At 52.8% G+C, this 67,589-nt stretch overlaps 4 protein-coding genes and 1 long non-coding RNA gene across 13 annotated transcripts in view; 2 read left to right on the top strand and 3 right to left on the bottom strand.

Moving 5' to 3' along the window:
- The window catches only part of MYBL1 (MYB proto-oncogene like 1), a 17,813-nt gene extending 7,620 nt beyond the window's left edge, over positions 1-10,193 (top strand). For 2 of the 8 annotated variants that reach the window (XM_064170558.1, XM_064170557.1), the window contains 10 exons: positions 367-468; positions 1,093-1,158; positions 1,735-1,968; positions 2,505-2,864; positions 3,316-3,458; positions 3,835-3,949; positions 5,382-5,498; positions 5,594-5,695; positions 6,326-6,505; positions 7,602-10,193. In XM_064170558.1, coding sequence (XP_064026628.1) covers positions 367-468; positions 1,093-1,158; positions 1,735-1,968; positions 2,505-2,864; positions 3,316-3,458; positions 3,835-3,949; positions 5,382-5,498; positions 5,594-5,695; positions 6,326-6,505; positions 7,602-7,730 — 1,548 coding nt within the window. In that variant the 3' untranslated portion in view covers positions 7,731-10,193. Of the gene's footprint in view, positions 1-363; positions 469-1,092; positions 1,159-1,734; positions 1,969-2,504; positions 2,865-3,315; positions 3,459-3,834; positions 3,950-5,381; positions 5,499-5,593; positions 5,696-6,325; positions 6,506-7,601 lie in introns of those variants that run through there. The other 6 variants (XM_064170563.1, XM_064170559.1, XM_064170565.1 and 3 more) reach the window with 6 other exon arrangements.
- Positions 10,194-16,008: 5,815 nt separating this feature from the next.
- On the bottom strand, positions 16,009-27,896 carry VXN (vexin). The gene is made up of 6 exons (XM_064170664.1): positions 26,975-27,896; positions 24,322-24,377; positions 20,208-20,352; positions 18,639-18,700; positions 18,426-18,511; positions 16,009-17,929 (listed from the first exon to the last, which is right to left on the bottom strand). The coding sequence occupies exons 1-6, from the start codon at positions 27,039-27,041 to the stop codon at positions 17,743-17,745; spliced, it is 603 nt and encodes a 200-aa protein (XP_064026734.1). The 5' UTR covers positions 27,042-27,896; the 3' UTR covers positions 16,009-17,742.
- Positions 27,897-33,669: 5,773 nt separating this feature from the next.
- On the bottom strand, positions 33,670-49,717 carry ADHFE1 (alcohol dehydrogenase iron containing 1). Of its 2 annotated transcripts, none has more exons than XM_064170580.1 (14): positions 49,632-49,717; positions 49,082-49,119; positions 46,354-46,397; positions 46,115-46,168; positions 45,258-45,412; positions 44,901-45,097; positions 44,102-44,179; positions 43,379-43,484; positions 42,446-42,598; positions 41,432-41,530; positions 40,078-40,156; positions 39,863-39,959; positions 36,117-36,274; positions 33,670-33,977 (listed from the first exon to the last, which is right to left on the bottom strand). In XM_064170580.1, exons 1-14 carry the CDS (start codon positions 49,685-49,687, stop codon positions 33,894-33,896), a joined length of 1,398 nt encoding a protein of 465 aa, XP_064026650.1. In that variant the 5' UTR covers positions 49,688-49,717; the 3' UTR covers positions 33,670-33,893. The 2 variants fall into 2 exon arrangements, with proteins under 2 accessions (XP_064026650.1, XP_064026652.1); XM_064170582.1 differs by having other exon boundaries at positions 36,117-36,223.
- Positions 49,718-50,243: 526 nt separating this feature from the next.
- On the bottom strand, positions 50,244-52,185 carry RRS1 (ribosome biogenesis regulator 1 homolog). Its single transcript, XM_064170583.1, has one exon. The coding sequence runs from the start codon at positions 52,075-52,077 to the stop codon at positions 51,001-51,003; it is 1,077 nt and encodes a 358-aa protein (XP_064026653.1). The 5' UTR covers positions 52,078-52,185; the 3' UTR covers positions 50,244-51,000.
- Positions 52,186-52,510: 325 nt separating this feature from the next.
- LOC135189790 (uncharacterized) lies at positions 52,511-57,641 on the top strand. Its single transcript, XR_010308303.1, has 3 exons — positions 52,511-52,898; positions 53,675-53,822; positions 56,401-57,641. It is a non-coding gene; the product is annotated as an uncharacterized LOC135189790 (long non-coding RNA).
- Positions 57,642-67,589: the final 9,948 nt, after the last annotated feature.

Raw genomic sequence — 67,589 nt, 5'->3', positions numbered from 1 at the left:
TGTGTGTTATGCTGCAAAATGGAGAGCTGAGCGCCAGCGACTTCCGAATCTCTTTAGGGCTTTATCCTTCACCCGAGCTGGTGTGAGTGTTCCTCTGTAAGCAGGCTTGCTAGCTTCATTGGTAGGGCAAGCTAGGAATAAAGGAGCTTGTGTAGCCCTTCAGCACCAGATCCATCTCCTGGTAACTGTTGGAGTTGCTTTTCTTGCGAGTGACCACTGTATCACAGCTGTGCTACAGCTTGAGCAGCTCTTCCTGCCCCACGTCCATTTCTGTTACAAACGGAGCTGCCGGAGTGTGGAATCTCAGCTTGGAGAGGTGGCAGAGGTGGAAAAGAGTAACGATTTCTTTCTCCCTTTTTTCAGCAGTCGTTTATTGATGATGACCCTGATAAAGAAAAGAAAATAAAGGAACTTGAGTTGCTACTGATGTCAGCAGAGAATGAAATCAGAAGGAAACGAGTGTCTTCTGTAAGGCCTGGGGATGTCTGTAAATATCTGTGTATGTCTTGCTGAGGTTAATCCTCAGCAATTTAGTAATGGCTGCTTGGGGGGGTTGTGTTGTGTGTGAAAGAAGGGGTGAAACAAAGTCTGTATATTAGAGTGGGGACTAATTTGGTTTAGTGCAGTGAAAACAGAAGAAATGTGACCTACAATTTGGTCCAGGGTTTTAACCCTCTTGGAGAGGCAGCATGTGGGGTCATAGCACAGCCATTCAGGTCTGTGGATCAGCAACAATCAGCTGTTCCACAGAGAAAGGTGAAAAATACAGAGCTGATGTTGTTATCAAGCTCCTGTGGGAGTGCTTGTAAGACTTAGTACCCACATCTGCCATTGGAATGGGCTGCCCAGGGAGGTGGTGGAGTTGCCGTCCCTGGAGGTGTTGAAGCCAAGCCTGGCTGGAGCACTTAGTGCCATGGTCTGGTTGCTTGGCCAGGGCTGGGTGCTAGGTTGGACTGGATGAGCTTGGAAGCCTCTTCCAGCCTGGTTGATTCTATGATTCAGCTATGACAAACACAGCTTTGCACTACCCAATTTACATCTGCTTCAGTGGGATGGAGGCAACTTGCAGCTGACAATCACTTATTTCCTTAGGAGCAGAGAACTGTGGACACCACTAGGCACCTAACCAGCCACACTGATCACCAGTTTAGATTACAGGTGAACTTATAGTTGTATGTAGAGCTAGTCCGTGAAAGAGTGCAGTGTTCTGCTTGGCTCATGGAATCTGCTTTGCTTCTAGATTTCCAGTTAAAATCTTTGAGTGCTAAGAGTACCAAACTGGAATCACCACTAAGAAGTTGAATAAAGTATCAGTGCAGAATCTGCATTATTGAAAGGCTCAAATCAAGAAATATTTCACAATGTAGAAGCAATTTCTAATCTTAAAACATACCTGTGTTCTGTAGTGAAGGTGGCTTCATGACATACTGATGTTCAGGAGCACAGGAGATGGGTTCCAGTACAACCCATATAATTACCTAAGTTAGAAGCAAGTGTAAGTTTTGGGTAAGAGGAGTCAGTCTGAAAATGTTGAGTATGTTAATGTAAGGAGAAGGCCATCTGCATTAATATAAGCAGATACCTGGTGTTTGGAAAAGCAAGAGCTAGCAGTTGTGCTGAGGCTTTCCTCTTAAAGCAGTTCTTTACTTTTCATTTTCCCCTCCCCATGGTCCCATAATTCTCTCTCTCAGCTTCTAAACTGAATAAGAATAATTTGTTTCTTCCTATGTGTAGCAAGCTGCAAACTTGCCTTGTTGGTCTGGAAGCTTTGTGATGGAAGATTGTGTGTCTAACACACTGAATAGCTTCGGGGAGCAAAACAGTGAATTCTACAGCATGGAGGAGACCCATGGCACCTCTGTGCAGCAGAATTCCCCTGCCAAGTATCTGGCTGTGGAAGCAAACACGATGCTGTCATCTCTCCAGACCATTCCAGACTTTGCAGAGACACTGGAGCTCATCGAGTCTGTGAGTCTGTTTGTTCTAAAGCAACTGGGAACGGCAATTTACATGGGATGTGTGAAGTACTCTTGAAATTGCCTTCTGCTCTCTTTCTCTGTGGTTTCACCCTTATTGAGGGGTTTGTTTTATTGCCTGTCTTCAAAGAATTGTGGTGTAAAATAGTCAGTGGTTTAGGATTGATAGGAAGGGAGACTGAGACTGGAGATGAGAAGAAATTCTTGACAGCGAGGGTGGGGACACACTGGAACAGGTTGCCCAGGGAGGCTGTGGATGCCTTTCCCCTGGAAATGTTGAAGGCCAGGTTGGACAGGGCCTTGAGCAACCTGGTTTAGTGGAAGAGGTCCCTGCCCCATGGCAGTGGGGATCGAAACCAGATGATCTTTAAGGTCCCTTCCAACCCAAACCATTCTGTGTTTGTATCAAAGGTACAGGGAGGGTACCCCAGCATGTGGAGGCAGAGAGCTGTTAGATTGGCTTGGGCCTTGGGAAGTCATCTTGGATAAGCCTGCTAGTGTTTGAGAGGTCTGCATCTTGCCCCACAGGATCCAGTGGTGTGGAGTGATGTCACAGGTTTTGAGCTTTCCGAGGCTGTTGCATCTCCTGTCAAGCCAGCTCCAGTAAAGCTGATGCGGATCCAGCACAACGAGGGCGCTGCCGAGTGCCCCTACAGCGTCAGCGTGCTGCTGGACGGCAAGAAGCATGGCGCCGAGGAGGAGGCCAGCTTCCCATCCACCCCACACCTAGCCAAATTCAGCACTCCTCCAACGATCCTCAGAAAGAAGAAGAGGCTGCGTGCGGGGCAGTCAGCAGGCAGCGAACTGAACGAGGGCGTGGGTGGCGATGCCATCAGCCTCGCACTGAAGCACACCCCAGTGAAAACACTACCATTTTCTCCATCCCAGGTCAGCTCACAGGAGGGCTGCAGAGGGTAGCTCCTACGTGGCAGGTGCTTTCTTCCCTGGTCACACGGTGCCCTGAACGAATGGCCAACGCTGGTGCATAAGGGTAGCTACAGTAAAAGGCAATAGCTAACCTATTGCCTCTGCTTTCAACAGTAACTGGGGTGCTGAGGACTTGTGCCTCAGCTCACACTTTCTCATGCAAATAATTGTTGATGGAGGCCTATTGTCTCTGTGACCTAATTAAGCAGCAGGGATTTTAAGGAGAAAAGCAAGATTTCAGTGATAAATATCACAAATCTTGGGGTGTATAAGGCAAGAATAGTTTATTGGGGTTGTCAGTAAAGGCCCTTCAAGTACATGTGTGTAATCTGTTTTGCTGCTCAGTAGAGTGCTGAGGTTTTGTCGTTTAAGTTTGCTTATTCTTGCCTTTTTTTTCCTCTTTGTTTCTTAGTTTTTCAACACTTGCTCTGGAAATGACCAATTCAACCTTGAAAATCCTGCATTTACATCAACTCCAATCTGTGGGCAGAAAGTTCTTCTTACAACTCCTCTGCACAAGGAAGTGGCACCAAAAGATCAGAAGGAGAATGTGGGGTAGGGTTTTTACATGAAGCATCTGCTGGTGCTGCTCAGATAAACCCAACTTTCCCTGAACACTGAGAAATTAGTTCTCCTGTATGCATATTGTGAAGGAGCTTTAAACCCCAGCACTGAAATGCTTGTGTGCACACAAATTGGCTTCCTGTTTTTCACTTCACAAGAAGTGTTAAAACTCTTTCTGTTTTAAAACACTGAACAAAATCCAGTGGAAGTTTAACATACCTGGGGTGGTCTTAATAGCTCCAGGTTGGCGGTGGGGATATTTCTTGTGCAGATTAGGGTATTTTGCAGTGTTTCTTAGATGCATTCTGTTAACGCTGCTGCTAAAATGTTAAAATGCCTGTGCGAACATTTTTCTGTGCTTGGATAGTTTCAGAACTCCCACCATCAGAAGATCTCTCTTGGGTTCAACACCAAGAACACCAACTCCTTTCAAGAATGCTTTGGCTGCTCAGGAAAAGAAGTATGGTCCCCTCAAACTGATGGTATGTGGCTCACAGCCGAGTCAGGTTTTCTGTGGTCGACGGCAGTGTGGCGTGGGGACATTGTCCTGTGGAATAGCATCCAGAACATGGAACCATTTCGTCCACAGTCACCTTGAATGCATTCCTGAGTTGGCTTCAGTCTGTGTAGCCTTGCTGACACTGTGCCTCTTACAGAGTTGCCTGGGGGCTTAGTTTTAATACTTGAAGTATTCTTGATTACATTTAAGTTCAATAGCATTCTGGTTTATTTCAGAAGCAAACCCAGGTTATCCAGCAGCTGGCTGACTTGGCCAGAGCAAAGCAGGGACTGGCCTGCTTGTTTTAAGCACCTTTCACATCTGAGTTGAAAAACTGCGTTGTCCTCTTGGAGTGAGGAAGAGCTGAGTTGTGTTCTGGTTCCCCTTCTACAGCACTAGCACTGAAACCAGGGCTCTGCCACAGCCTCCTACTGTCCTGAGGATTTTTCTGATGGGAAGATGTTTGGAAGTGTTTTAGCCTTCCTAGGAGCCTACTTGGATGATGTCTCCAATTTTCTTCATCCTAACCCCCAGATCTTAATTCTTGCTTCCTCTGATTATTCTGCTGTCACAGAGGACTTTTGACTGACTTTGGGGCACGGTGCTTTCTTGTTTGTTTGCTCCAGACTAATTCAGTTTTTGCTCTCTTCCTAGCCTAGCTGAGGTATGTTAATGTGTAATAACTTTTGGAATTCAGCAGACATATGCTTTTCAAGTTCTGAAAAAATTCCAGCCAACATACATTGACTGCTCCCTGCCTGCAAACACAGAAGGTAGCTCAGACTCTGCCACGGGGCTTGGCACCATCTGTGTTACCCTATAGATTCACACTATGCAAATGGAGTGGTTTGGCATTCCTGTTTCTGTCCACTATTAACCTCCTGTTCAAAATCACATTTGGAGGGCTTAAGGGAATTCTCCTGTTGGTACACAAAGGAGCCATCTGTATGGCTTCTGTGAAATTCAGCACTGTACTTGGGACTATCAATGTCTTATTCAAAGATCGGTGCTAAGATGGATGTCAGTTCCTTCCCAACAACAGCCAGGCTTTGACAGCACAATTCTGAGCACATTTCTATGTATGGAGAGATGTTTAATATCTACAAAATACTTCTATCCCTTTTGTCAGTGGATAACCACAGCTAATAAATACAAACAAGTCGCTTGCATGTCTTCCTCAGTGCATTTCTGGAGGAATTAGTGCGTGTATATATATTATTTTTTCACCTGGCTAGAAATGATGTATGTGGAGTAAAATGAATTTGAAAACCTGAACTGTTAAGAAGAGCTTAAATCTTTTGCAGAATTTTGCAAGGTCTCTTTTCTGGTCTACAGTAGTTGAAAGGAGAACATGGTAAAAAAAATAGCAACTAATGGACTTCCTGTATTTTCTTCTCCAATTTGAATTGACTTAGTCACAACCACTTTCCTTCTTGGAGGAAGACATTAGGGAAGTTTTGAAAGAGGAAACTGGAACAGATATATTTCTGAAGGAGGAAGATGACCCTGTCTATAAAAGCTGCAAGCAGGAGGTAACACTGCAGTAATTCATTTCAAACAGCAAATAACTCTTTCAGAGAATGTTTTCCAGTTTACTTTTTCTTCTCACCAAAAATGTTTCTTGCAGCACAACTCTTCTAAAAAAGTCAGAAAATCATTGGTCCTGGATCCCTGGGAAAAAGATGTTGGTGCCCAGCTCTTCACAGAAGAGAATAGTTTGGATGTACAGGTAAGTCCTGAATGACCGAAGGGCATCACTGGCAGCAATGCTAATACAGAACTGAGTGACTTTCGTTCTGTCAGCTGAAATCAAGTGTGGGGTTGAAGCTGGAAAGTGAAAATAGCCTTCAGTTGGAAATACAGCTTTCAGTGCTTAAGCTTTAAATTGTTGCTGCATGAATTGTTCCTTTCAGCCTTCAGAGCAGGACTGCTGGAGTCCTGTGGGTGCTTTGCAGAGCTGCTGCTAGAGCAGAGCTGCTTCCATCCTGGTTCTCTGTCAGATTTAGTGTGTGTGGCATGCTGAAGCTCTCCCTCATGCCAGGAAGGTGGTATTTGCCCCTGTGTTTTGCATGCTTGGCAGACATGTTCTGAAGATTCCTACTTGGATATTAGGCAGCATGTTCTCCTCAGACAGCAGGGGAATGCTTTAAAAAACATCAAGTACACAAGACGAGCTTGTGGCTTCCTCTGGCCGAAGGAATTGGAGTACTCCTGACTCAGCAATGTCAATGAGCTCAGAGGTGGGGCTGGGTTGGTCTCTAATTCTTTCAGTAAGGAGCAGCAACTGAATACTTTGTTGTTCTTACTATGAAATACTAATTGTTACTCCTGTTCTCTCCCCTCTTGATGTTGTCACTAGTCAGAAAATGCATATACCACATCTTTGTTAGTGAAGCCATTGTTGGAAATACATGACAACAGATGCAACCTGACATCAGAGACCCAGGATGCAAATGCAGCAAGCAAAGCAAATGCAGTCATTAAGAAGAAACTGAATGCATGTGCTTCAAAATATGTCAAAATGGAGAAGGCTCTTCAGGTCTGCCTGGTTTTATTAGCAGCATAGCAAAGAAGTTTTGGGGAGGTTCTGTCTTGTGCTACTATCTAGAACTGTCCCGTTCAGTGATCATGTTTTTGTCAGGGTTTCCATGATCCTTATTTCTTGTAAGATGGTTGTTTGTCCATGCAATATTTATCCATAGCTAAAGCTCTTTCAATACAACCCTGAGGTTTCACTAGGTGTCCTCTAAGGTTTAAATGTAGGGAGAAAGCATCAGATAGGTTAGACCTACAAAGCAGGTTCAGGTACCCAAGCCTAGCAGTGAAGAAACTTAATTTGGTGCAACCTAAATCTTTGTAGCACCTCACGTCTGGGATGTGCTTACTTCAGAATAAGCCTGGTGGGATTCATTAAGCAGAGTTCATCCACAGGGCTGTGGGTAATTGTTCTTGTAACGTGCCTCTTCTTGTGCATCCATCTGTTTCCATGCTGTGAAAACTGGAACCTGTTTTTTTCCCTCTGTGTGTGTCTTCAGGTTTTAGGGAGAGATTCTCTTTGACCTGACGTGGGGCCTGTTCCAGTTTGCCCGTAGGGAGCTAATGTTAAAAGTTTTTGTTTTTTTCTCTGAATTAATTTAAAAACTATTAGAAAAAGGCAGGGCACCTGGAACCTGATCTTCCCTGTCCCTCTTAATTGCTTTAATGATGGTGTGGTTTTAAGTAGCATTACTTTCTGATCCTTTCTTATGAGAAGAAAGAACAAACTTCCTTTAATTGTGATGTTCCAAACAAAGCATTAACTGCTGGGAACTGCAACAACGTGAATACATCTGTCTGGCTCAGGCCTGTGGGAAGATACCCAAAGACAAGATTGTTTAATTAACTTCCCTTTTATATACCCATTGTTGAACTGGTCTCTTTTTAAGAGCATTTTTCATTTTGCGTTGGAACTTAAAAGTGTGGTGCAGATGTGGTGCTGGGGAGCTGGGCTGAAGGATGGAGAGGGAGTTTGGTCGTGGGTTAAATCCTCAGTAAAATTATTGCTAGATTTTGATGGATATTATTACTCTGAGAGAGCTGCTGAAGTATTTCAGTGAGGTAAAAGAATCTCTCCCACCAATTTTTGTCTTCTGCAGTCCAGCTGTGACTGGGAAGCAGTTGTTTATGGCAAAACAGAAGACCAGCTGATCATGACTGAACAAGCAAGAAGATACCTGAGCACATACACAACCACCAACAGCACCTCAAGGGCTCTGATACTGTGATGGTCACCACAGCTGCCAACCATCTCTTGCCATTGAAATAGACACGGTGTTGAAGGCGATTCCAGCACAGTGCTGGGGATGAAGTCTGCACATGGAGACTGACAAGGGAAACCTTGAAACTACCTTAAAGCTGCCTTTCTTTTGACTGACAAAGAACAGACACCGAGCTCTTGTATTCTCTACAAAAGGATAGTACAAACAGTTCTGCAATGGATTTCTTCAATGTTAAAAAGTAACACCCTAGAAGGCGACAGAGAATGGTAGAATGTGTTGCAGTAGTGAGAACACACAGGGTTTAGGTCTATTTTTTGTATTTGTTCTCTTGACTTGCATTGCTTTTACTTCTGTTAGTGTATTTTCAATATAGAGTAGGTTTCTAGGTTGTTACTGGTTCCCAGCTGAGCAACATACACAACAGAATGTGCTTCTGCTTATGTAGCATTTTCCTGGTCTGTAAAGAAACACAATGGAAAGGGAGGGTAAAAGAAGGATATAGAAAGTTGCACTACTAATTTTTTGGTATGCTGCAAAACAATGAAATTAACTACAGTGTTAAATATATTTATTTGCAAATGGTACTAGAAGTAGGCAGAGGGGGGTGCATTAGGATTTAGTGTAAAGCATCAGTATTGTATTTGGAAATCTCAGAGTGAGATGATTGTTGAATGTATTGTACAGTATGTAGGAGCAGGGGAAAACTGTAAATGGGAAAGGAGTCTGTTTTTATAATTTATTTTCATTTTAAAGCTTAAATTGTAGATATTTATATGTATGCAGGTTGTCTAGAAGCCAACGTTGTTTCCTGTTAAAACAGCTAGAACGAACAAAAGGACAAGTGGAGAGTGTGGAACAGCAGAGGACTTGCAGTGGTGAAGTGTACAACTCGATACTGTATGCCACAGCTACACAAAGATTGCACTAGAACCCTCCAATCATGTTGGTCCCCAAAATGATGACAAGGTATTAGACAGCAACCATTCCTGTACCTTGTTCAACTAGAGTTAGAAAGGAATGGTGGGGTCCTGTCTGTGACCCGGGAGTACTTGGTCCTGCGTAGGAACTAAAACTGAATGCATTGTAAAGAGATGTTATTTTTATTTAAAAACACAAAAAAACACTTGGCACCTTGGATGGATCTCCAAACAATGATATCTGCACTTAAGTCTGACCATTATATACTTAACTAAATGTTTGAAGAGCAAAGAGAGAACCTTCTATTATTTATGACAAGTCTTTGTCCTTATTTAAGAGTTTACAGGTCACAACAGTTGCTTTAGTTGCCTATTTTAGGTATTTGCACTTATTTTATGTCTTATTTTTGTTCTTGAAGGACTGTTTTGGTTTGCTTTTGTCATAGAGATGTTTTTTTATGTAGTTGTAAGGGTGTGCTAGCAACAGATACTGACAGGTCACTAGGATTGTACACTGTAGTTGTAGCTATTTATAATTCAAACACTCTTCCTCTCCACTCCCGGGTGTGCTGCTGCCGAAGCGCGGCAGGGTCGGCTTGCTGCTAGGAGAGATGGAAAGAGCGAGCATCGTATGCACTGTATGTAACTTACACGTGGGTGTCAGGTTCTCTAGTTAACTTTAGGAGATCAACCAGTACTATGCAGGGTGTGGAAAGTATTCCTGTCACTTGGAATATCAGAGGTGGCCGAGAGTAATTTATTAGTGGAGAATTTTAGCACCATGAGGAAGGTAACGACCCAGTAAAGGGCTTTCAGACATCTCAAAGCTGTGGTTTTTAGGAGCTTTTTGATATGGAATATTGGCCTGGCCATGATAGTAAGAATAAATTATTTTAGCAGGTTTTAATTCTCATCCAAATGTAAAGGAGGGGGGGAATCCTGTATGAAGGAGTCAGAAAAGAGCCATCGTGCCAGGGCTGTGCCTCGCCTCCGACGATGGAGGCATTTGGGATTCTCGGCAGTCTTAGACTTAGGTACGGCTTGAACAGCAACAGTTAAGGCTGGAGACAGCACTGAATTCACAAGTGCAGCAAGACCTTAAGAGGGAATGACTGTCTAGAATCTGGAGGATTTATTTCTGCAGAAGTGGTGTCACCCACACTGCTTATGCCAAGGTTAAGTGTAGACTTCTGGTAAGTAGTAGTAATTTGTGTTGGTATTGGTTGGATCGCTTAGTTAACTCTTTGTTGCTTTAGCAGGAAGGTTTGGATCTTTCACATGTCAGGCATCTTTCATTACTCTGTGAACGTTGTGTGCATTGCCATTTCTTTCAGTCTGTAAGTAGATTTATTTGTACATGCAGCAGCCAGACTTGCATGACACCTAAGTACATATTACTCCGTATTTTTGTTTTAAGGTTTGACATAAGGTGCAACAAATGCCTTTGTTTATCTTAGTTTTTGGTTGTACAACAACCTTTTCATTTATGTAAGAGACTCTCACATACCAGACAGACCATATTAATGTCAGAAATAAAGCATCTATATACCAAGTTCTTAAGTGTCTTTTCTTTGACAAGAAGGTGGGTAGGTGGAGTGAGGTCTGTAATACTGTGATATTCTTGTGTGTCAGCTTTGCTTAGTGAAAAAGTAGAGCAGAGGAGCAGCTGGTGAGCCAAACCTGGCAGAAAATACAGCCTTAAGTGTGGTTATGTGAAGAGTTTACTCATGGGCCTGGCTTGTACTTGGAGTAAATGGTCTTTAAGGCATAGATTGGTGAGAGAAAGCCCAGGTCTTGCCGCTGTGACTCTGGTTTTACATGAGAACTCCACTGGAGTTGTAGCACACTGATGCCACATTGTGAGCAACTCCAGCTTCATGAAATAAGAGTTTGAACACTGGATATTAACTGGCTGTGGTTGTACCACACCTGTGATCAAGGTCTAGCACACCACCACAAAAATGCTGAACCTCAAATTGATTCTTGCAGCTGCTTTTGTGACAAACACTCAGATAAAGGTTCAGTGATTAGGTGGAAAATACCCTAACGTCTTCTAATGCTACACCTCATCTCATGTTCCCTTTCATACGTCTTGACCATGGATAAGCTGGAGCCTCACAGGCTTAAATGCCCACTTTCATGGGCAGGCTGTGGATTACTGTTTCTGTGCCAGCTGAATCAAAAGATTGGTCCCTGCTGAAGCTGCAGCAGCCTGGTTTTTGTAGCTTTCCCTGGAGACAGCCAGCCTGTCCCCGGAGTGGCTTGGACTCCTGCTCTGCAGCTGAAAGGAACAATAGGACCCTTGTAGCTCTGCTAGCATGATGTGCTGGACAGACAGGTAAGCTTTGGGCTTTTCTGCATGGTTTTATAGAAAGGAGAAATCTAAATGCTCATCACCACTACCCAACCCTGATGGTGATGGAGAAACCTCAGCAGAGCATGTGGAAGTAAGAGGTGTGCAGTGTTGTGTTTCTCAGCTTGTGTCTGTGGTTTGGGTTTCATTTCAATGTCATTTTCTGCTTCACTGCTGTGTGTGTTTTGTGAGACATGGAACTGAAAGGAGACCTCATGGTGCCCGCTGTTGGTGTGCATGACCCCAGGGATACGATTACTATTACCATGGGAATTCTGTCTACCTGCAACTGCTTCTGCAACTAGAGAAATGTGGGGTTCTTGTTTGGGTTTATTTTTAGAGTGCTCTGAATTACTTACCTGGTTTGCCTTCCTGTGTCAGCACACTGATGACAGAGATGAGTGGTAATGGCCTTAGCAGAAGTGAGATGAGAAGGGGCTGTGCCCTGGCTGGCAGTGCTGTCCCCGTCCCTGATGTGGTGGTGAGGGCCATGAGTTAGCGATGACCTGGCAGTGCTGGGTCGAGGGTTGGACTCGATGATCTGAAAGGTCTCTTCCAACCAAAACAATTTTGGAGCTCTTCGGAACGGAATAAGAATTGAAGCCTTTGTAGGGACTACATGGACAAAATCAGCCGGAAAGGCAAAGCCTGGGATAGCGCTCGGCCGGGCGGGGGCCGTGTTTGTGCCTGTGTGTGGACAGCTCCGAGCAGGGCAGCGTCCTCACTTGCCACTCATTCCACCAGCACCCCCGCGTTCGCGGCAGCCCGGTGCCAGCCAGGCCGTGCCCCAGCCGCGGGGCGCAGCCTGAGCAGGAGGCGCAGGAGCCGGCGGCCTGGCCCCGGTGATTTACAAGTGAATGCGGCGTCCTGCCGGGCCGCGGGGCGGCTCAGCCCGGCCTGTCTGCGGGGCTGTGTCACCAGAAGTAGGGCAGTTTGTGCCTCGTCCTGCGCTGGCAAGCGGCCAGGCTTTGTGCGCTGCAGACGGCAGATGGGCAGCAGTTAGCGTGTGACAGGAGCTCATCTGGCGGCGCTCCGCCGGCCTGCTGCCGCCGCCGCTTTTGGCGGGAAGCGCCGAGCGGGCGCTGGCCTCCCCCCGCCTTCCCCTGCCGTTGTTTTCCTTCTCGTTAATCCAACTCCTCCAGCGAGCTCCCTGAGCTGCTCCGTGCGCCGTCCTCTTTGCTGCGTTTGTGCTGCTTCTGTGCCCGAACTGGCCAGCGGCAAGCACCGCTGGCACCGGTGCGTGTACCCCGTGGAGCTGGCAGGCGGTGCTGGCACCAGCACCTGAGCAGCTTCCCCAAGCAGGCTAGGGCAGGAGACCTTCCGATCAGGAGAGGAGAGAGCCGCATGAGCTCCTCCAACGCATCCCAGCATGGTGGGGTTGGAAGGGGACTTGTGGGGATCATCCTGTCCAACCCCCTGCTAAAGCAGGGCACCCACAGCAGCCTGCCCAGGAGCACAGTGGCAGGGGAGGTTGAGAGCTCCAGGGAAGGAGATTCCGCAACCTCTCTGGGTAGCCTCTTCCATGGCTCCAGCACCCTCACACCAAAGAATTTTCTTCTCCTGTTCAGACAGAACCTCTTGAGTTCCAGTTTGTGCCCACTGCCCCTTGACCTGCCCCCGGGCACCACTAACAAGAGTCTGGCTCCATCCTCTTGCCCCCCATCCTTTAGCTCTTGCTGAGCATTGCTCAGATGCCCTCTGGGGCTGCTCTTCCACAGGGTCTCAGCCTTTGCTCCTCACAGAGCTGCTCCGGGCCCCTGAGCAGACTCTCCAGCAGTTCCCTGTCTCTCCTCAAGTGGGGAGCCCAGAGCTGGGCTCCATACTCCAGCTGTGGCCCCAGCAGGGCAGTGCAGAGGGGCAGAAGAGCCTCCTAACACCTGCTGTCCCCTCTCTCTTCATGTGTCCCAGTGGAGCCCAAGGAGAATCAAACCCAGCGCTCCTCAGGACTGCCCGGCTCCCTGTGGGGGCTGGTGGAGGGGCTGGACCTTTCGGCAGCTGAGGCCAAGATGAGACCTCATCAGAGTGTCCTTTGACAGCAGGCAGTGGCCTGTGAAAGGGGAGTTTTGCCCGCCCGGACAAATCAGCTTAGCTGGCTCCAGCTGAGTGTGACAATGGAGCCCCTGGGCCCGGAGCCTGCCGCTAATTGCTTTGGGCAAATGTGTCAGACCTGCCACATCTTCCCCTGCTTTTGTGCTGCACAGGGATGGCAAACTTGGCCTGGGTGGCCTGAGTCGAGATCTTGGGGTGCAGCTGCAGATAGCAAAGGCACAAGCAGGGTCGGGGGCTCCCTTGGTGCAGCCTCAGGAGCAGAGAGCTGCGGCTGGCAGAGGTGCAGGCGGTTCCCCTGAGGAGCTCGGTGACAGTGGGTGGCATCTGACCCCCCTCAGCAGCAGCTCAGTAACAGACGTGGGTACGGATAGATGCGGGGGGAATTTCTGCATGCCCGAGGTGTGTCCCCCACTACACTGTGCACACAGCGAACAGCTCTCAGCAACGTGGCTGGGAACAGCTGCAGAGTTGGAACTCACCGCTGGAAGTTACTTTCCAGAGGGCTGGAGGTCCAGAGCCTCAGTTCAGCTGCTGACAGATGTGAGTAGTTTCAGGGCTGATGTTTCCTGCTGGCCAGAGTTTGCCCAGAACTCATCAGGGTTTGTGTTTCCAGCCCAGACTGGCCTGCGTGGGTCAGCATCACTGTCCTTGCCCTTAGAGAGGGCTGGAGAAATGTGCTCCTCTCCTTTCCACCCTTCAGTGAGGAGGTGAGAGCAGCCGTGAGTGTGGAGGGTTTGACTGTGGTGGGACAGGAGGAAAAGACAGTATGAACTCAGCATCTCTAGAGCTGAGTGAGCAGGACAAGTGCCAGCACCTCTGTGTGGCCACCAAACACTGTTGTCAGCAGGACTGTGGATCTGCTTGGTCAGGAGCTGCCTTAAGGTTTGAAGGTGGCTCAGGGTGCTCGGACCCCTACAGGTCAGGTGGTAGCTGGACCCTGGTAACTTATTTTTCCCCTTAGACACTTTTATTGAGTTTGTTTAATTGGAGAACTCTGAGAGGTCACCTGGAGGATGTGGGGTGTGCTTTTGTGGACGATGCTGTCAGGGATGCTTGTTCAGCTCAGGAGCAGCCACACCTCGGTCGGCAGAGCTGCTGGTTTCGCACCCTCAGCTCCCAGCACAGCTGCTCTGAGGGCTTGCTTCACCAGAAAGTGCCTCGTCAGGAGCTGGGGGAAGAGTCGGGGCTCTTTGCATGTCTCTTCTGCTTTATGGTCCAGTGCCCCCCCTCCCCAAAGCGAGCCTGGAGCAGCCAGGGTGCCGCTGCAGTAGGGAAATGTGGGTCTGAAATAGACTGTGTGGGCAGGTGAGTGTGCAGCGTGGGGGTGTGATGGGGTGACCCACCTGGGGTGGGGGCTGCCAGCCAGCGCTGGCACTGCTCTTCTGCCTTCGGGGCTGCTGGGGAGGGGCTGGCTTGCTCCGGGGGGAGGGCATTAATTAATGAGGCTGTTAACGACGGTGCCTTTGCTCTGCAGTGACCACCGGAGTGGCTGAGAAGAGGGTCAGTTCATCCCGAACCGATCCCCCTGCTCGAACCGATCCCCCTCCTCGGTTTTTCTGGGTCCTCATCGAGCTTGCCTAAATATTTAGCTCTTTTTAACTTCAAGAAGCTTTACTTTTTCTGTTAGTGATCTGTGTGCCCATGCATTTAAATGATCGTCCTGCCACTTAAAAAGGCTTTCATTGTCGTGTAGGGTCGAGCTGCTCATTCACAAATAAGCTGTGGAGTAACCGCTTCAGATTTGAAAACCTCCTCATAAGCTATTTCCAGCTACTTGATATCGGCACTGTTTGTGGAGCTCACACAGGGTTTTATCTGAGAAATTGGGCTGGTGGTGTTTTAATTTCTATGTGGAGGTCCTGACATTGCAACATGGCTAAACTTTTTCAATATTTGAGTAAAAAATATGTCCTGTGAGAAGTGTGTGGTGCTCCCCCAGGCAGTGGTGTGCCCATGAGCAGCCCTTCTGGCAAACCTGTTTGCTGCAGGGTCTGTGAAGTGAGTGCAAAAGGGGAAGGAAGAGGGTAAGGAACAGCTGAGATTTTCTTTCATACCTCAGTAGGGATTCTTTCATCTGGCAGCCTGGCCTGCAGCTCACTACAGTTTATTTAAATGAAGTGGTATGCAAAGCAAGGATGGATATTTTAGTGAGCAGCTGTTACAAAGATGGGTTTGAAATGGTGAGAAGAAATTAGAACTCTTTTTTTGGGAGATGAAGTATAAATTGCTCTAAGTGTGGTGCGCTGGCACCACGAGGTCTATTTCAGTCAGCTTGGTGCCTCAGCCTTCAGCTCCTGGGAGTCCAGCGTGGTAAGATGAGATGAAACACATCTGAAACTGCCTCTTCTCATGGGTGTTGTGAAGTAGGATGAGGTGTGTGTGTCAGGCAGTGCCAGGGGAGGTGCTTTCAGCTGCAGTGTTAAATTCTCTCTTCAATGGGTGAGTGGGGTGTGCTGTGAGGAGTGTGGCCAGCAGGCCAAAGGAGGTTCTCCTGCCCCTCTGCTTTCCTCTAGTGAGGCCACACTCTCCTCAGGACACTGTTTGGCCTCCTGGGCCTTCAGGGCACACTGTTGTCTCTTGATGGCCTGAGTGTCTTGGTGCTGTTATTTGATGGGAGAGAGGTGGCACTGCTCACTGAGGGGAGACCCAACATCGTGTCCATAACACTTCTGAGGCTGAGAGTGTGCATCTCTATCTGCTAACTGCTGGCCTTGCTGGGGCTTTCTCTGAGTACCTGACAACAACCTGTGCTCCTAACACCCATAGAATGCTGGAGCTGCTCCCAAGCACACCCTGTGGGGAGCAGAGTTTGGGTTCTTGGTTACCAGGTGTTCATGTCCTCCACTGCCTTGAAACCCTGCCTTTAAATTCTGTGATGTGTTCCCCAAAAGCTCCTGAGTCCCCCAGACCCACACACAACCAGGTGCTGCTTGAGGTTTTTCTGAGTAAGACATACTTCACTTATTTTATTGGCTGAGTCAGCTACCACAGCACAAGAAATCTCCACAGTAGGTCCTGGAATACAAAGCAAGCAAACATGCCTCTTGGAAGTCTCTCCTCTTGTAGACTCAGATTATAAATTAAATAAATAAGAAAGCAATAAATACATATTTCAAGATACAGCAATTCCTAGGTAGAAACATGAAGCATCTCCTCTTCACCTCCACCCTCATACTGCTTAAAGCTATTCGGTAGCAAACAAACCACTACAATACAGCTTCCTCCACAGACAAAACTCTTCTGCCCTGGGCTGTGTGGTGGCTGCTCTATGGGTGGTGCTAGCTACAAGCGCAGGTACCACAAATGCTCATTGTCTTAGTTACCCCAAATGCTGGAAATGGACTTTTTCTCAGGCTGTGTCCATCTTTGATTTTGTTTTGCTGAGGGAACAAGATCAAAAAAGTGACCTGGTGGTTGCTGTTCTCCCTACTTGAGCATAAGCATTGCTGGGCGAGGAGCCCCACCGAGTTTGTCAGGTTTGCCTATGCACACACACACAGAGCACAGTCTCCCAAGGCTTCTGGCAGGATTTCTGTGTGCTGGGGAGGTCTGTCTGGTGGGGGTGGGGAGTCTGTAGAAGACATTTCAGGGGAAGCTCAGCCGTGGCTGCAGCCTGGTTCAGTTGTAGAGGAGCTGATGCTGGCAGGGCCATGGTATCTGGACTATAACACCATGACAATGTCTTGTGGTCTGATGTAAAGGTGGGGCAGAGCCTTGTGAGAAAGCTTTCTGGTGCTGTGCAGCATTGCAGCCTTCAGCAGGCAGCAGCGTTGCTCTTGCACATCAGTTCCAGGCCACCATTACCTCTTCTCCTTGCCTTGTCAGCAGCTGGGGCTTTTCAGCACATAGTTAACCAAGAGCTGTGTCCTCCTTCTTTCCTTCCAGAAGGAAGAAAGGAAAGCAGGAGAGCAAATCATCCCTCTGCCAGGCTGCTGGGCCAGAGAAGGACTTTTGCCTTTGGTAAGGAGGAGAGAGCAGTCTGCAAGCTGTTGACCATCCAAGAGCACACCAGTAGCTTCTGTGGAAGGAAGTATCTCCTGAGGTCACCCAGCTGCTCATAGTGTGAGTTGGCAGGATGCTGGAGACCCCAGCCTTGTCCCATAGCAAAGCTGGGTAAATGTGTTTGCAAGCTTGCTCAGTTCTGACTTTGAACACTTCTTCATCTTTTACTCCTGTCTTGGAACATCAAAACTGGAGGAAAAAAGCTGTCCAGGGCATGCCACTCAGCCAAGGGATGTTTTTATCTTGTGAGGTGGTTTTAGTCTTGTGATTCAGGGGGGAAGATGACAAGCAGTGGTGCACCACATCAGCTCCCTGGGGTGGGCTGACACTCCAGAATTCATCTTTTGGCTTGCAGAAAGACACAAACCTCTCGGGAGGCTTCTGTTGTGATTCTGAGCTGGTTCAGACAGGAGCTGTCAAATGGAGCATGGGCCAGCAGAGGGTTCAGCACTGAGTTCAGACAAATCTAGTGGGGTTCTTGGGACTTTAGTAGATTGCAACAAAGGAGGCCTGGTGAGATAATTGTTCACCATGTCCCCTCAGCCATCCTTTCTGCCACTGCTCTGAGGCAATGGCATTGAGCGATCTGGGGGATGTTGTTTCTGGACGCGCTGTGCTGTGGCTGTTGCCCGTCAATCCTGCACCACCTTGTCCTGCCTAAAGGACCTTCTGTCTCTCCAGGTGACGCTGAGCCTCCTCAGTCTGCCTCAAAGGCACTGTTTGTTGCCCCCAGGTACTCTGACTTCTTCTTGTGCTTGATCCAGAGCTTCCTGAGCAGGCTGGGGGTGCCACACAGGCTGCCTCCCGTCAGCGGCAGAGAGGCTTCTGCTGCAGGGGGCAGGGTCAGGTCATACTCTGCTGTCTTCCTCCAGTGCTGCCTGTGCCTAGCCAACAAAGCACAGGGCATAGCATCACAGGCTGGTTTGGGTGAGAAGGGACCTCTCAAGCTCATCCAGTCCAACCCCACTGCAGCCAGCAGGGACATCTGCAACTACAGCAGCTTGCTTGGAGCCCCAAACAACCTGATCTGCAGTGGAGCATCTCCCACCTCTCTGGGCAACCTGGGCCAGGGTCTTGCCACCCCTGGGGTAAAACACCTGTTCCTTCTGTCTGCCCTGAATCTCACTGCTGTGGTCTCCTCTGGCTCTGCTCCAACAGATTTGTGTCTCTCATGCTGAGGACTCCACTAAACTGTGTCCCTTGGCACCACATCTCCACAGCTTTGAAACCCCTCCAGGGGTGGGGACCTCACCGCTGCCCTGGGCAGCCAGGGCCAGGGCTCAACCACCCTTTCGGGGAAGGTGCCTCATCCCCTTCCCTGCCCAGCAGCACCCAAAGCACAGTCTCCAGCCTTGGCTGGAGGGGTGGGAAGGAACTTACTCTTGTGTAGAAGAGTTGTGGCCTCCAGGTGAGCCTCTGCCAGCTGCTGCTCTCGCTGTGATACGGGCAACTGGTGATGGTGGGGACTGTGGGAGGAAGAAGCAGGTTGATAGGACATGCCACAGGAGAGATGTGGTACGGTGTGGGTGTGGGGCAGCACAGGTATGAGGCTCTGAGCTCCGTCAGGCAGCAGGCCTGGCTGGATTTACTTACTGAAGACTTTCCATCCAACAGGTGGTTGCAGAATCTGGCTGGCTCTCGTTCGGCAAGTCCCACTGCAAAGCACAAGAAACATGGTGCTGTGGCCACTGTCCCACTGGCACAGCTTGGGTTAAGAGCCTCCTTCCATGCAGGTAAACCCAGATGTGACCAGAGCCTGGGTTCAGATGATGGGCCCAGAGCTGCCTACAGCTCAAAATGTGGAAGTTTCTTCCCATGGCCATCTCCTGTGATGTTCTGGAACGAGTTCCTCCTGGACAGTCTCTGCTCGCTGCCAGGCTGTAGATCTGAGGTGAGGAGCTGTCCTTGGCAGCCAGCGCTGGGAGGGAGCCCTTCCCCCTGCCAGCACTCGCTGCAGATGTTTCTCTACACAGCGAGACCTCCCCTCTGCTGCAGGGTTTGGGTAACCTGGGGTTCGTGCACCTTGGAGCCTCCACTGCCAGGCTGGTGCTGCCCAGGAGGTTGTTCTCTTTTCTGGGTTGCCCTGGGAGTTGTTCTCACCTGGGCAGCAATGTGTGCAACGTCCAGCCCAGCCCCGGCAGGGCTTCAGCCTTCCTGCCTGCCCCTGGCTGAGTGACATCTCTTTTTGCTGTCCTCAAGCCTGGAGGTTCAGTGGGCACCCCCGTGATGAATTCGCCATGGATAAATGCTCCCTGACATTTCTGTCTCTTGTGCTGAGGAGAGGAAATGAGTGAGGGATGACAGATTTTCTTTTCCTCATGGTGGCAAATCCTCCCATTTGGCTGCAGGAATCTGGAGAGATCTTTTTTCTTCCCCCCTCCCCCCAGCCCCTTTCTCTCCGTTCCTGTCCGTTTTCAATGGTCTGCTGTTTTTCCCCAAGCCTACTCGGATACGTGAAGAACAAGGACCTAGAGAAACATCAAGATCCACCAAGAGAGAGGACAGAACATGATGCACAGCTGCTGTGACCCTTGCAATACAAATAATGACAGCAGGCATGGGAGGTGCTGCCTGCAGAGCTCTCTCCAGCATGAGTTAGCAGTCAGCACTGTCTTCTCCTTCTGGGGGCAATATTTCACCACCAAGAACATCCTAAGCAGCCTCTTTCTTCCTGCTCCCCTCCCCTGCCACCAGTAATTCCATTAGGTACCTCTGCATCCCTCACATCAAAGCCGAACTCAATTATCTCCTCTCCTCTTGCATATTAGGTAATAACAGCCCTCAGCAAGTGGCTCCAGGCAGCGGTGCCTCAGCTAATGGCCACCTCCCGTCTTATTGTGGCTTTCTCGATGGCTTGGTTTTGCTGTTCTTGGTTTGGTTTGTTTGCTCTCATATTGTTGGATTTTCCCCTTTGGCCTGTCCCTCTTCTTCGCAGATATACAAAATGCTCTGGCAAACGTTTGGCAAAGTAGCTAAGCCCAAACAACTCAATCCTGGCTTCGGCTGGGAAGTGTCCTTCAAGTTCCCTAACAAAGTAGCTGGAAGCCTGCAGTGTCTGCGCTTGGACCTGAGGATCTTAAAGGTCTCTTCCAACTAAAAGAGTTGTATGATCTATAAAAGTTCTGAAGCCACAGAGGAGTAAAAGCACTGCTGAGGACTTACCCTTGGTGGGACAGGGCCCCCTCTGCCCGCTCTGCAGGTGCCCCAAGCCTCGCACCTCATCGTCACTGTACAGCGCCTGCAGGAGCTCACCCTGGGGCTGCAGCTGCTCTGCTCGCTGCGGCCGGTGGTCTGATATGGCCACGACCTGTGGGGGAGGAGGCACAGCCAGCCTGTTACACATGGCCTGCTTCTCTGCCTTCCAGCGGGCACCCGGCACAGAAGCAGGCCCACATCCAAGCACGTCCCTCGCGTGACATTGCCCTTTCCCTAGAGGCAAGTTTTGATTCCGTTTGCTGCTAGTCTGCAGTGCTCTGTGCCTCTGCTTTGCCTCACCTACAATCCCACACGTGCACACCAGTACTTTCCAGAAGAGGGAAAAGGAAAACCCCAACCTGACCATTTTTGACTCTCTTGACTCCAGGTGCTCTCAGACATGAGCTCCATTCCTACTGACCAGCAGGACAAGGAGCAGATGCTGGCCAACAGCAGGTGCAAACACTGCTGGAAAGGGCTGCTGAGGCAACCAAAGCCTAATCCCAGACCTAAGAGGGGTTTTCTCTTAGTTCTGTGGATTTTGGCTCAGCCTACACAGCTCCTGCTCCATAAGCTACTTAAGGATGTGCCCAGTGTTAAGTCAAAGGGACTCTTGGTGTCCTTGAAGACAAGCATGTGCTGAAGGAGGCTGCAGCTGGGGATTGTTTGGGTTGGAAAAGATCTCTAAGATCATTGAGTCCAACCATTCTCTAATTCAACCAAGTCTGTCCCTCAGCATATCTCTGCCAGCCACTTGCAAAGGATGCAGTGTGGTCTGGGGCTGGGAAGCAGCATTTTTTACTCTGTTACAGCAGGAATTCTTCAGGCACCTTGTCTCTGTTTTCAGGGTACCTTGTTCCATGTCACACCAGAAAAGCCAGAATGCCTTCAAGAAGAAGAATTTGTACCAGTAAGTTGCAATCCCATTTCCTAGTACAGCTGGAGACAAGAGCCTGATCTCCATAGCACATCTGCAGTCAGTGTCTTGGGTTGCAGCAGTTGGCTGTAGCATGCTGTAGGAGTTTGTTTTCCCCTACTTCAAGACTTCGCCATGACTTTGGCTCCCTCACCCGCTGCTATAATCTGTGCAGACTTATCTGGGTCAGGAAAGGAAACCTGCTGTAGTACAGTTTTGATCTAAACTGGAGCTGACATTTCTCCAGGGTACTCGGGGTGAGGCAGCAGGATCAGCTGGAAGTCACTTTTGTTTTCTAGACCAGGAAATGTCAACCTGTGTGAATGGCAGAGCCAGCCAAACCCTGCAGAAATAGTCAACTGCTGTCCAAAAACCTGCTGGGTTTAGAACCCTGAGCAGCCTGTGTGCAGGACTCTGAATTCATAGCCAGCAAAGTCTCTGTTTGATGACTTTATCTGCACAGGACAGCACCAAAGCTCTCATTCCAACAGCCTGGAATTAGCTGTGTTAAGGGGGAGCAGGGAGGACACAGGAGGGCTGCAGAGCATCACAGGAACTGTTCCAATGATCCTGCTCCTGCTTCCCAGATCCCACCACCCATCCAAGAGCCACCTGGGAGGACTGGCCATTACACCTCCAGCTTTGGGCCAAACTTTGAAGCTCAGAGGCTGAACAAGGACCTTCTGTCAGTGGAGGAGGCGCCAGGCCTGTGGGCTTAGGCTTTGTGATGGTTTAACATAGCAGTGTCACCATGCAGGGAGGAATTTGTTGTCATTCTGCAGTGCAGCCAGGTGCTGGCATCCAGACTGGTTTTAGAGTTCTAACCAAAGGATTTTGGGTCTGGGAGAGCAAGGGAAGAGAAGGTGAGGATCTGCTGTCCTGGTAAGAACTCTTACTAGGGCAATAATAAGCATACTGGTGAAACACCCCATTAAAAAGGAGATGTTTCCCTTTTCTCTCCTCCTTCCACAGGCACGAGCCTGTTTTGGGATGGACTCTTCAAGGTGATGGAAGCTCCACCCCCAAGGTCAGTCACTCGAATGCTAAATCACTTTAATGCTACACTGCTTGAGTATTCTTTCCCTGAAAAACCAGGCCTGGCAGATGTCCACCTGCCTTGCTATTTTTGCCCTTGCTGAGGATTAAAGTTGTGCATCCACTGCCACCACAGAAGATTTCGTGTCAGCTGAGGCATTTCTACCACACCCACTGCAGGTGCAGAAGAGTTCATTCTGCTGCCTGGGTGTGGGTCTAGGAAAGGACCATCACAGCCTCTGCGCAGGCAGGGCCGCTCCAGGACGTGCCACTTAGTTGGCTGCTTGCACCTGAGCTGCAGACAGCAGCATTGTGCCCCTAAGGGGCCATGCACAAATCCAAGAGGTGACTCTGCCAACTGCTTTGGTTGGAAATGTTGCTCACATTCCCAGCTGGAGCTGCAGACCATTCCTCAGGCTTGGTGCTGCCTGCATCATGGCTAGGACCAGGGCTGGGGCCTGACCCAATTTGGGTCAGGAAAGCCCCAAAGAGGAAAAAAAGCATTTTACAGATATATCACCAAAACAAGGGCTTTTGCACCTGGTTTTCTTCGAGCTGGATGAGCACAGTGCTGCTGCAGCAGCTGATCCACCCAGACTGCCTGTTTCTTTAGCACCACCAGCAGCTCTCATTGTGCTGAGATGCAGAGCATGATACCAGACACAGCTACTCCAGAGAGCCCTGGGAGCTGGCTGGGGATTTTCCAGCTGAATGGTTGGATGAGAGAACTCTGGTTAGAAATCCAGGCACTTTGGTGCATTTGGTCCAAAAGCCTGAGGAATACTCCAAGCAGAAGACAACTGATGAGCTACTCTGAGAATTGCTCCGTTTCCATTCAGAATAGTTTTGGGATCCCAAAACCTCACAGAGTGTTTGAAGTGGTCCCCAGGCAGGGCCAGAAACATATTCGTTGATGTTTTTGGGATCCTGTCACCTCCTTTAATAACCAAAAGAGTGCCTGGGAGGGAATGTGGTGAGGTTTTTCTCACAGCTAAGTGTGGGGGGTAGGGAGGAGATCAGGAAGCAGGAATACGAAGAGGAGGCTATTTACAGATGAGGACGGGCTGGGAAGTGAGGAAGGCAGGGAAAAAGGAAAGGTTGTGGAGGGAAAGGGATGTGGAACAAAATCTTTCAACAAAGTGCCAGAAGTCTGTGGTGAGAAGAAATGCTCTGGCAGAGGAATCTCAAAGGCTGGCAGAAGAGCTTTGGTAAGCACAAAAGAAAGATGCTGTGGTCCCTGCAGGCCAGAACCACAATGAAAGGAACGTGGGAGGGGTTGTGGACAGGCCGAGGGGACTTAAGGAGAGGAAGCTGCCTTCGAGGACAAGACACCTCTCAGCCATGGGGCAGTGTCCCGACTTAGAAAACGTTTCCTGGGAGCACTGAAAATGTAAAATTAGCTGCATATGGGGACACAGCTCTCCTGTGGGGAGCTGGGCAAGCTCTGGCTGTGCCATGCACCAGGAGGCACTGCTGGGATCGGGGCCCAAGCATCCTCCTGTGGCTCTGCTGAGGTGAATTCCTCCCCAGTTCCCTGGGATATGGGGCACTGGCTCCTTGATTAATGCCTGTGCATGCTTCTGGCCCTGCCTGCCCCTCTGGCACTACTACTAAGGCTTTAGGGACAGGAATTCCATCTGACATTCCCTCAGCTGATCTGTGTTGATCAGCTGCTGGGCTCTGCACAGCAAGACCCTGGGTGTGGAAGTTTCAAAGTGCTTTAGCGAGCAAAGTGCACAGAGTCTGTAAATAAATGGCACAGAGTCTGTAAATATACTTTACAAGATCTCCCCTTTCTGTTCCCCACTTTTCTCCCTGCCTCAGGCACTTCTCTGCCCTGGAAGATCTGATTCCCATTTGTCCATAGCATTTTTAAGGATAAGAATTATACTGGGAAAAAAAAACCCAAACCAAAACCCAAAACCCAGCACAAAACAACAACAACAACCAACCACACCACAAAAACACCCAAATAAATCCCCACCAGCCTCAAAACAAAGAGAAAATCAACAAACAAAGCAAGCCTCCAACAAACATCAACAACAACAACAACAAAAAACCAAACCAAACAACCCCAGAACAAGGAGAAGACAAGCCACAAGCAGAGGGAGAGGAAGGAGCTTTCCTTACACTCTTGGTCAGGAAGTGCTGAGTGCCTTTGGCTCGTCTGCGGGCAGGGCTACAGGCTGTGGGAAGAAGAGCAGGAACATGGTCAGGGCACAGCAGGTGGACAGGATGACGTTACACATCTCTAGAAGTCCTCCTTGGGGGCATGTTGAGGAAAGGGGGGGAGGAGGAAAGGGTTTTAAGAGGATTGCAGCTGGAACAACTCTAAACAAGTCCTTTTAAATGCCACTTCAGGGGCTGTGCTCCAGCTGCAGCACAGACACACAAGGTGCAGCCAAGCTTCTCCTTTCTCCCCCAGGCTTCCTGAGGCCAATGTCTCTGAAGGAAATGAGCTTCTCTTTCCACCCACAAAGACACCAACACCACAGGCACACCAGAGTTGCCAGCCACATGAGCTGCCAGGAGCTTCAGCTCTCAAAGAGCTTGAGGTGGCTGGGGCTGGGCAAGGGTTTTCTTGGGCAAAGTGAGATGGTTTACACACTTGTTTCACCTTGACTTGAAACTGATTTGGACTCTGCACTACTCCAGCTCTGCCCCTCATCATACCTCACCCCTTGCTCTTCAGTTACCAGCTCAGGCTGCAGGAGCTGCAGGGTCTAGCAGCCAGTGACAGGAGCAGGCTTGCCAAAACCTGCCAGACTATGAGAATTAATTCTACTGGCTGACTCTGGGGGTAGAGCATGTGAAGGGGAGTGTGCTCTGCAGGCTCCAAGTGTAATCCAAAGCCTTTGAGGAGCCAGGGGTCACAGAACCACAGAATGGGATGGGTTGGAAGGGACCTTTAAATGGACCTTAAAGACCATCTAGTCCACCCCCCATGCAGTAAAGGTTTGTTATAGGACGCTCGGTGAGAGCTCTTCTCCAGGTGAGCTTTCCTTCACATTTCTGGTGTACACTCAGCTCCAGCAGCTGTGGTGCTTATCTCTGCTGTGTTGATGTTTGACAGGAGTTCTGAAGCTGTGAAAGCAGCTGGAGGTCACCCAAGGCTGCTCCTTGCTGCAGCCAAACCCCTCTCCACTGACAGCAGCAAAGACAGAAGCTTCCCAGGGCTTTGGGATGAGCAGAGCTGGCAGTGCCACCAATCTCACTCTTCCTAGACAGCTTGAACTTGTCCAAAAGCCATACCTCAATATCCCAGTGAGGATGTCACTGCTGAGCATTAGGAACCCACTGGGTAGAGAGAAAGTTTGGGTTTATGTGACACAGGAGGTGACCAACCTCGCCCAGCATGAGGCCATCACCAGTGCGGGGCAGAGCTGGCAAGCGTGCCAAGCTGGCAGCCTGTTTGTGCATCCTCGGGGATCTCTGCTGCCTTCTCCTGCAGGGTTTGGATTTTAAACCATGGAGTGTGCAGGATGGGAACCAAACATGGCAGAGGTGGGGCTTTTCCCTAGGGATATCTTGTAACTTGCTCTTGAAGCTGTTGCAGTCACCTCTGTGTGGTCTAACTGCTCACAAGTGAGACACCCAAGTGCAGAAAGGTTCGGCGGTGCAAGGAAAGACCTCCTTGTCCCTGCTGGTTTAGGTGTTTCACTGGGCAGTGGGAGGAGCACAGTTTACAGGTCCCCAGGCTGGTGCACAAGGGACACCACAAGAATGTGGCCCGCGGGGAGAAGTTCGCTGATTTTCAGTCTGTGTGAGCCAGAGCCCAGCTCGCTGCCTGTCACCTGCCAGAGCGAGTGGCTGAGGAAAGGCAGACACCAAGGCGATGTCGCAGCAGCAGCAAGCACTCGAATGACCAGTGAGAGCAGAGGAGTGAGGGGGCAGCCAGCAGTGCCCAGCCTGCAGAGCAGAGCAGAGGGCTGCTAGGCTGCCCCCGCGGACACCATTTCCCACAGGGAGCGGGAGTTGGGGGGAGGAACAAATCCTCGCAGGTGCTGCTGCCGGCGTTGCCCGGGGAAGGACGTGTGGCCGCACAGCCCAGCTTTTGGGCAGCAAACCCAATTCCAGTGACAGTTCCCTTTGTCATTCCCACCCAATGCTGGGATGGAGCAGCCGAGGGCTCGTGCTTGCAGCTGGCAAAGACCTGGCCCCACGATTTGTTTTCCCTGCTTTCCCCTGCGCTCTTGTTGCTGAAGTGTGCAGCCATGGAGTTTAAACTAATTTGTTCAATCAAAGGCAGGCTGGGCTTTGTCCGGTCCTTACTCTTCATTACAAGCAATTAATGTTAATCATGCATTCATTTCCAGGGCACGGCTTTGGAAATGTTCCACCGACGGCGGCGGTGATGAAAGCCAGCGCTGCCGCGGCTGCCCCGCTTCTCCCGACCTGCTGCCTGCTCGCCCGGCTTCAGCCGCTCCTCCGCTGCACACCTACCAGCTGCCACCTCGGCAGCCAGCTCACAGGTGTGCCCACACCTAGCCCAGCGCTCCCGCTTTCACCGGCACCAAGAGTTCACACAGCCACGGTGCCGAGGCACCCGCAGGGGTTAGCTCCGGAGGCAAGCAGCGAGCGTGGGGCTGGGAGCGGAGCACGGCACGGCATGGTATGGCATGGCACATCACGGCATGGCATGGCATGGCATGGCATGGCATGGCACAGCACAGCAGCTCAGCGCAGAGGGGCTGCTCCCTGCAGACATCTCCCTGCCGTTAGCCCTCCCGGCGCGGCGGAAGCCCTCCGGCCGCAGCTACGGCAGGGCTCGCTCCGTACTCACTTTTGGATGAAATGACGGTGGTGAAAACCTCCAAGTTCTCGTCGCTGCAGCTGTAAATCTGGTGCATTTTCCACCTCTCCCTCCCGACTGGCTTTCAGCTTCATGCAAGCACTCTGAACTTCTGGTAAATAGGTTTCACTAATCCAATCTGGCTCTCTGATCATTGTCCAGACCTACAAAGGCCAGACCGATGCTGTGATCTCATCTCATTCCATATTCTTCATCGCAACATTTTCTGCTCCCATCTGCCTTTCTGTGAGTGCTGTTAACGCAAAGACTTCGTGGAACTGCTCCTCCAGCCTCTGCTCAGGGAGCAGCATTTTCTGCCAGGTCTCCTTTTGACACTTTGGAGAATGCTCTGCAGTAAGTGGCCAATAATTGCAGCCTGCTCCGTGCAGGCAGTGCGGAGGCAAATAAAGGGGGAGAGAAGCGCTGCAAGGATTTTTGAGTGGAGCTGGGCTCACTTCGTGCACTTGCACACATTTGCCATGAAAACCTGCTCCTCCCATAAACCCAGGAGCTGCCTCCAGGTGAATTAAGGAAAGTGTTTTTGTGCTTTACTTTTTAAGTGCAGAAATGAAAACTTGGGGCACTTCAGTGTGGCGTTTGAAACAGAGCTGGTTAAAGAGGGGCACTTCGGGTGGCTGCATGTGGGTCTGTGTGCCCTACACTTCAGTGCTTGCAGGAGGAGGTGGCTCAGCCGTGGCTGGGTTCCTACACGGCTGGATGGTCTTGGTGCCTCCTTCCATATTTATGCACTTCAATAAATTCTTTCCTCGCCAAAGCTTTTCATCCCTTAATGCTCCCATCACAAATTGTCCTTTCCACATCTACAAAAGGAGCCTCCCTCAACTTGCTGCTGTGGGCACCAGAGACAGGAAACTTTGCCTTGCAGGCTGCAGCAGAGGCACTTTGAAGTGTGAGTAATGCTATGAAATTACAGCAGCCTAAGGAGCGGCCCCCGTTAGGAGCACGTGTGTGCAATTAGCACACAACCCGGAGCTGCCTTCTCCCGTGGGTGTCTGCCGCCAGCAGACCCAGATGGAGAGTGCCAGCGGACCTGGGCTGCCACCCTCTCACTCCTTGGGACATTAAATATCGGTCAGCCACACATCCCGAGCCTGGAAGCCTTTCGGTCGACTGGAAGGAGGAGCAAAGAGAGAAGCCGGTGTCACTTGTCACCTCCCAGGACAGCCTCCTACTGTCCGGGGGCTGGAGGCATTGTCCCGGTTTGAAACGGGATAGAATTAAGCAAAAAAACCCCACCCCAAACCCTTCAATTAGGTTTTGATTTATTGGGCCACATGTTCTGCTTGTATGACTGATGCCATTAACATCAGGCTGGGCTGGCCTGTTCAGCTGTCCCTGCCCAGCTCCCTCTGAAGAAGCAGGCACTCAACAGATGGGAGCTGCGCGGGCACGAGGGCCATTGTTGGTCCCCTCATTGTCCCCGTGTCAAGCAATCAACCCAAATCCATTAGCTGCCGAGAAAAAGATCAGCGCAGCCTCGGCTGCCTGAATGGAGCCAGGCGGCTGTGCAGGAAGCCTTGGGAGGCACTCCAAAGGGTAGGACAAAAATAATGAAGAGCAACACCGAGGAGCTGGCCCAGAAAAGGGGGGAAACACTTCTGGACAGGCAGAGTCGTGTGGGGAGGCACTTCTGCATCTCAGTCGATGCTTTCCTAGCTGTGACCTAAAGATGTTTTTTAACCCTTGAATCCCAGCATGGATGCGGTTGGAAGTGACCTCTGGGAATCATCCAGTTCAACTCTCCTGCTAAAGCAGAGAACCCACAGCAGCTTGCCCAGGATCACAATGGCCAGGTGGGTTTGGAAGCTCTGCAGAGGAGACTCCACAACCTCTCCCGGCAACCTGCCCCAGGGCTCCCACAGCCTCCCAGCAGCAATGTTTGGTGTTCTGTCGGGGTGAGGGATGTGGAAACTGCAGTGAGGCTCAGGAGCTGCGTTCAGGGTGTTCCTGGTGAGGGTCAGAGCAGGCAGGCTTTGACCCTTTCCAGGCTGTGATGCTGTGGGCATGCGGCAGTGTGCAGAGACCTGACAAGGTGAATCAAATTCAACTACAGTTAAGTATGGTTATGAAGCCTGTAATTAGAACTTGGAGTGATTTAAGTATCAGAAGCCTCTAGGCCATATCCTGGCCTTTGCAAACAAGTGACTGCCTTTCCAGCATTGCATCCTCCCACTGCAGGCCCTGGGAAGCATCCCAGTACTCCCGAGGATGTTGCCAAGGGATTCCCTGGCCCGCAGGGCACTGAGCTGCTCCCCAGGCAGGTCCCTGGCTCTTGCCCCCTCTTGCGTAAGAGGTGAATCTAATCTCCACTGAGCCACTTGAGCCTGTTGCTTACCATGAGCTGGGCAACATGATAAGGATAAACTCTGGGTATTTTTGGAGTGGGATTGGGACCCAGAGGTGTGCACAGTTAACCATTTCAGCATGAGGTGGGAGAAAACTGCACAGACAGGCTGTGGACAGCAGCTCTGAACCACTTCTGCCTGATGTGATGCAAGAGGAACTTCTCATGGAAGGGAAATCACAGAACCACCAGAGAATCACAGGCTGGTTTGGTTGGGAAGGGACCTTAAAGCTCATCTAGTTCTAGCCCCCTGCCATGGGCAGGGACATCTCCCACCGGCCCAGGGTGCTCAAGGCCTCACCCAACCTGGCTTTGAACACTTTCCAGACTTGCAGCCTGCACAGCCTCCCTGGGCAAACTGTTCCAGTATCTCCCCACCCTCACTGCCAAGAATTTGTTTTCTCCCTCACCTCCACTCTCAATCTCTCCTCTTCCAGCTCAAAGCCATTGCTCCTCCTTCTGTCACTACAAGTCCTTGCCAAAAGTGTCTCCCCAGCTTTCTTGTAGCCTCTTTCAGGTACTGAAATCTCTCTGCTTCATTTTAGGGCAATGGAATTGCAACTGCCATGAGTGAAAAAGAAAACCACCAAACCCCCAAAATGTAAAGTGAGCTTCTCACAGAGACCCTGCTGCCTTCTCTGTATGAAAGGAAGGGAGCTGCTACTGTCAGCAACTGCCTCTGCTACTAGGGACAGTCTGCACAGCCAGTTCCAAATTAAAGGAGCTGGAGCACCTGGGGGTGAGTGAAGACTTTCCAAAGGTAGTCTTTGAATTTGCTTCTGGCTGGAAGCTTCTGTAAGAGATTTTACCCAAATGGGAACAAGATAGAGGCACTTAAAACTCATTCTGAACTTTAAATTCCTTATAGAGGACCAGGAGAGAGGGAAGCAAGGTGGGAAGGGCCAGTCCACAGACTCCTCTGCTAGCCAGGAGGGAAATGCTGGCTGGAGCTGGAAGCCAGGCTGAAAGCATTCCCCAGCAGTGACAGAAGATAGTGCAGGGTCCTGAGGAGCAAACCCATGAGCTTGGCTGTCTCCTCTTAAAAAAACACACATAGGTGATTGGGCAGCCACAGATGTGCCCTGGGCTGGTTAGGCCCCTTTGAGCAAGTGCACACAGTGCTCACTCAGAAGCACAGAGCCCAGCACCACCAGGTCCTGCGGGGCTTGTGCCAGCAGCAGGGACTGCGTGGAGCTGGCAGCGCAGCCAGGGCAGGCAGAGCACGTGGAGGCTTAGTGAGCTTTGCTGCGCTGCTCATGGAGGTAATCCACAGAGAGCACTCCAGATGCCAGCACAAGAGCCACAGCTCCCAGCTGGGCTGTGACAGCAGAGGCTGCTTGGGGTGCTGAACTTCCCTTGCATTTGCTGTTGGCTTATGAGCTTCTGAAGCTCAGTGCCCAGGAGGTCTTTATGCCCTTGGTGAATCACAGACGTGTTTGAGTTGGAAAGCCCTCTGAGACCATCCAGTGCAGCCATCAGGCACCACCATGGCCACTAAACTATGGCCCAAGTGCCATGGCCACAGGTTCTTGAACAGCTCCAGGGGTGGGGACTCTACCACCTCCCTGGGCAGCCTGTGCCAAACCCTTGCAGCAAAGACATTTTTCCTCATCTCCAACCTGACCCTCCCCTGGCACAATTTCAGGCCAGTTCTTCTCCTGTCACCTGGTACTAGGGAGCAGAGCCCAACCCCCACCTCCCTCCAGCTTCCTCTCAGGCAGCTGTAGAGTGCAGTGAGGTCTGCCCTCAGCCTCCTCTTCTCCAGGCTGCACACCCCCAGCTCCCTCAGCTGCTCCTCCCCAGCCCTGCCCTCTAGACCCTTCCCCAGCTTTGTTGCCCTTCTGTGGACCTGCTCCAGCCCCTCAATGTCTTGCAGAACAACAGTTCCCCGGATGTTCATGAAGAAATGGAGCTTTTCCCACGCCACATTGACATCAGTTTATTTTCCTTGTTGGCTCCTGATCTGAACACGACCATTTCTGGACAGCCTCAGGAGCAAACCTCGCCCTGTGGCTGCTGGGCTGGCGCAGGGGTGGCTCTCTCTGCAGCTGCACTCTGTCCGACACCACATGGAGGAAAAGCCACTGCTTGGGTAACCATGGATAGGTCTAAGGGCTGAGGCAAGCTGAACTGCCACCTTGTTTGTCTCTGGGGTGTCCTGGCACAGCCATCAAGCTCCTCTGGCCGTGTGCAGCACACGTGCTGGTTGGGATGAAGGTCCCTGGAGGTATCAGCTGGCACTGCCTCCTCTGGCTAAGTCCTGCATGAAAATGAGATTAAACTGAAAGCAAGGACCAGCAGCAGTGGCACTCAGAGGCCCCACGGCTGGACACTTAGGCAGCAGAAGCTGCTCTAAAGGATGGCAGTTTTGAGTCCTCTCTTCACCCAGATGTTAGGTTTTGGTGCCTGTGAAGCAGCAAGAGAGCACAGGAGATGGCCTGGGGGCAGAGGAGGGTTTGGAACACAGCAGGAGCAATAGGAACTGGTGGGTCTCAGACTCGTGAGGCTTTGGAGGCAGCTTTTGTGCCACAAGTGTGCTAAATGCCCATAAATCATACAGCTGAGTCTGGAGGAGGAAACTGGGAGACTCCCTCTGGTGCCAGTCATCCTCAGAGGGCTTCTGGAGAGATAGAAGAGGTTATCCAGAGACGTTCAGGATCAGCCTTGATATGGCCCTGGGCAGCCTGCTCTAGCTGGAGATGTCCCTGGTGACTGCAGGGGGGTTGGAGAGGATGACCCCTGAGGGTCCCTTCTCACCTGTGAGTCTGTGCCTCTGGTTCTCCTTTGGCCTTTGGCCTCTCTCCTGACGCTGCTGGTGGGAGTGTCAAAGATCTTCTGCTTTAAGTACCTGACTTGTTTCTAGGAATCTGATTAAAGTAGATCACCTCAGCTAACAAGGGGAATTAATGCTGCAAATACATAGGAGAGGATTTGCAGGCTCATAAGCTACACAGAGGTCAGTCCCTTCCAAGGCAGGTGGCCTCAGCTCTTTGCTTTTTCCAGAACTGATCATCTTCCCTTGCCCTTTGCCCCCCCTGGTAGCCTCCACACAAACACCTTCATCAGTTCAGTTCTGGTTGGGATCTGCTCAGTTCTGTGTCCATTACAAGGGAAGTTCTGTCCAGAGGTAAGCCTGGGAGAAAGCCCAAGGAACAAGAAAGAGCTTTTGGGGGCTGTGTCTCTGGACCATCATCACTCCTCCTCCACTTTTCAAGCTGACAGAAAGCTGAAGGAGGTCTTCTTGTCTTTGTCTTGTGCTGTGTTATCTCCATGCATCAGATGCTGAAAGGGACCAACATCTGAGCAGGAGGAGAAACTTCTTTGCTGTGAGGGTGCTGGAGCCCTGGAGCAGGCTGCCCAGAGAGGTCGTGGAGTCTTCTCTGCAGAGCTTCCAACCGCCTCCATGCCATTGTGCTCCTGGGCAGGCTGCTGTGGGTGCCCTGCTTTAGCAGAGGGCTTGGACTGGATGATCCCCAGAGGTCCCTTCCCACCCCCACCTTGCTGGGACTCTGTCATGGTGCAGAATCTGATTTAAATGAGCTGCCCACAACCGGGGGGCACTGGTTAAAAAAAGAAAGGCAGTGTTAAAATGTGGGTTTCATTTCTGCCTTGCCCTCTCCCCTGTCTCAGTGGTGCTCTGCTGAGGTGCTCTGAAGCTGCAGACTCACTCCCCGCGGGGCGCAGCGCAGCCGTGGGTGACACCACCACGTTTGCATACCCAACCACAGCACCTCACCTCTGCCCGCGGCTGCTGGCTGCCCTGAGTGGCAGCACCTGTGGGAGCCCAGCAGCAGCAATCAGCCCACAAAGCAGCCTCATGCAGCTGATAGCTTCCTTCCACAGAACCCAGCAGGAAAAGGCAGCTGTGGCCTCCCCAGGGGTGGGGAACGGCTGTGAAGGATGATGCTGTGTGGGACAGAGTGCAGCAAGATGACCTGTTCTGCAGAGGAACTCCCCTCAAGAGGGCAGATTTAAACTGGAGAGGAGGAAGAAATTCTTGCCAGTGAGAGTGGGGAGACACTGGCACAGGTTGAGGGTTGTGAGACACTGGCACAGGTTGCCCAGGGAGGTGTTCAAGGCCAGGCTGGATGAGTCCTTGAGCAACTCTGGGCTGGTGGGAGGTGTCCCTGCCCATGGCAGGGGGCTGGAGCTGGATGACCTTTAAGGTCCCTTTCCAACCCAAGCCATTCTGTGATTCTATGATTATTTCTTCTTGTAAAATCACAGACAGTGTAAATAAAGCCCCAGATTTGCAGGATGGTTTGGAATAGCCTTTAAAACACCTTTCCCCCTTGGACCACCACTAAAGCACACCAAAACCTCCAGTAAAGGCAGAAATCTGCTGCAGTTTTTATGGAAGCTGATAGCACTGAGTGCTGAGCGAGGAGAAAAGCACAGTGAGCATTATTTGGTTACAGATCACCACTTGACCTGTCAGCAGTGTGCTGGAGTCAAAGGCACCCAAGTTGTTCCATCCTCCAAACAGACTCAGCCTCTCTCTCTGGGAAATCACCAGCACAGAGCATGCACAACACAATGACTGAGCTAATAGAGCCTCATGGAAGCCTCGAAGAGGGCAGCTAAGTCTTCTTCTGTCTGGGGACGTGGTGACAGCTTGGTCACTCTCTCCTGCAAGAATAAAGAGCTGGGTTAGAGAGGGCTGCATACAAAACGAATGCAAGACCAGCTGTGCCCTGTGCCTCTGTGCTAGGCCTTCACAGAGAGCAGCAAGGCTTTGCAAATGACCCAGCCATGAAGGCTGAGGCATTGCACAGCTTCCCAGGAGGTGTCAGCCACAACTGCCTGTGACTAAGTACAGAGGAGCAAGATCAGAAGGCAGTTCAGAGGCAAAGCCTTCAAACATAGCTCCTGGCTGGCTGTGTGCTGAATGCTGTGCTGGGGGCACAGGTTCCTTCACTCACAGCAGAGTTCATTTGCTAGCAGTGGAGCCAGAAGCTCAACATTTAGTGACTGAAATGTTCAGACCACAACATCTCTTGAAGCCCAGAAACTGCTGTAGATGGGGAGAGTGAAAGCTGCTGGGAACTTGGCCTCCCAGCAAGGGAGGCAGCAAGGGGCAGTGGTGAACCTGCCTAACAGACAGTCTGGCCTCTTGGGAGTAGGACAGAAGGAGCTGGGGGAGGGCTTCTTGGGATGGTGACTCGACAGAATTCCAGGTGATGAAGCTGCATCAGGCAGAGGGAAACTCAGGTGCAGGCTCCACTGCTCCTCTGGACATAGGAACCACAAAGGCAGGGATGACAATTCAGAAGCACCTCCTGCTCCGTGGGTGGGGAGCCCTGTAGGTGTTCAGCTGCTGCTGCCCAGCTCATTCTAGACAGAACAATTAATCAGCAAATGAGTGAGAAGTTGATTTGAGCTGAGCTAACAAACAGCAAAAGCTCTCCAGTATCCTTTAGTGGAGAACCTCCCTCCTGCAGCTGTGTCCAACACATCCTCCTGAGATGCTGTGCTTGGGATGGCCCCAGGAAGGAACACATTCATCAAAACCGACCTCCCAGGTGCCCCCAGGACAGTCTGCAGGCTGGGCCTGTATAATGTGTGCTCAGAGAGCTCAGCTTCCTTCCTGGCCTTGCCCCTGCTGAATAGCTGCACCTTGTGTCATCTTCTTGGCACCAGAGAGCAGTGTTAACGCTGACCTTCTGGTGTGAATGCTCTGAGCTTTGTGAATGAGGAGAGCCAGGCTTGGGCAGAGGTACTGCTGCAAAACCAAAGGAGCTTTCAGCCTGTGCAATGTTCCTTCTCTCTGCAGTGCCTACTGCCCTTGCTACTTGATGGAGGGAAATCCTAGGCAGGCAGAGCACTCCAGAGCAGATGAATCCAACCAGGAGGACTCTGGATTTTGCTTTGTGCTGCTTTTTGCAGTGCCTTTGTGAGCACTGAAACAATAAATGGTATTACCAGTTTAATCTGTGCCATCCCAGGGGACCTTGATTCTAATTCTGCTGGGGGTCAGGGGAACAAAAAAGCCATCTGGGAGGAAAAGTGCAACTTCTCAATATGGAAAAGTGGGATGCAAAGTGAGCTGGGAACCCAGGCTGTGCCTACAGCCCAGCCTGCACACACCACCGAGAGCGAGCTGCGAGCAGCAGAGCCACAGAACCACAGAAACAGCCAGCCTGGAAAGGATCTCCTGCAGTCATCAGAGGGCTCTGACAAACACCAGCCTGCTGAAAGCTGTGATGGTGAAAGACACAGCCCAGCACCCAGCCCAACTCCCAGCCCAGCACCCAGCCAAGCATCCAGCCCAACTCCCAGTCCAGCACCCAGCCCAGCACCCAGCCAAGCACCCAGCCCAGCACCCAGCCCAGCACCCAGCCAAGCATCCAGCCCAACTCCCAGTCCAGCACCCAGCTCAGCACCCAGCCAAGCACCCAGCCCAGCACCCAGTCCAGCACCCAGCTCAGCACCCAGCCAAACATCCAGCCCAACTCCCAGCCCAGCACCCAGCTCAGCACCCAGCCAAGCATCCAGCCCAACTCCCAGCCCAGCACCCAGCCCAGCATCCAGCCCAACTCCCAGCCCAGCACCCAGGCTCTCCTGGAGCCATGTGAGGAGCAGGCTGCAGGATGCTCAGCGAGAAGGCAGCCCTGAGCTGTGCAGAGACACAGCCCCCCGGGCCAGCCTGGCCTGTCCCCATCGCCACTGCTCTCACGTAAGACTAGGAGGAGTGTTTGCTTGTGAAGGACCCCTCACGACGTGCCCCTGGCTGGAGGGGGCAGCAGGAGCTGCCTGCTGCTGTCTCACCTGGGGCAGGGTGCCTCTGACCAGGGCAGGGATGTCTGCCGAGCAGTAGCCGAGCGCAGCTAAGCCATCGTCGACGTCCAGATCAAACAGGAATTTCCGGAGCGTGTCTGCCAAGACCAAGCCTGCCTCTTTGGTTCTGGCAGTGCGGATGTCAGCTCCTAAATGAGACACAGTGCCTCGACTGCAGGGGCAGGCAGCAGAGCAGGCCTCCTCTGCACCGACTCCTAGGACCCACTCCTAACAGGCACAGCCCCACAGCAACACCGAGTGACAAACAGGGGTCAGGATTCATCCACGGCTGGGGCAGCCTGGGAGGGTGAGCTCCAACCAGCTCAGCAGAGCAGGTAGCTGCTGCCCTGTGAGGGGTGAGCTCCAACCAGCTCAGCAGAGCAGGTAGCTGCTGCCCTGTGAGGGGTGAGCTCCAACCAGCTCAGCAGAGCAGGTAGTGCTGCCCTGGGAGGGGTGAGCTCCAACCAGCTCAGCAGAGCAGGTAACTGCTGCCCTGGGAGGGGTGAGCTCCAACCAGCTCAGCAGAGCAGGTAGCTGCTGCCACAGGACTGACTGCCACATGAGGTTGGTTCCTCTGGTCCTGTGCTGAGCGGGAGCAGCTCTCCCCCGTCTGACTAACTGCTGCAGAAGGAGCTGAGGCTGCAGCCTCAGAGGTGCTTTTGCGCAGGCTGTGCCAAACACCAGCTGCTCAGGAAGGCCTGGAGTTTGCTGACATCTAGGGGACTGCACTGCTCAGTCTCACCTTCGCAGGGAGAACTGGAGACAGACAGAGGGTTAAGAAAAGCCTAAACTTGAAGCCACAGGACCACAGAATGCGTCTGGTTGGAAGGGACCCTGAAAGGACATCTTGTTCCACTCCCCTGCAGTCAGCAGGGACACCTCTAACTGCAGCAAACTGCTCAGGGCCCCATCGAGTTTGACCTTGAACGTCTCCAGGGATGGGGTCTCCACCCCGCCTCTGGGCAGCCCGTTCTGGTTATCTGAGGGCCTGCTGAGCTGCCTGGGACAGTGCAGAGCTGAGGAGGAGGAGCTGGAGTCTGAAACACCTCCTCAGCAGTGCTGAGAGCACCGGCAGGGAACGAGAGCTGAGCAGCACTTCTTACAGAACAGCTTCTTCCCCTTCGTCGAGCCACGGTCAGGACTCACTGACAAGCAACAGGAACCCAAGCCCAGGCAGAAGGCTCAGGTTCCTCCACAGGACCTCTTCCCCAAGGAAGCTGAGCTAAGTTTGTTCTCTGTATGACCCCAGTGATGTCACACCAGAACTATGTTAGGTCCATACCGAGATGATGAGTAACAGCACAACATAGCTACAGGGAAAAAACATCTTTGGTGACACTCAAACAGTTCAGCACAACGCTGAGAGGGGCTTGGAGTGGAGGCCAGCAAAGCTCATCTGAGGAGCTCAGGCATTCTGGCAGTGCTGCAGGAGCTGGAATCTGGGAGCAACTGATAAATAAAGTGTGACAGAGGCTGCTGTGAAGTCTTGTGCTGTGGGGGTTGTGTCATGCAGTCTGAGCTTAGCCTGGGTTTTGCTGGAGAGGAGGAGCTGGAATTTATATCCAATACAGAGTACGAGGGAAAGGGAGGGGGAAGCCAGCAAATGTGAAGGGCAGTTTGAAAGTCTTGCTGTAATTTCAGTGCTTGCTTTCTGCTCAGCCTAAAGGAGTCATCAGCCTTGCCAAGGCAGATCTTGGCCTCAGGCACACCCACCTCACCTGCTAAAGAACCCACCCGGGGAGGTATTAAGCTTTCCTGGCTGTACCCAGATTCACAGCTGTACACACACCATCCCATACCCTCTGAGTCACTGCACCTGGCAGCAGCTCAGATCTGAATCAGCTACTGCAGTCACTTGGACTCTGCACTGCAATCAGAAGCAAACAGCCCAGGTGGGAACAGACAAATGCGGTTCCCTGGGACATGTTTGCAGCAGAGTCCCTTTACAGCAAAGCAGACAGCAATGCAGATTAACTTTCTATACAGGACATGATCAGAACTTTCAGAGACAGAGTTGCTGAGAGCAGTTCACACCACAGAGCCTAAAGGAGCTGCTTTCCAACCACTCCAGAGCTCAGAGCCTCTGATGTGCTCCTAAGGCCAGAAGCCCCTTCTTGTGCTTCTTAGGCTGCTCCAGCTGTGTGTTGTTGCTGCAGGGACACAGACATTCTGCATTTAGCTTTGTGCTGAGCTGCAGCCAAAGCAGGGAGAGCAGCTGCATGGGAGAGGGGATTCTGCCCCTCTGCTCTGCTGAGACCCCACCGGGGACACTGCCTCCAGTGCTGGAGCCCCCAGTGCAAAAGGGACATGGAGCTGCTGGAGCTGGTCCAGAGGAGACCACAAAAATGACGAGAGGGCTGGAAAAACTCCCTTCTGGGGACAGGCTGGGGGAGCTGGGGCTGTGCAGCCTGGAGAAGAGAAGGCTCCAGGGAGACCTTAGAGCAGCCTGCCAGTGCCTGAAGGGGACTTAGAAGGTGGCTGGAGAGGGACTGTTTAGAAGGGTCAGGAGTGACAGGAGGAAGGACAATGGCTTTGAGGTGGAACAGAGGAGATTTAGTCTGGAGATGAGGAAAAAAATTCTTTATGGTAAGGCTGGGGAGACACTGGCACAGGTTGCCCATGGAGGCTGTGGATGTCCCCTCTCTGGAGGTGCTCAAGGCCAGGCTGGATGACGCCTTGAGCAATCTGGGCTGGTGGGAGGTGTCCCTGCCTAAACCATTCTATGAATCTATGACTCTAGGTTTGTGTTCTGGCTTCAGGCACAGGCAGGGCTGTACACTCAGCAGAGAGGCTGCACAACCTCACAGCCAACATTTACCCAACACCTGGGACTTGCCCTCAGTGCAGCTTTCCTGCCCATGCTGCTTCCCATCCTCTCCAAAAGGCTGTGATGCTTTCACTGGCTGTGTACCAGGCTCACTCTCAACCCTCACAGTGCTTTTACACTGCTGCTGTAATTTTACTGCTATGGCTGGCACAAAACTCTGGGCCAGCAGTCAGCAGTTTGGAGTCAGCCAGGGCAGCTGAGCTGAGCTGGCTTCAGGTGAATCTCATCCCAGACACATCACCCTCAGCACAAAGTGGGGGAGATTGGTGAAGCTCTAGCTCCTCTTGCCTGGGCTCCTGCTCTTGCTGCTGATCTCCTGCTCCCAAGCACTGCCTTCCTGCTGATCTCCTGCTCCCAAGCACTGCCTTCCTGCTGATCTCCTGCTCCCAAGCACTGCCTTCCTGCTCTGTTGCTGGGTGAGTTTAACTTTCCGTATTTCGTGTTGGCATTGGCACTAATTTGGCTGTTCCACCAAATTCACTTTCACTTCAGCCTGTAGGGCTCCTCCTTTCTCCCTGCTCCCCTTCTCTCTGTAGGGAGGGCTCATGGGGTGATGGAGCAGCTGCTGGTAGGCAGCAGTGTGGGCAGTCCTGTGACTGGATCACTGTGACTTGTGTGCAGCAGCCTGCCCATACAAGGGCCCGAACAGACAGTTCCCAAGTGCCAGCAGAGCTGCCCTGACCACTTTCTCCCTGCTCTCCCCACTGCTGCACAAGTGGCTGTGATCACTGCCAGCAAGCATGGACACTGGCAGCAGCTTGGCTGTCTAGAGCAGAAAAAAACTGACCTGAGGTCTAAGTAACAACCAGCTCTGACTGCTTGCATACACCAGTTCTCTTTTTCCTCCCCAGAAGCCATGCTGGAAAGAATTCCATTGGTGTGAGCAAGCTGTACCCACAGAGCTTCCTACCCAGGATCTCGGCAGCTTCCAGGTGTCGCTCAGGACGTATCTGCGCTGTGAAGGCAAACACTGCTGGGGAGGTCAGCACCACTGAGAGGCCGTGGGGCTGGGAGGGAAAGAAAGGAGAAAGAATAAATCCAGGTCAGCAGGACATGCACTTCAGAGTGCTTTAGTGCTCATTACCCTGAGATAACAGACAGGTGTGACACAAAGCCAAGCTTTACCACGAGAGAGTGATCCACGTTATAATCCTTTGCCTTGTAGGTTTTCACCAATCCAGAGATGGGGTAAGACATCCCGTGGCTGGAACAGAGAGGGAAGCTGCTTAGGGAAGCTCTCCTGGCGTTTGGAGAATGTCTGTGGTCAGGCTTCTGCAGGGCAGCCCGAGGCAAGGGTGGTTAGAAGGCATTTAGGCACGGTATGGATGTTAGGTGCCCACGCTGCACCTCAGGCACTCAGCTGTACAAACCGAACAAGCAGCCCTTTCAAACAACCAGGCAACCCCCCCAGCAAGCACCCCCCCCAACACCCAGCACCCAGACAAACCCAGGAAACAGCCAGCTTTGCCTTGCAATATTCCAGCTCACTTCAGCCTGCTGAATGCCTGCTCCCTGGGCCAAGTGACAGACAACTGCACCAGGCCAGGAATGGCACAAATGACCTCACTGCAGGACAGCTGCCATGACATCCAACATTTTAGATGCCATTAATATTTGTCTTTTCTCCCCATTGTTCTTGGCTACCAAGGAAGGTAGAGAAGGAGCCTGTCTCACAGCTTTCACAGGGCTAGAGCTGAGTGTCAGGCTCACAGATGTCAGGGGTTGGAAGGGACCCAAAGAGCTCACTGAGTCCAACCCCCTGCCACAGCAGGACCATCCACTCCAGCTCAGGGCACACAGGAGCACATCCAGACAGGCCTTGAAAGGCTCCAGAGAAGGAGACTCCACAGCCTCTCTGGGCAGCCTGTGCCAGGGCTCTGGGACCCTTCCAGTCAAGAAGTTCTCCCTTGTGCAGAGCTGGAACCTCCTGTGCTGCAGCTTCCATCCATTGCTGCTTGTCCTATCCCAGGGAGCAGTGAGCAGAGCCTGTCCCCCCCTCCTGACCCCCAGCACTCAGATAGTTGCAGACACTGATCAAATCCCCTCTCAGTCTCCTCTTCTGCAGACAGCAGCACACACAATCCTCCTGCACAGAAACACCGAGAGCCCATCAGCCTGTCGTGCTGGGACATGGTGTAGTGATAGGACTGAAGCTGGAAGAGGGCAGATTGGACTGGAGATGAGGAAGGAATTCTCTACAGTGAGGGTAGGGAGACACTGGCACAGGTTGCCCAGGGAGGCTGTGGATGCCTGCTCCCTGGAGGTGTTCAAGGCCAGACTGGATGAGGCCTTGAGCAATGTGATCTAGTGGGAGATGTCCCTGCCCATGGCAGGGGGCTTGGAACTGGATGAGTTTTAAGGCCACTTCCAACCCAACCCATTCTGTGAACTGTGAATGTTCTCACACATGTATTCAGCAGTAAAGGCAGTGACATCTGTGCCAGCCTGGAGCTGACCTTGGATGTCTGTGTGTACTCACCAGAGGTGGACGCCAGCATTGCCAAAGCCAATGCCAGCAAAAGCACTTGCCAAGTGCATGCTGGCTCTTGCTTCACGGTCTTCAGGGTTTCTGATGGCTCTGTGCACATGGAGACAACAGCAGCAGTGAGTTCCAACAGAGCTGGCTCAGGCAAAGGCAGAGAGGGCTGCTTTGTGGGCAGAGGTGCAAAGCCCTCTAAGATAAGCTGACTGGCAATAGGATCTAGTCACAGTTCAGCCAGAGCAGCCCTGATCTGGGTCCAGAGCAGCCTGGTGCAAGTTTCCTTTCACTTTGCCAAAACCTGAGTGAATTTAGCCAACCTGAGGAGCTGTGGCAACAGCTCCAAGGCCACTCCAGCTTTCTCATGCCCTGGTGAGGTCTGGACCTTGCCATCTCTGTGAGGAGAGGACAGGGTTCCTCACCTCCCTTCCCATCAGGCTGCTTGGGGCAGCTTGACAGCATGGAGAAAAAGTCTCCTGAAGAGATCCCACGGGAACAAGCAATTGCTTTGCTTAGCTAAGGGCTGTGAGAAGTCTTCTACAAAGCCCCCACACTGGGGTACAGAAGCTGTACACAGACCAAAACGTCACTGGCTGGGACCAAACCCAGCTCCCAGAGCTGTCACAGCCTAACTCAAGTGAAAGGTCTGCTTTCTGAAAGGTTTTGTACATGAAGTGCTGTGGTGACCCTGACGCAGCTAGAAGCACCTTCATCTCTGCTGGAGGTGACAGAAGTGGCACCAGCAGCATCTCCTTCGGGCTCCTACATCTTCTATTTGCGCTGCCCCAGAGAGCAGGTTCTTCAGAAGATGTGGATGTTGCTCCTGTATCTGCCTGGAGTGACTTTAACTGAGGACTCAAAACGGCTTTGTAGGGACATTACAAAGCTGCTTCCCCCAGACGGCTCTAAACTTCCTTCCAGTTGTGTCTGAAAACCTCTCTGCACGCCAGAGAAGGCAGAGTCTGCTGCCGCAGGTTACAGGGCAGGCTGCTGCGGGCGAGCCAGAGCCGTTACCTCTTCAGGTACTTGGCCACGATGCGCAGGGCGTGCAGGGCCCAGACGTCGCTGATGGGGTTGCTGCCCTGGTAGGCTGGGCGGGCGAGGGGGCTGGCGGGGCGGGGGCTGCGCTGGTCGTAGGGCAGAGCAGTGTAGGACTCCAGAGCGTGGCTGAGGGAAAGAGCACAGAAACGCCCAGGCTGGCAGAGACCCTCAGGGTCACCCAGTCCAACCTGGAACTCTGCTCTGCAAGATTCACCTTAAACCAGAGCCCCAAGCACCACAGCTGAACCGCCCTGACACACATCCAGGCTGGGGGACTCCAGCACCCCCCTGGGCAGCTCATCCCAGCCCCTAACCACTCTCTGCATGCAAAACAGCTACCTGAAGGGACATTGTGCAGAGGCTGCTGCTGGGCTCTTCTCACAGGTCACTGGAGACAGGACAAGGGGGAATGGCCTCAAGCTGAGGCTGGGGAAGTTTAGATTGGACATTAGCTAAAGGCTTCTCATGGCCACTAAACCCAAAGTGCCATGGCCACAGGCTTCCTGAACCCCTCCAGGGATGGGGACTCCACCACCTCCCTGAGCAGCCTGTGCCAGTGCCTGACCGCTCTTGCAGCAAAGAAGTTGTTCCTCATCTCCAACCTGGCCCTCTCCTGGCACAATTTCAGGCCATTTCCTCTCCTATCACCTGGTGCTGGGGAGCAGAGCCCAACCCCCACCTCCCTCCAGCCTCCTTCCAGGGAGCTGCAGAGAGCAACGAGGCCTCCACACATTCTGAGGGAGGTTGTGAAACCAAGAGGAAAGTATAAGAGGAGCCACCTTGACCAGAACAGATCCTCCCTTTCCTGCTCCTGAGAGCTGTGCAGCTTTTTCCTGCAGTCTTCATGATAAGAAAAAAATCCAAAGTGGTGACAAATTCAAGCTGCAGCCCAGACAGCAAACTCACCACAGCACATCAAAGCCACTGTTGGCCACGACCCTCTCAGGCATAGACAGAGTGTGCAGAGGATCAATGATGCCCAGCGTTGGCTTGATGGCTCTGGAAGCGATTCCTGCAGCGGGCAAGTGAGAAAATGAGCTAAGGAGATGAATGTTCTTGCTGTCGATTTATTTGTAAGCAGATGGGATGGGACAAGCTGAACTCAGCCCCCCGGACACCAGTGCAGCTTAAGATGGCATTTTAGCCCTAACCTTCATTTGCCAGGGATGAAAAGGCCAAAGGAAGTCAGTGCCCCTTGTGTGCACAGCATCTCAGGCCTGAGGTTTCCAAAGCCAAGAAAAGCAACATTTGGTTGCAATTACACAACAAAGGAGCAGAGGCTTGAAAGCTGAAAGCACAAGGCAGAGGAAATAAGGAACAGTTGGGCTGACCCTGGCAGCAAGGAGAAATTTCCTTTGCAAATGAACATTTTCTGCCATTTAAGAACTTGAAAGATTTTAGTTTCCTGTGCTGCCTTCAAGCTCTAATCTGCTGCATTACAGAGGTATTTTGTGACGTTAAGATGCTGCACTTTAGATTCAAGGAGGAAACCTTGGAGCCTTCAAACTTGCCTGTGGCAGTTGAAGCAAGGGAGATGCCACCTGCAATGGCAAGCAGCAGCCCTTTCTTTCAAGGCAGGGAACTGCTGAAGACCTTAGAAAAGTCATTGTCTGGCACAGCAAAACTCACCAGTTTTCACTTTGAGCTCTTTGAAGTCAAAAATGGCAACACCAGTGGTTTCACTCCCAGTTCCAGCTGTGGTGGGAACTTAAAAGGAAAGAATGAAGAGAAAAGAAACAATAATTAAGAGGGAATCCTGCAAAACAAAAGCAGAACACTGATGCCACCAAACCCACAGGACATCTCAGAGGGATCCCTGCAGAAGAGGAGGCTCAGGGCAGAGCTCATTGCTGTCTACAACTACCAGAAGGGAGGCTGTGGCCAGGTGGGGTTGGGCTCTGCTGCCAGGCAGCCAGCACCAGAACAAGGGGACACAGCCTCAAGCTGTGCCAGGGCAGGTCTAGGCTGGATATTAGGAGGAAGTTGTTAGCAGAGAGAGTGACTGGCATTGGAATGGGCTGCCCAGGGAGGTGCTGCAGCCAAGCCTGGCTGGGGCACTTAGTGCCATGCTCTGGTTGATTGGCCAGGGCTGGGTGCTAGGTTGGGCTGGATGAGTTTGGAGCTCTCTTCCAACCTGCTTGATTCTATGATTCTCTGTCAACCTACATCTCAAAAAGGAGTTGCCACTTTGATCCCTTTTGTCAGCAAGAGGAGTCAAAACTCAGCTGCACAAGACAATGGCAAAACTCAGCTGCACAAGACAAGCTAATGCCACAGCCTGGGACTGTGATTCCACTGAAGCAAACAGCAGCATTGCTGCTGAATACAGCTGGAGGAGAAGCACCAAGGGGAGCTGAAGCAGCAGAGACAGAGTGATCGCGGCAGAGCTATCCCCCAGAGCCTCTGCACACTCTCTGTCCTGCTTTACCTGCAATGAGTGGCTTGAGGGGCACAGTGACAGGCTGCCCCTTGCCAATGGGAGCGTTGACGTAGTCCAGGAAGTGCGAGGCAGGGCTGGATGCGTAGAGGTTGGCAGCCTTGCAGGTGTCCATCACAGAGCCACCTCCAACAGCCACGTAGGCATCGAACTCCCCCTTCTTAGCAAATTCGATGGCATCCAGGAAACTTGGAAAACAACAGCAGCTCCCAGTTAGCAGGCAAACAGCACACAGAGGAACTAACTCTCGAGGTGAGTGTGGAGGTGCCAAGGAGGGGTGCAGTGCTCTGGGCCATGCTGCCAGGGCACAGGCACCTCCTGGAGAAGCAGCACACTGCTGAGGGCTACCTTTGGTCCGTTGGTTCCACCCGGACGTTGTTGTACATCTCAAAGTTTATGCCATGCTTTGCCAAGGAGTCCAACACTGCCTTCACAGGAGGCAGCTGGGAGAGGTTTGTATCTGTCATCAGGCAAACTCTTCTAGCACCAAGGTTCTGCAGATCCTGCAACAAGGTTGAAATTAAATACCATGAAAAGGCCAAGAGAAGATTGTGCCACTCATTGGCACAGCCGCTCGGTTTCCAGCTAGAGCAGGCTGCCCAGGGACACATCAGTCTGATCTCCAAGGTCTCCAGGGATGGGGCCTCAACCACAGCCCTGGGCAGCCTCTGCCAGTGTCTCCCCACCCTCACTGTGCAGAACTTCCTCCAGATGCCCAACCTAACTCTGCCCTGCTCCAGTTCCAAACCATTGCCCTTGGCCTGTCCCCACAGGCCCTTCTGAACAGTCTCTCCCCAGCCTGGCTGGAGGTCCCCTGCAGATACTGAAATGCAGCTCTAAGGTCTCCCCAGAGCCTTCTCTTCTCCAGGCTGAACAGCCCCAACTCCCCCAGCCTGTCCTCACAGCAGAGGTTCTGCAGCCCTCTGATCATCTTTGTGGCCTCCTTGGGACCCTCTCCATCAGGTCCTCCCTCTGTTGAGGACTCCAGAGCTGGACACAGCATTGCAGGTGAGGTCTCCCCAGAGCAGAGCAGAGGGGCACCATCAGCTCTCTCCATCTCTGGCCATGCTGCTTTTGCTGCAGCCCAGGCTGCCACTGGCCTTCTGGGCTGCAAGCACCAAGCTGTTCCTTGTAAAATGGATTGATAGCACCAAGCAGGCTTTGGAAGGTCCCTTTTGAGCCATGATGGGCTCACAGGAGCTTACCATGCCAATCTCTTTAGTAACTCCTTCTCCATAGCGGATGTTGGAAATGGCCATCTGCAAGAGGAAGAAGTTTTAACAGCAGAGCCTATTTTCCCTGGAAACACAGAGAAAAGGCATCTAGACCCAGGCAGGCAAAGGGAAGTGGAAACACTTAGCAATGTAAACATGTGCTAAAAGGCATCTTTGGAAATATTCAAGATGGTACTTCAAAAACCAACCTAGTGTGCTAGGAAGCCTACCTCAAAGGCGTAGTCTGTGCTGCCGGGGGCAGGCTGCTCAGGGACTGCAAAGGAGATGAAGCAGCAACATTAGAGAACAAAGACTTCAGTCGGTGCCTCCTGGCTAGACCCGGCAGATCCTTGTGCTGTTAAAACCATCAGTGCATTCGCAGAGGCCACCTGGGCTCACCTGTGTAGCAGTTACCCACTTCACCCCTTGGCGTCTAGAGAATGAACTGGGCTGGGAGGGATCTCCAGAGCTCACCTTGTCCATACCCTCGCAGTAAGCAGGAACATCCCCAACCAGAGCAGGTTGCTCAGAGCCTTATCAAGCCTGATCTCGAGTGTCTCCGTGGACGGGACCTCCACCATCTCCCTGGGGAACAGTGCTTCACCACCCCCATTGTGAAGCACTTCTTCCCAATGCCCCCTCTAAGTCTACCCTGCTCCAGTTTCAAGCCATTGTCCATTGTCCCTTGTCCTGTCACTCCCAGCCCGTGTCAAAATTCCCTCCCCCAGTCTCCTGCAGCCAGGCTCTGGCAGGCTGCCCTAAGGTGTCCCTGGAGCCTTCTCTTCTGCAGGCTGAACGGCCCCAGCTCTCCCAGCCTGTCCCCACAGGGGAGGTGCTTCAGCCCCCTCATCATTTTTGTGGCACTCCTCTGGATCCTCTCCATCAGGTTCATGACCTTCTTGTGTTGAGGGCCCCCGAGCTGGACACACCAAAGCAGTTTGTGAGAGTAAAAGATCCAAACATTCGATATGAGTCACATAATTCAGCTAAAGAGGCTTTTCTGCTTACAGGACGGAATTCATCTGTGACAGGAGAGCTAAGGCAGCAGGAAGTCTGCAGGAGAACAGGTCTGCAAAGACCAGAGGTGAGCACCTGCAGAGCATGAAGGCTGCTGCAGCCAGCCTCCGAGCTGTTAAAAGGTGGAGGGGCTACAGGAGAGCCTTCAGGACAACGTTTAAGACAAATCCATGAGACACCTTCCATATGCACTTGGAGACAGAACATCTTCTGCAGGTGGGAGTGACACTGACCAGTGGTGACACCTCTGGTACCCTGCTTAGACCTGACCTTGCAGGTGAAACTGACTTCCTTGCTTCAGAATGGAGCAGCTCTGCTCCAGCAGCAATTGCTGTGCCACTGTCAGCTTCACTCGGCAGCAGAGGAGCTCTCTGGAGGGCAGCATCTCAGCCCCACCCTCTCTCTGCCGTGTCTCTGGGGCTGTCCCTCGCACACCCTGCTTCTGTCACAACGCAGGCTGTGCCCAGGGAAGCAGCTCATTCTTCTCCCGGATACAGCTCAGCTGAGGCATTCTGCTCTGCCTGCTGGACTCGTGCCTTCTGGCTGCTGGGCTAATTGAAAAGATGCAGTCTGGATTCAGACCCCAGGAGTGAAGCCATGATAATGAGTCTTGCAGACACTCTGGGGTGCACTGAAGCAGTGACCCACAACAGCAACAGAGAGATGTATTAAATCCTTTATGCTCTCTCCATTCAACCCCGGGCCAGCTGCTATCAGCTCTTTCATCACCACCTCTTGCCAGGCTGGATGTGCTTGACCTCTCCTGAAGCTTGAGGCTGCTGTACTCTCAGTCATTAATTTGACAGGCTAAGGACTTGTCCAAGCCATTTACCCTCTTGCTTTCTGATGCTATAACAGGTGCCCTGCTGTCATCTCCTTGAGCCAAACTTAACTTGCAGGAAGGATTTTGAGTCTAGAAATTGCTGTTTCCTCAGCTGCTGTCAAGAAACACCACAAAGAGTTGTTTTCTGCTAGTCACTGTTAGGTCAGTTCCCACTACTTCTGCGTCCACCCTGGGGCACTGCAGTCCTGAGAGAGATGAAGAGGTACTGGAGTGCATGTGGGGAAGGGTGACGAAGCTGGTGAGGGGTTTGGAGAGGTCTTAGGAGGCTGAGGGAGCTGGGATTGATTAGCCTGGAGAAGGCTGGAGGAGGCCTTTTGGCTCTCTACAGCTACCTGAAGGGAGGCTGGAGTGAGGCCACTCTTGGCCTCTTCTCCCGAACGACAGGACAAGAAGAAATGGCCTCAAGCTGCACCAGGCGAGGGTTAGGTTGGATAGTCAGAAAAATTTGCTGCAAGAGTGGTCAGGGACTGGCACAGGCTGCCCAGGGAGGTGGTGGAGTGCCCAGGGTGCCCCAGATGTGGTGCTGAGGGATGTGGTTTGGTGGCAGTGGCTTGGCAGCAGCAGTGGGGCTGTGAGCTCTGGGTGAGTGGTTGGGCTTGGTGATGCCCAAGGTCTCTTCCAGCCTTGGCAGCTCTGTGATTCTATGATCTCTGAGATACCTTCAGAGCATTAACTGTGGAGCATCTGGGATGTATTAGAGGATGTACAGCTGGGGACTGCCCAGCACACAGCTCCTTTTCATCCATATCATGTCTCTTCTCATGTAACAGCTGCATGTTTTTCCCCTCGGAAGGCCATCGAGATGGCTCAGGTGCTGCCAGCAGTAGTAGCAGCCACAGCAGGCGTGGGCTTATCTTGCCTCACAGCACAGAAGGGAGGGAGAGGAAGCATCAGCTGTGATTTGTGTGGAAACAGAATCTTTCCAGCAACCATTGGCATCGTACAGCTGCAAACCACCACCCTGCTTACCTTGTTCTTTGAGATTGTCCCCCTCCCTACCTGTTACCTGCACCTTCTGCCCAGGTGATGCCAAAACACAGCTCTCTGGGACTGTGGTCTCCTATAGAATGATTCTGGAGACACAAAGTGAGTCTTACCTTGGGAAAAAGTGTGGGAATGGCTTGGGCACCGACATCTGGTCAAAGGGAGAGATGGGAAAAAAGGGCATTGTTAAGAGGAAAAAAACGAACCCAAAGAGTAGTGAAAAAGAAGGGGGAAATGAAAAGGAATGGTTGAAAGGGAAGAAAAAAACAAACCACCCCCAAAGAGCTCAAAGGGAGGGGAAAGGAAAAGGAACGGGTGAAAGGAAGGGCAAAAAAGGGTTAAAAGGAAAAAGGAGGGCAGGAGACCGAATGTCCTTGCGCTGGAGCCTCCCGTTCGTGCCGCTCACGGCCCCAGTGGCCTGGCCCACCCGGAGCGGCGGCGGGCGGGCAGCGTGGGCGGCAGGGCGGCAGGAGGGCAGCGGGTCCCGGTGCCCGGTCTGCGGGGTGCCGGCGTGATCGGCTCAGCGCGACCGGGGGGACACGGGGACCCCCCCCACGCCCCCGGGCCCAGGCGGCCCCGCCGGCCCCGGGCTGCTGTAGGCTGGGAGGCCGGAGCCCACCGCCGCTGCCCCCCCCCGGGTCGCCCCGGCCCGGTGGCACTCACGCTGCCAGCTGCAGCTGCCGCAGCAGGCGTGCGGCTCGCTCCCGTCCGGCCGCCATGGCCGCGGCTCTGCGGGGCGGCGCAGGCACCGGGGCCGGGCCGGCGGCAGCGCCTCCCCCGGGGCAGGCTCCCGGGCTCGCCGACCCCCGCCTGGCCGAACCCAAGGTCGGGCAGTCACAGAAACGCTTTGGTCGGAAGAGGCCTTTGAGCCACCGAGTGCAGCCGTTCAGCCGGCGCTGCCAGGGCACCGCTGCACCGCGTCCCTCAGCACCACACCTCCAGCGCTTCGAAGCTCCGCCAGGGACGGGGACTCCACCTCTGCCCTGGGCAGCCTGGGCCAGGCCTCCACAGCCCTCTGGGGAAAGAAATTGTTCCTCACGTCCCACCCAAACCTCTTTCCTCCTCTGCTGTCACTTGTTCCTTGGGAGGAGAGACGAATCCCCAGCTGGCTCCAGCCTCTTTCCCGGTGGCTGCAGAGCCAAAAGGTCTTCCCTCAGCCTCTCGGGCTTTTTTAGCTGGACAGTTTAACTGAGTGCTGGAACTTGTTCCCCATCCCACCTAACACGGAATGGCCCCAGGGAACAGCATCCTTCCTGTAACCAAGCCACACACGAGGACAGCAAATGGCACTTTTTATTTCAAGTGTACAGAAGGCACCAGAGAGTTCAAACAAGCAGAAGTCTGAGACCATTTCCAGTACCTGCACTCGAACTGCTTGGTAAACAAAACCAGTGTGAAACTGTTTCCATCAAATGCTGGCTTACTCTTGATGCAGGCAGAAAAGGAGGTTCGCACCTGCTGGTCAACACCAACGCTAGTTTCTGAATTCAAGGGCTGGCCACCAGCTCTGATTACTTTTTTCTTCCATCAGCAGAACCCTCTAAGAAAGCCGTGCAGCTCCTGAAGCCCTGCAATGAAACGCAGCCACTTCTGCTGCTGCTTTTATAACCGAGCTCAAACACGGCAGCGCCGAGCACCAGAAACTGAGGGACAGAGCAAGAGCTCCACCGCCCGGCGCAGACGGCAGCAGCCGCGGCCCTAGGCTGCAGCTGAGCAGGTTCTCACTCCAGCGAAACGCAGCTCACACCTGCCCGAGCAAGGGACGGCTGTGCTCAGCAACGTCCCCGGTCTGCCCCTGCGAAACTAGAGGTCCTGACCCCTCTATACCCCACCAGCAACCCTGGGGCAGAGCACACAGCCCTCCTGGGCTGGCAGCCAAGAGCCAAAGGCAGAGCGCTTAAGAAAGGCTGGAGCGTTTTTATTGACAGATAGCTGCGGGAACGGAGCACCGGGCAGGAGGCTGCAGCGCCAGTCCCTTCCCACGCCTCGGTGGGCATCCCCAGCCCCGCGCTGCCGGCAGTCCCTCTGTCCTTTATGCCTTCTTTCTCTTGCCACCGCTGCTGCTGGCCGCAGGCCGCTGCTGCTGCCGCCTGGCTCCACTCTTCTTGCCGCTGCGGCCAACCCGCTGCTGCCGGCGGCCGCGCTTGCCCCGCCGCGACTGCTTCTTGCCCTTGTTGGCGGCTGCCTCGGCCTCCTCCTGCCGCAGCTGCTTGTTGACGGCGCGGGTGATATCCAGCACCGGCTTCTTGCTGCCCATGTCCCGCAGCAGCTCCAGCTGCCGGCTGCGCTCGGCCGCCAGGTTACCCAGCAGCGGCTCGAAGCGACGTTTCTTGCCGCTGCTGCGGGACGGTGGCTCCGCCGACTCCTTGGGCAGCCGCGGCTGGAAGCGGCCGAGGGACGCGGTGGAAACGCGGGCGACGCGGGCAACGTGACCCAGCTCCTCTCGGCTCTGGTGGCCCGTGGGGTGGAGGGGGGCGGCAGGGACGGCGGTCCCGGCCCGGTGGGCGCGGGCCAGGTTGCGCAGACGGTTGAGCTCGTTGCGTGCCACCCGCTCCCGCTTCTCCCGCCGCAGCCTGGCGAACTGGTCCTCCTCCGGGTCGGCTCCCTCCGGCACCTCTGCCAGCCAGGCGCGGGCCGGGTCGCCGCCAGCCCGCCGGTAGCCCCAGCGCCGCCGCCACTCTTTGGCCTGCTCGTCCCACACCAGCGAGGTCCGCTTGCGTTTGCGGATGCCCTTCAGCCGCGCGAACTGCTCCCAGCGCGTCGGTGGCCGCGGCCGCGGCGGCGGCTTCTCCCGCGGCAGGCGGAAGGTGGGCTCGGGCAGCTGCGCCACCAGCGGTCCCCCGGCGCCGCCGGCGCGCTCGGCCGGCAGCTCCCAGAGCTGGGCCACCAGCAGCTGCGTGTTGTCGCGGGCCAGCGCCCGCAGCAGGGCCTCCCGCCGCGGCCCGGCCCCGCGCAGCCCCGCCGCCGCGGGCGGGTTACGGTCCAGCGCCAGCAAGTTGCCCAGGTCGAACTCCAGTTCCAGCTCCTTCTCTACCGTTACGCTCCGCCGCTTCTCCGCCTCCTGCTCCTCGGCTGCCGCCAGCACCTCCTCCACCCGCAGGGCCGCCATGGCGGGGACGCCAGCCGGGCACCGGGCGGCACAGGCCAGGCCGCTCCGCACACGTGGGCAGCCCCGGCCGGCGCCGGAAGCACGGCGGAGCCCTCCCGGGTCAGCGCGCAGGAAGGGCCGGGACGGGCCGCGCCGGAAGAGCGGCGGCGGCGGCGGGCGCGGCGCAGAGCACGCCGGGAGCGGCAGTCCCGCGGCGCCGGAGCTCGGAGCCGCCTGCGCTGCCCTCCCGGCGGCTGCCCTCCCGGCGGCTGCCCTCCCGGCGGCTGCCCTCCCGGCGGCTGCCCTCCCGGCGGCTGCCCTCCCGGCGGCTGCCCTCCCGGCGGCTGCCCTCCCGGCGGCTGCCCTCCCGGCGGCTGCCCTCCCGGCGGCTGCCCTCCCGGCGGCTGCCCTCCCGGCGGCTGCCCTCCCGGCGGAACAGGCGCGGGCCCGGCTGCGGCCCGGAGGGGCAGCGAGCGGCGCGGGCACGCCGGGGAGGCAGCTGGGGAGGTTTACGAAGCTGTGCGGGCTCCCGGGTGGGCTGGAAGTAGTGCTGCTGGCTACGGACCGCGGAGTTGGGAGTTCCATCCACGCCAGAGGAGGGAGTTCTTTCAGGCTGCCCGGGGGAGGTGGAGGTTCCATCTCCGGAGACACTCAGACCCCGCCTGGATGGGGTCCTGCGTGGCCTTCCCTAGGCAGGGGGATTGCACTCGCTGTCCAGAGGTCCCTCCAGCCCCTCCCGTGCTGCTTTGGCAGAGCGGCGCTGTCCTGCCCTGGGCCACTGGAGGTCTTTACGGAGCCCTCTAATTGCCTGTTTGAAATGGAAAGTCAACTGCCAAACAGAGGTGAGGTTGTGAAGCAGCCAGAAGCTGGGTAGCAGCATTGGGAACAAGCAGATCTCATGGCGCTGGGGAGGCTCCCGCCCCGGGGCGATGGTGTGGCTCGGGTGTAGCACGGCTCAGGGTCTACTGTGGTTTGGAAGCACAACAGTTGGTGACCTGAGGAGGCTGAGGGGACACCTGGCTCTCTGCAGCTCCTGAGGGGAGGCTGGGGGCAGCTGAGGGTCAGTCTCTGCTCCCAGTTGACAAATTCTTGCCAGAGAGAGTGATTGGCACTGGAATGGGCTGCCCAGGGAGGTGGTGGAGTCGCTGTCCCTGGAGGTGTTGCAGCCAAGCCTGGCTGGGGCACTTAGTGCCATGGTCTGGTTGACTGGCCAGGGCTGGGTGCTAGGTTGGGCTGGCTGAGCTTGGAGCTCTCTTCCAGCCTGGTGGATTCTGTGGTTCTATGGAGTGCTAGGCCTGTGTCCAGTAGTTCCCTGCCTCTTCACCTGGGGAGCCCAGAGCTGGACACAGTACTCCAGGTGTGGCCTCCCTAGGGCAGAGCAGAGGGGCAGGAGAACCGCCCTCAGGAGACCATTTGCTCCCTTGGCCACAAGAGCACACTGCTGGCTCCTGGGGAGCTTCTCGTCTACCAGGACTTGCAGGTCCCTCAGCTGCTTTCCAGCAGCTCAGCCCCTGTCCGGATCTGGTGTGTGAAGGCAGAAGGCAATCTCCTGTCTGACTTAGCCACAGCTTATCCTTTGCACGCTCAACTCCCGCAAAATCTTGTTGCTGGTGTCCAGGTCTGCAGTGCTGAGCATGACTCGAGCCCCACTGCCTTCAGACCCAGCCCGGAGGACACCCACACCTTTCCCGTTTGCCACCAGATGGCATCACGTTGGGCACTGATGGGTTCCTCTCCTGAGGCTGCAGCTGCTGCTGACTCTAAAGGTAGGTCTTTGGAGAGGTGCAGCTGCGTTACTTAGCTTTAGGCATACGTTTATACTTTGGAAGTTCAGAGTGCACTGCTTGGGCAGTCCTGGTCCATACCTTCAACTCATCCCTCCTGCAGCCACCTGCTTTATCTGCCTGGAGTCAACACTGACACTCCAGTTTTGGGCTCCCCAGTTGCAGAGGGACAGGGATCTGCTGGAGAAGGTCCAGCAGAGGGCCAGGAGGATGATGAGGGGACTGGAACACTGCTTCATGAGGAGAGGCTGAGTGCCCTGGGGCTGCTTAGTCTGGAGAAGAGAAGACTGAGAGGGGATTGAATCAATGTCTATAACTATCTGAGGGCTGGGGGTCAGGAGGGGGGGACAGGCTCTGCTCACTGCTCCCTGGGATAGGACAAGCAGCAATGGATGGAAGCCACAGCACAGGAGATTCCAGCTCAGCACAAGGGAGAACTTCTTGCCTGGAAGGGTCCCAGAGCAGTGGCACAGGCTGCCCAGAGAGGTTGTGGAGTCTCCTCCTCTGGAGCCTTTCCAGGCCTGTCTGGATGTGCTCCTGTGTGCCCTGAGCTGGATTGGATGGTCCTGCTGTGGCAGGGGGGTTGGACTCAGTGATCTGTTTAGGTCACTTCCAACCCCTGACGTCTGTGAGCCTGGAGATATTCCAGACCTGCCTGAATGCATTCCTGTGTGATCTGGTATTGAGACCCTGCTCTGGCAGGAGGGTTGGACTGGATGAGCTCTGGAGGTCCCTTCTAGCCCCTGACATTCTGTGATTCTGTGGTAGGTGTGGCCTCAGCAGGGCAGAGGAGAGGGGGATCTGGGATTCTGTGCAGTGTGCAGGATCTCTGTGGGGTGAAGGAGGCTGCAGGTTGGCTTCTTTTAACCACAGTTGAGCTCTGCATGGAAAACATTAAAATGGTAGAGTGCAATTTGCTGAAACTCCAAAAGATGAGGGGAGAGCATCATGCAGGGTGTAGGTGAGGCACCAGCGCTGTGTGCTGCACTGCTGGGGTTGTTTGCTGCTGGGAAAGGATAACAAATCTCTGAGTTTCACAGTTTTTGTTCAGCAGGGCTGCAGGGTTCACTGTGCTTGCTTGGAGTTGCTCTGCTCTACAGCTTCCCTGGCTGACTTAGAGGTATTAACTCAGATTTGCTCTTCAAACTTTTGCCAATTACCTCTGGATGGCAGCAGATGTAGTTAGAAGATGATTCAACCAATTCCTGAACCCACTCTGGGGATCATTCTCGACAACACTTTTATCAGCAGAAGCCAAAGTGCTGGCAATTTGGGCAAAGAGTAGGAAGTGCCCTTAAAATCTCCACACTGTCTCCAAGTCATCCCCTTCCACCCTTGCTCGGTACCCTTTGAAGGAGGCATCTCTGTTGCAGTGTTTCTTCCTGTGAAGGAGCAGTTTGGTCACTGAAGCTAAATGAAATTCAACAGTTTGGGGCCCAACCTCTGCTTCCCAGTGCTTTTTTTTAACCCTGTAAAATCATAGAATCCTGGAAGGGAGCTCAGAGCTCATCTGCTCCAACCCCCTGCCATGGTCAGGGACACCTCTCAACTCTACTCAGCTGCTCAAGGTCTCGTCCAGCCTGGCCTTGGACACCCCCATGGAGGAGGCAGCCACAGCCTCCCTGGGCAGCCCACTCCAGAGCCTCAGCATCATTGTACTGAAGAACCTCTTCCTCATCTCCAGTCTAACCCTGTTCTGCCTCAGCTCCAGACCATTCCCCCTTGGCCTATCTCCATACACGCTGATGAAAAGTCTCTCTGCAGCCTTCCTGTAGGATCCCTTCTGCTACTGGCAGGCAGCTCTGAGGTCCCCCCAGAGCCTGCTCCAGGCTGCACACCCCCAAGAAGGCAGGAGGTAGATAGCTGGCGAGATAGGAGGGAGGCCTGGCTGAGTGCAGGCGTTGTGGAACGTGTGGGGGGGGGGGCATAATCATCTGGGTGGGTTGCCTGCCTGGGGCTGTGTGGTTTCCCTGGGTTGCTCTGGGGCAAACAAAGCCAAGCTGAGCTAATTTGAGGGCTTCCCTTGCGCCCAGTGCCTATTGCTGTGCAGCAGGGAGTTGGGCTGGGAACAGGCTGGGATGTGATTTGCTTTTTTATCAGCTTTGCTGTGACCTGATTTGTATTTTAATTTTTTTTCTTGTAGCATAGTCTTAACAGTAGAAAGCCTCAGCAGTGGTGTGGACAGGTTTTGTTAGGTGCTTTTCCAGGGGGATTGAAAGGGTGAGGACTTTGTGATGGGAAGAAGGGCACCGTAGTAACATGTTCCTTCTCCAGGGTCAGCCCTTCTTAGCACCTGTCTAGGGGAGACCTACTTTTTGGCAGAAGATTCCTTCCACAAGTTGAAGAGAAGCCACTAAAGACATTCCCTCCTCTAGAAGAAATCTGTCATGTGCTGGGGTTTGTGGTGATTAAGTCTGCCCTTGCAACCAGAGCAGCAAAACGGAGTCCTCTGCTCTAGGGTTGGGAATGTCGCCCACACTGGGAGTGAGAGGAGGTGTGGAAGCCTTCATCCACCTCACAAAGGATGTGCCACAGTCACAACTGTTTTTGTTCTTGACAGGACACAAAGACAACTCAAAAGGAGGAAGAGGTTCAAAATGGAGCAAGAGGCTCAGTGCTCTGCATCTGAGTAGAGTAGATCTGTCTGCTGAAAATGCTGATACCAGCTCCTGTATCCTGATGCTTTTGTGAGTCAGAAATGATCCATTTTCCAGCACTGGCTTTAGAAGAGGCTTCCTGGGACATGTTTTCAGCAGAAAATCATGGCCTGTGTGTATAAAAATGCTGCCTGCCCGTGGGGAATGCAGGTAAGAGCATTCGTGTGTGCAAAGGAGATCTGGGTGTTCTGCTAGAGGAAGGAGGATTACCTTGGTCTCAAAGCAGGACAGTGCACTTAGGACACAGTTCTTTGGTGACTTTCAACTCAAGGCATAGATCCCAGCCTCTCATACACTACAACCACCTGGATCTTCTCCCAGCCCTGAGTGACATGGAGATGTGTGCTGCTTGCCAAAGGTGTCTTCAAACCTTGCTGTGTGACAATCAGCCTGGATAAAGGTCCTCAGATCCAGTGTATAACCTTTGGTCCTCCATGCTGGCATTCAGGAGCGAGGCTGCTCAGTCAGGAAGAGGGACAGGGATGTTCCAGAGTTCCACTGGAGGATGTGAGGATGATGAAGGGAATGAAACGTCTGTCTGAGGAGGAAAGGCTGAGAGACTTGGAGCTGTTTAGCCTGGAGAAGAGCAGCCCAAGCAGGGATTTTATGAGTTTTCATCATTTTCTGAGGGTGGGGGTAAGAAGAAGGGGTCAGGCTCTTGTCAGTGGCGCTCTGTGATGGCACAAGAGGCAATGGACACAAACTGGAACCTAAGAATGAGGAAAAGCTTCTTTATTGTGAGGGTGCTGGAGTCCTGGAGCAGGCTGCCCAGAGAGGTTGTGAATTCCCTGCTCTGGAGACTTTCCAAACTGACCTGGATGTGTTCCTGTGTGCCCTGCCCTGGGTGATCCTGCTCTGGCAGGGGGCTTGGACTCGATCTCCCAAGGTCTTTTCCAACCCCTACCATTCTGTGGTTGTGTGTGTGCTGTCCCTGGTGTGTTTTCAGACCGTCCTACTCCTCAAGCTGCCCTTAAGGCCAGCATGATGAATGCACATGGGAGGTGGTGTGATGAGTGGGGAATGTACGTGCAGGTCCTGCCACGAAGTGACAAAGCCTCTGTGTGTGCAACTCTGCCTCCCACGAGCTATTTTGATAATGTAGCCTGTAGGTGTCCAAGTAAAAGATACTAAGTGCTGTGCTTCAGCTTGGATATTTCACTTACAGTGGTTGCAGTCACTTCAAGGTCTTGCTAGCACATTTTCATCTGATGGTTATCAATGAAAGGGGGAAAAGAAGGTTTGGTTTAGCTTTTTGTGCCCAGAACTGTGCCACTTTACAGATTCCATCCAAGATATTAGGGAGGGTTTCAACCACATGTAACCAAGAGTGACTCACGTAAGACAGGAGTCATCTGTAAACCTGTATGAGCCTGTACCCAGGATGGGTGTTGTGGTTCAGGCTAAATTAGGGGAATTTCTGTTAAATATTTGTCATTTTGAGTGCCACACAGCTGAGGGCTCTGATTCAATATCATTACCCACTCTCAACAGATTGGGTTAATGTAGTTCTTGCACTGAAATGAGTCCTAGAGCCAATGCACAGGTTTTAGACCATGCTCACAAGGCAGCTGAATAAGTGTGGCTGAGGCAGGTAGCTGCTGGGGTGGGGTGGGAGTGGAAGTGTGTGGATGGCATTCCAGAGGGAACAGCAATCCCTCCAGCTGGCCTCATCCCTGAGGGAACTGGCCACAGCCTGGCTCAAGCAGGAACGGCTTCTCTTGGAGGAGCAGTTGTGGTTCATGCCTACAGCAGCCTGCCAAGCCTCTTCTTGCAGAAGTGTGTCTTGTGCAGGTGGCACAGCTGCCATGCCGCAGCAGAGATCTCCCACAGCTCCCTGGAGCAACCACAGCTCCCAGCCCCCTGCCCTGGGGAAACTGGCAGCAATTAGAGGTTACTTTATCATGGCATGCAGTAAACTAAACCAGTTGTGTAGGCTGCTCAGTCAGTCCTGCAGAGGCTTTGGGAGCATCTCGGGGGTGGGTTGGCTGGGAGCAGGAACAGCCAGGACCACTGCAAGGTAACCTCCCTGCTGCTGCTGAATTGGAGCCTTCAGAGCTGGGCCATGAGACTTCCTGACCTGCAGTCTGAGCTCTTGGGTCATACAGCTGTAGAGTGGCAGGGGCTGGAAGTGGCCTCTAGAGGTAGCTGGTCCAAGCTCCCTGCCAAAGTAGGTTTGCCCTAGGTGACCTTGGAGGTGATGAGGTTCTCCAAGCTGTGAATCCTTACTCTGTATAGTCCAGCACATGGCCAGTCCATACTGAGAGCAGCAAGCTGAATGAGAGAGTCACTTTGCAGTCCTGAACCTGCAGGAGATGACTGAGGCCTTGTGCCCAGCATGACTTTTCCTGGTGTTATACTTGCATGTTGTGTCAGGAAAGGATTGAACATGCAGAGCAAGTGGAGAGCAGAACAGCAAACAGAGCAGGTGGAGCCCTATGAACCCTTCCCTCGGAGGTGAAACTGGCAGGGGCTAGGAGAAGTGACTGCAAAGCTTCAGAAGTTTCTAGGGCACTGCCCAGGGTGAGCAAACTGCCACCAGCAGCCATTCCCATAGCACTGGTGGTGCTCAGCAACACTTCCCTGTGGAAACACAAAGCAGACCACAAACTTCTCAACAAAGACATTTTGAAATGTCAAGAATGCTGCAATTGGCAACAGCATGTCACTGGGAGAGGAGGACATCTTGACACCAGAGCAGATGGCAGGGAGACAATTGAGTGCTATGGCTTGGAGCTGTAAAGGGAAGTCATGATTTGAACAGCTACCAGTCTAATTAGTGACTTAACTCATCTTCTGACCTCACCAGGTGAAAGCAGAGTACCAGAAACTTGTCGGGGGCTGAGAGTGGAAAAGGTGCAGTGAGAAACTGTTTGCTGCTCCTGATCAATTCAGAACCAATCCTGGAACTGTCTTTCAAGAAGACAACTTGAGCTGTCAGAGCTTTAAAAGGGTGCAGGAGCAAAATCCTGCCTGTTCTAGCTCTACAAAGCCATCTAAAGGTGGAGCACTGCTGTTCATCTGCTCTGGCTCAGAGCTTCCACACTCTGATGTCCCCTTCTTACAGTCCAGTGGCTCTCAGTGGATTTGCTCAGGGTTCACTTTGGTGTAAATGAGGTGGGACCTGGGATCCTGGAAGAGCAGTGGGCGTGGGTGTGTGGCCTGGTTCTCGGTTAGTCAGACATTGCTTTGCAAGTCTCAGAGCTGTGCAGCCAGTGTCAGTGTCACCGAGAGAGCCAAGGAGAAGCAGAGTACAGTTTGCATCAGAGAGCATCCAGGCTGAAGGTGGCTTTGCTCTTGAGAAGCTGGGCAGAGATGAATTCATTTCATCTCACCTGTGCACTGCTGCAGTTGGCCAGAAATTAACTGGAGGAGGTTAGAATTAGGAACGAGTGTGTTTGCTTGCTCAGAAGCTCAGTGTGGAGAGAAGATGAGATCCAGCTGCTTCCTCCTCCTTTCCAGGTGTCTTCTGTTAGCTACCTTTGCTTTAGCAAGCACTTTGCAGGACATGGTGAGGCTCTATGGAAGGTTGCAGCCTCTCCAATCTCCTGCCTGGAGTTTCATTTGCACAATTCATTTGTGATGAAGCATCAGGGAGAAGCATTTGACAATGAGGATCTCTAAAACACTTAAAATTCAAGTGTTGGAGAGGGTCTGGTCACATTAGAGCAATCAACCATCTGGAGACAGGTGAATAGAAGCATCTTAAACTCCTCATCAAAAGGCACTCTGACCTCCATTATCAGGCTCCTAATGATTCATTGATCACACTTCCACTGTTCCAACAAAGACATCAGGAGCCTAAAGGTTTCCAGATATCCAACATCAGAGATTTTTCTTCCTGCCTCACAACTGCACTTGACAGATGACCTTTAGTCTTTCCTTCCCATTAGTGAGGTGTTTAACCAAGATAATGCAGATACATTTCTCACAGTTCTCTGATGCTCCTGCTCACAGAATCCTCCATTTGGTACCACTTGGTAAACAGAGAACAGGATTTTGCTTTGGTAAATGCCTTCATTATAAATAAGTGCCCTGCTTTCAGCTTTCCTCTTCCACTAAGATCAGGAGGTTTAAAAGCCTCTGAGTGATTCTGCGAACGCAGGTGGTTAACCTGATGCTGTTTCACAGGCAGGCTGGGGTGTGCTGGCTGTGCAAGAGGTTTGCAGGAGGGGTGTGTGGTCTGTTTGCATCCATCCAGCCTGCCAACAGTTGCACTTCCCTCTCCAGAGGACCAAGGGGTCCCACGCACTCCTCATTTACACCTCCAGGCTGCACTGTGGCTTGCCTTCCCATCCTGAGCTCACCTGAAACCTGCGGGCCTGGGGACAGAGGACAGGGGAGCTGTGACATTGAGGCCATCTGCAGCCAAGAGCTCACCCAGGGTCCTGGGCAGCTCTGCACAGCCTGTGCAGGAACTCTTGCTGGCAGTACCGGAGCTGGCAGCTGAAGGTGACTGAAGCGTGCCCAGGAGAGCTGCAGTCACACCTCTGGACCATGGCAGCAGTCCTCTTCTCTCTGCTTCTTCAGCCCTACTAAGTGTCTCCTGATGGAGATGCTGTGGAGGGCACAAAAGTGTTAAAGAGCTTCATCACCTCAGGGCTTGTCCCTGGTCCCTCAGCGGTCCTCCCTGGACATCCCCACTCTGCTGTGTAGGGAAAACCTGAAACTACTCCACTGAGGTCAGGAAGCTGAGAACTGTGTCTTTGTCAGAAGGCTGTTCCCTGCTGGGCACAGGAGGCAAGGGAAGTTGTCCTGCCCGGATGAGCTGACACCCTGACCTGTGCTCTGCAGGTGAAGGCAGGCAGGGAGGGAAGCAGCAGGCAGACAGCATGGCAGAGCAGCTGAGCTCAAGGTCACTTGGCTGTTAGCCCAAATGCATCCAAAAATACAGGAAGCCAGCAACTGGGCAGGCTGGCAGCCCGAGAAGGAAATAGCTGAGCCATGCCACTGTTCAGCAGGGGTGTGCAGGTTCTGCCAGCACCCTTGGAAGGCCACCATGGACGTGGCCGCTGGCACCGTCACTGCTCGTGGGCTAGCACAGCTGTGTCAGTTGAACTCAGCCTCACTTTACCTGAATACAGCTTCAAAAGTACATTCTGGAACAGATCAGGAATTCCTGAGAACTTTTCATCTTCTTCTGGGATGAAGAGATGGATGAGTGAAGGCTTTGATCTAAGATGCCTCTTAGAGCAGCAAGTGCATGCTCTGGGCTGCAGCTATGCACAGCTCTGAGGCTCTTGCAAGGTTCCATCAATTCTCAGACAGTTAAATTTTTCTTTCTCCTTCTATTAATAGTCATAAATGTGTGGAAAATTACCCTAATCTTCTTCCAAAGAGGATGTGCCTCCAGAACCACTTCCAGTCCCAGGGACCTCAAAATTCTGCTCCCATATTTAGAGGCGATAAAAACAAGCCTTGAATTTCTGACCAGACTCCAAATATAGTCTCTTTCTTTCTGCCAACCCCAAATGCACCTTTTTATTTCATTCACTTTTGTTTAAATCCAACTTTGTTCCACACTTCCCATTCTATAAATGTCTCTTGCACTATAATTATTTAAATAAGTGGGAAAGTGCCCAGCTTAGGGAAGTGGATTGGGATGTGGCTGGAGGCGCCTGCTGGGGCCTGTGCCCTGCTCCTCTCCTGACTGCTCCCTGGCTTCAGTGGGATTACACCAGAGCTGAACCCACCCTGGGCAGCACACATTGCTGTGGGCAGTTGGTTGACAGCTGTGAAGTGGACCTTGTGCTGTTCCTACAGGATTTATCCAAGTCTTCATAGAGGCCTTTCAGTAGCTGAATGGAGGCTACAAGCAGGCTGCAAAGGGACTGCTCTCAAAGGCCTGCAGGGACAGGACCAGGGGCAGTGGTTTGAAATGGGAGCAGAGCAGGTTGAGATTGGATGTGAGGAACAAGTTCTGCACCAGGAGGCTGCTGGAACACTGCAACAGGTTGCCCAGGGAGGTGGTTGAGGCTCCATCCCTGGAGCTATTCCAGGTGAGGCTGGAAAAGGCTCTGAGCTCCTGCTCTAGTGGAGGATGTCCCTGGTGGCTGCAGGGGGTTGGGCTGGATGACCTCGAAAGGTCCCTTCCAACCCAAACCTGTCTGAGCTGTTCTGCCCTGTGTAAGGGGAAGCCAGATGGTGTCATGCTGGTAGCCAGGTTCTGTTAGGCAAGGAAGTGTGCCCAGCATCAAGGATGGATGCCCAGTGTCAAGGAAGGGTGCCCAGCATCAAGGAAGGGTGCCCAGTGTCAAGGTGGCTGGCCAAAGCTCTTTGGTTCTCCCCAGCAGAGCTGAGCCTGCCCCAGGCTCTAAGCACAGCCTGCTCTGCTCACAGGTGTGGTCACTTCTCAGAGGAGTCGCCAGATGACTTGGAGGTGAGCTGGGAGTGAACTCTTGGAGGCCACGAGTCAATGCTCAGAGCAGGCTGGGTGTCTTGGTGGAGGGTAGCAGCATTTGTTCAGCTGCATTCCTTGCACTCGGGCTATAAAAAGCAGCAGATGAAGGCTCAAACGTGAAGCCACAGAACAGAGAATTGAAGAGTGACAGCAGAAGTGTTTCAGTATCCACCCACCACTTGCACAAGGAGTGAGGAGTAGTCTTTGCCTGTTCCAGGGGGCCTGTCTTGTCAGTCTGCTAGCACTTGGGTCACAACTTCTCCCTGATCTAAGTGGCTTTATGAGAGCTGCCTGCAGCCTGCGCAGGGCAGACCTCCCCAGGTGGTTGTTCAGTGCAGGTTCCAGCCCTACGCTGTGGTACTTTCACAGGAGCCTTCTGAGGTGAGCTGTGACACTGAGATGCCAGCCTCTTCAATTTTTATGACCTAGTCTTGTTCCCTTAGCTTAGGGATTGGCCTTTGGAGGCAGTTCCATTCTTCACACATCCATCCTCCCGAGGTGTTTACTGCCAAAGCCGTTTGGCTCCGTTTCCTGTGTCAGCGCTGGAGAGCAGTGTCCCTCTGCACCAGCCACTGCCTCCTGCTGCTCTCTGCCTCTTTTCGAGTCAACATCACAACTCTCTTCCAAGTTGGAAATGGTCCCAGCAGTAGTTCTTATATGCTTGGTGACAGTTTGCCCTTGCTGCTCCTTAAGGGCCAACTTAATGGATGCTGAAGGAATCTGGAGGTCTCAACAGGATGCTCTACATCAGGTTAAGGTCTTGGCTGCTCTGGAGCTGCTGCAGCTGTAGCTCCCTTGTGTGACCTTCCAGCACAGGAGGAACTCATACCTTTGGAATCAAACAGATGAAGAGCAGCCTGAGCAAGCTGCTGTGGTGGGGGATGCCCCTGCCCACTGCAGGGGGGCTGGAGAAGGTGCCCTGTGAAGGTCCCTTCTGACCCAAACCGTTCTATGATTCTGTGAATGAATGAAGCAGAGGTGCTGTAGGAGCAGCTGAGCTCACAGCAGATGGCTGTGTAGTGGTGAACCAGACAGTGAGGATTTGCAGGTCGAGCACTTATTGCTCTCCTGGAAACCTTTGAGGCAGAGATTTGGTCCAGTCAGGAGCAACCTGAGCTGCTGCTTTGCTGGGGCAGCAGCCACCTGCTCCAGCAGGCCCTGTGGCTGCTGGTGAGATCCTGCATGCTCTTGGCTCACAGTGCACAGAACAGTGGAAAAGCAGAGCCCAGTAGGAGTTCTTCTACACTATCATGCTAAAAAGTTAATGAAGTTCATAATCTGGATCCCTCACTGGTTGCTGTTCCCCCCCCCCCAGTGTATATAAATGTATATTAGATATGAATATAGAGAGGGGTATGTTTGGGATGTCCTGGTCTGAGAGCCCCTCCTGTCAGTGTGGGGCAGATGTTATCTAAGCAGATATTATCTGCATAGTCCTCGAAGCATGTAGCTGGTTTTGCTTGTTGTAATTCTGCACTGGATGATTTCCTCTTGTCTAGCCAGGGGTTAAAAACCACCCTGGAATGTACTTCTAGGAAACAATTAAGGGTTGGTGAGTCAAAAGCTCCGTTGCTGCACCGGAGCCGGGAAGGGGCAGAGGGAGAAGCCTCTGATGGTAGCCTTCATTAACTGAAAAGCAGCTGAAAGCCTCACAACAGATAAATTCTTAGGTACATCTGGCTCGATGGCTGTGTCCCTGCTGGGGTCTGGACCAACAAACAAGGCCTGCTTGGCCTCCTGCGGTTACCTCTGCAGCACTCTAGACCTGTCACCCCCCCCCCCGGCTTTGCCGTTTGCCTTGCTGCTGACAGAACGCTTGGGGAAGTGGAAGGAGAGGGGATAGTGGAGCAGTTTGACAGCTCTAATGATGAATATTTAAGAGCTGCTTAAGTGTGCTCTCTTTTATCACCTCATTTCCTATCAATGACAGCATTGGAAGCACTTGTCTCATTTTTCAAATCAAAGCTTCCTCAAGCAAAATGCTGGGAGACCAAATAGCTTCTGTATTAATCACAGAGGGTGGGGACAGATCCATCAAGTGCTTCGGAGGGTTTGAGAGTGCTCCATCCTCGTGGAGCTTTCGCTTCCCATTTCTCACCCTGCGCCTCCTGTGAATGAGCTTTGTGATTCTTCCTGTGCCGACGAGGCTTTCAGGTTCATCTTTCTTCAGCAGTGCGTCAAATGGTGCCTGAGCCGTGATGAAAAGAGCAAGTTCTAATTGGGGTTAGTCACAGGCAGGAGGAGAGAGGAGGCAGAGGGTTTGTTTTTGAAGGAGGGCAGCTCTTGCTCTGCTTCCACTGGGTCAGGGTTCGTCAAAGCGTGATGGAGCTGCAGCTTTGAAAGCTCCTGGCCTGAGGCAGAAGCTGTGCTCTTGCCTGATGTTTATTCTGGGCTCTGGAATTTGCTGCACCAGAGGTTGGCTTTGGCCACGATGGTGAAGTGATCCCAGTGAATGTGATCTGTTCTTGGTGCATACACAGAAAGCTTCTCACCAGATTCCATTAACCACTGGTGGCACTGAAGTTCGGCTGCAGCTGGAGGAGGGCCATGCCCTCAGAGGTGTGCAGCCCATACCTGGTGCTAGCTGGGCTGGCACTTCACCACTTGGGAGGCTGGAGGTGGCAGAGCACTGGGATGCCTTCCCCAGCTGCTTGGAGGAGCCTGGTTTTGCCACTGCAGCCTGTGACTTCACATCCTGTGTGTTACTGAAAGGTGCCACGGGATGAAGAGCAGCTCATGGTGCTTGCTGCTGTCACTGGAGGGGAACAGAATTCCTGCTGGTCTCAGCCAGGCTGGGAAGTTTGATGGTAGAGCAATGTGAGGCAGTCTGCAGACCGGAGATGTGTGGGACCCAAGGGAGGGATGTCTTTGTTAGGCAAGAGTGGAGGAAAAGAATTGACAGAGAAGCAGAGAGAGTGAGTAGGCTGCAGAGAAATGGTTTGTGAGGATGAAAGGCAGGCTCAGAAGTCCTTCATGTGCCTGGGTAAAAGCATCCTTGAGCTCAGAAGAGCCTTGGCCACAGCTCCCACTGCAGTGAGTAAGATCTGCTTCCAGCCACCGAAGGGTGAACCTCTTACCAAAGACACCCACAGCTGAAACTGTTGGATTGTTGTCTTCATGAAGTGTTGTTTTCTACACTATATTTAGTCTGCATCTTCCTGGCTCTAAACTTAGCAATATTTTGGTCCAGCTACTGAGCTAGAGGCAGCTACAGAAAAACAAAGCTGCAAACCTTGTAGAGCTCTCTCTGCTGTTAACTGTTTCTAACACTTTAGTCATTGATTATGTTTCTCATTTTCCAGAGAGCCCCTCACATTTTGCCCTCTGGATGATTGCTTTGCTTCTCTGCTGATGCACAGTCAGGTTTCATAGCTCAGCAATCTGTTTCTCACTCTGTGAGGTCCGGAGGAGGCCACAGAGGTGGTCAGAGGGCTGCAGCACCTCCCCTGTGGGGACAGGCTGAGAGAACTGGGGCTGCTGGGGGTGTGCTTGAGGCTCTGTCCCTGGAGACATTCAAAGTCAGACTTGATGTGGCCCTGGGCAGCCTGATCTAGCCAGAGGTGTCCCTGCTGACTGCAGGGTGGGGTTGGACAAGATGCCCTCGGAGAGTCCCTTCCGACCCAATGCAATCAGTGAATCTGTGCTCAGCCTGGAGAAGAGGAGGCTCTGGGCAGACCTTCTGGTGGCCTTTCAGTATCTGAAGGAGGCTACAAGAAAGCTGGGAAGGAACTTTCTACAAGGGCTTGCGCTGATAGGACAAGGGGCAGTGGCTTTGGGCTGAAAGAGGGGAGATTGAGCCTGGAGGTTGGGAAGAAACTCGTTACAGTGAAGGTGGTGAGACACCAACAAGGAAACTCAGGACCCAGCTGGTGACGACAACCAAGACCCAGGTAGTGAAGACAACCAAGCCCCAGCTGATGAGGACAGCCAGGATGCCCTTTGTTAGAAAGACAAACTATGTCCTGAAACTCCCACTCTAAGTTTCCCACTGAGACTGTGTAAGAGGGCAGGTTGCAGCCAAACCCTGACTTTGGCCTCAAAGAGAGGAGCCAGCCCTAAGTGGAGTGACAGAAATGAGCAGAGACCCTGCTGGGCTGGCAGGGAGAACATCAGTCACAACAGTTAGTTTTTGTTAATTGAAGTGATTAGCACCCAGGGCATATTAGCTGTGCTGCTCAGCCCGGTGAAAATGAGCTCACCAAATCACGTCCAAAGTTTAAAGTGGGTCAAAAATAAATTGAATCAGTGACCTTTAGCAGGAATTTTCCCTGGGGCAGAGCAGGATGTGTCATGTGCCCAAGCAAGCTCTTTTCTTTTCACCAGGTTCTCTCTTCTGCAGGAGGCTTTCAGCAGGCTTCAAACTTCTGCTGGTCACAGCTTGTCCGGCAGCCTTGGAGCAGGGAGCTGTGCCGACACAGCACAGCCAAGGTTCCACCTGGCTCTGTGAGGGGAGTGCAGGGACACAGGATGGATGAGCTGAAAAGGGGTCGCTGGAGGTCATCTGGTTCAATCTCAAGCAGGGACACTTAGACCTGATTGCTCAGGACCACGTCAGAGAATCATTTAGGTTGGGAAAGACCTTTAAGATCATCTAATCCAACCCTAAACCTGAGACTGCCCAAAGTCCACCAGCAGCCGTGGGGAGAGATGCTGAGGCCCTCCAGCCGGGCTGGCTGATGCCTGCAGGGAAATCAA

The sequence above is a fragment of the Pogoniulus pusillus genome, chromosome 34, assembly GCF_015220805.1.
Source record: "Pogoniulus pusillus isolate bPogPus1 chromosome 34, bPogPus1.pri, whole genome shotgun sequence".
Classification (NCBI taxonomy): Eukaryota; Metazoa; Chordata; class Aves; order Piciformes; family Lybiidae; genus Pogoniulus; species Pogoniulus pusillus.
This window is presented reverse-complemented; position numbering and strand designations above follow the sequence as displayed.

Bases quoted from the DNA above. Each gene is read 5' to 3' on its own strand.
- VXN (XM_064170664.1), bottom strand. From the start codon at position 27,041: ATGCACCAGATTTACAGCTGCAGCGACGAGAACTTGGAGGTTTTCACC. The intron at 24,378-26,974 runs GTGAGTACGGAG...TTCTTCCCACAG, and splicing joins CACCGTCATTTCATCCAAAA to CCTGTAGCCCTGCCCGCAGA. The intron at 18,701-20,207 runs GTAAGTCCTCAG...TGTGCTTTGCAG, and splicing joins GGGGCCCTGTCCCACCAAGG to TGGGACTTGCCGAACGAGAG.
- ADHFE1 (XM_064170580.1), bottom strand. From the start codon at position 49,687: ATGGCGGCCGGACGGGAGCGAGCCGCACGCCTGCTGCGGCAGCTGCAG. The intron at 46,398-49,081 runs GTAAGACTCACT...TCTCCTTTGCAG, and splicing joins TTCCCACACTTTTTCCCAAG to TCCCTGAGCAGCCTGCCCCC. The intron at 46,169-46,353 runs GTAGGCTTCCTA...TTCCTCTTGCAG, and splicing joins GCACAGACTACGCCTTTGAG to ATGGCCATTTCCAACATCCG.
- RRS1 (XM_064170583.1), bottom strand. From the start codon at position 52,077: ATGGCGGCCCTGCGGGTGGAGGAGGTGCTGGCGGCAGCCGAGGAGCAG.